The 72089-nt window shown below is 34.0% G+C and overlaps 2 pseudogenes; both read left to right on the forward strand.

The window, feature by feature from the left end:
- The first annotated feature begins 27570 nt into the window (after positions 1 to 27570).
- On the forward strand, positions 27571 to 28372 carry LOC141410816 (NADH-ubiquinone oxidoreductase chain 4-like; annotated as a pseudogene).
- A 369-nt stretch (positions 28373 to 28741) lies between these two features.
- On the forward strand, positions 28742 to 30527 carry LOC109674629 (NADH-ubiquinone oxidoreductase chain 5-like; annotated as a pseudogene).
- Positions 30528 to 72089: the final 41562 nt, after the last annotated feature.

Consider the following 72089-nt stretch of genomic DNA (forward strand, 5'->3'; position numbering starts at 1 on the left):
ATATATATGTATACCTATATATCAATACTAATTGAAAAGGTAGAATGCATTGTGAATCTATTTCTAAGCTCAGTAATCAACTACTTCTTAAAACAACCTTCTAAATTTGGTATTATTGCTTGCAATGACCATAGAATACAACAGAATATAATGAGTAACAGGGACAGTAATTAAGATTAAATGATTATTTAAAGTATATACTTGGAAGAACACAAAGAAAGGATATGAAGTTAGATCAATTGAACTCAAAATTTGCTAATTTTTAAAATTATGTATTTATTTACTTAATCATTTTGAAACAGAGTAACCCTGTGTAGTCGAGGCTGGCCTTAAACTCTCTATGAACCCCATGCTGATCTATAATTTACATTCTTTCTGCCTAGCCTCCCTTGTCCTGAGATTACAAGTGTGTCCCATCAAACTATGCAGTTAATGTTATGAGTCTATTACAAATGGTAAGAGTGCCTGCCTAGAAACTGCAAGGCCTTGAATTCAAATCCCAGTGCTGCTAAAAAAGAGGAAAAGAAGAATATAAAGAAACTATAAATAATTGAAGCCTATAAAGTGTTTATTTACAAAGGATTTGTTGAGAATATACAATTGCCAGAGAAGAACTAAGCCCTGAAATTAGAGTACAAAAAAGTAAATATTTTTCAATTTGCATAATTAGTTCAAAATAATCCAAACATTTCCTCATAACAAGGTCAAAATTAGCATTTCTATATCTTATAGGAACATTTAAGAGATGATATTCCTAGCCCTTTGGAATATTTCAACGGTGGTGTTTTATCATTGCCAATTTTGTTTTCTAAGAAAGCACATACAAAACAATCACTAGATAGCTGGGAAAGAATGGAGAAACTTTATGATAAACATACTTGAAATAAAGTTAATAGCATTTAAAAGTATATTACTTACATTTTTCAAAAAACCATTCTGTGTGAAATATATATTTTGTTTTCCCAAGGTGTTATATCAGCAAATGAAAAGATACGGGGAAATCCAAAGCAAAATGTATCAACATTCATCATATGAATATCATTCTATTAATGCTATCTCATTCTGTTATTATATGTACAGTGATACACATTGTACTCATGGACACTATTTATGATCATACCATAAAATGTAATAAAAAGATTTTAAACACTCAGAAAATTTAAATAGCTCAGTATATTTCTACTTGTAAAAGATAAAAGTAACTAAATATTTATTGAAATGAAATAATCAAATTTAAGATATATTTTTCCATTAACGAATAATCAACCTACAAAATTCACTGGAGCATTGGGGAGTAAAATATAATTATGAATTTTGTGAGAATCACACAAATAAAAAATGACTTATACTAATAATAGTGTCAGTTTGACAATTTTAAAGACTAACTTGGTTTTGTCAAGTTTTTCTAAACCAGTAAAAAAAAATTTAGTGAAAATCTGACAAAATACAATTGCTCCAGAATAAAATACTATGTCATAAACATTCTTCTTTAAAGGGATAAATCTCAATTCTATATAAATGATCTTTTAATACTTCAATTGAGTCAACATCTTGCCTACAAAATTATAATATTAAATTAATTGAAAATTTGGTTGACTTTGTGGAAGACAAATATAACTAAACCTTTTTCAAACTTATAATTTTTGAAAAACTTCTATCCATAAGATTATATACCTGTATATGTACATCTATACAGCTTTCTGATTTTTTTGGGATTGACAAGTGATTTATCTCAAAAATAAAGCTCAGAAGGTGCACATTGGTGTATTCCTTATGTGGTGGCTGGATTCCCTTCATATTCTTTAAAACAATAATACATTGTCACAATTTCATTTTTTTAGTTATATAACATAAACTTTATTTCTTCATGCTCTATATTAATGATTTATATCTAGGAGATAAGTTAAACAAAGTGAAAAAGAGTAAGTTTTCTTCCTGAATCTTAGACAATGGATTATAATAGGAATTTAACAGTTTCTGAATTTTTCCTTCACTCCTTCTGTACATTTGTACTTTTTTATTCCTCTTCTCACTTCAGTGAAAAGTCACTTGAAGGAATTGAAACATGACCACTATTCCTAACACTTTTGCAAAAAATGCAATATGTGATTTAATTTATCTGAATTTGCTTGAAAATGCATACAGTTTTGAGATTTACTGAACATGAAAATCCCAGGAAATTGTTCAGGTTTTGTTTCTTTGGCCATAATGGGGTTTTTAAACTCAACCTGGAGCTTGCTAGGCAGATATTCTATAGCATGAGCCATTCTCCAGCCCCTTTCATTGTGGTTATTTTTCAGGTAGGGTCCTGTGAATTTACTTGGTTGGCCTCAGATGATGATCATCCAGTTTATACCTCCCATAGCTGGATATTAGGCATGAGTCAGTGAGAGCCTAAATTGATTTTAATCCTCATAGTGGACTGAATGATGAAACACAAGAAATCTCTCAAAGCATAAGCAAAAGTGAAAAGAGATGAAAATTGAAGGCAAGCATAAATTAAAAAACAAAAGAGAGACTTGGAACATGGACCCAACTGGTTTTGTAAATAAGTATTAGAAATTCCAGAAGATGAGCTAATGGTAAAATGAGTAACTAAAGATACTTTTTATGAGATTTAAAAAGAACAGATCCTGTGTACTGAATTTGAAGATCGAGAGTGCTTGGAAAGAAGATTGAAATTTTGTCATTTGAAGGTAAATTGATGGAACTGGAAAGCATCATCTTAAGTGAAATTAGCCAAGCTTGGAAGTCCAAAAGCTGAATGTTCTGCCTCATATGTGGAATATGGAGCTCATACAAATATAGCAATATATGAAAAGGAGGTCACACTAATGGGAGATCACATATGAAAAGGGGAGAGTAAAAGCAGAAAGCTAACAAGTTGAATATGGTTGATGTACTCTCTATACAGGAATGCATACTGAATTCTTAAACCAGTTGAAACCACCACAACTAAGGTAGAAAGGACTAAAGTAGAAAGAAGAAATACAGAGAATATGAACCAAATTGTGTTGTAATACAAATACACATGGAAGTGCCACAAGGAAACTGCCTGTGTAGCTATCTTATTTTTTTTATTCTGTTGCATCTCTCTTTTTTTTATTGTTTTGTTGGATGTATATTGTGGCATTTACAAAAGTTCTTAAAATTTATCAAATATTTCATACTTGAATTCACCCCTGCACCACTCTCCTTTATTTCTCCTACTCTCATTCTTGGAATAGTTGCAACAGGTATCATTTTTGCATTTACATACATATATACACAGTATTTGCATCATGTTTATCCTTCTACCCCCTTTTCCTGCTCCACCCCACTCCCACTGGAACCAACAGTCCCCCTGGGCAGGATCTGTTCTGCCCTCTTGAACAAACAAAAATGTCATTTTTTTTTCTTTTACAAAATCAGAGAACAGGAGGGTGGAAAAGGTCTTATTTGGGGTTTCATACCAGTGGGACAGGGAGGGGGAAAGCATGTGGGAAGGTGAATATTGTGAAAATACCATGTACATATGTATGTAAATAGAAAAATAATATCTGTTGAAACTGTTCCAGGAATGGGGAGGGGGATGAAGGAGATGGTGGAATGGGTGAATTCAAATATGATATATTTGATATATTGTAAGAACTTTTGTAAATGCCACAATGTATCCCCAACCAGCACAACAACAAAGAAACAAACAAACAGAAAATGCTTGGACATATTCTCATATAATTCTTGAAATTGAAGGAGATGAGCATAACATATAACATGCCAAGATTAACATTTTATATATATATGTATCAAAATAATATTACTAAAGAAGAGAGAAAGTAGGTTGCTGAATTATGAAAGTGACTTGGAAATCTGAAAAATGAGGCAACAAAAATGACATCGTATTAAATAAAGAGAAAAGCATTTAAAAATCTCACATTCCAAAAAAATAATATTTAAAAAGATAGAATTTAAGGCTCATCATGAAAATTTAAGTAAACAGAAAGTGAAATATTAATGGCATGCAAGTTGGAAATTGCTAAATTAATGCCAAAATACAAAAAGTTGCATTTACACAAAAGACTCACTTTTGCAAGGATATAAGAAGAAAATTCAACTTTACAATTTTGCAAAAATTTACAAAATAAGAATTTGGTAGAGATTTTGAACAAAAAAGAGATAGACAAAATTTACAAGGCTAAACACAAGAAAGAAAAATATAATTTGAAATCCAAGGGAATAAAGACCATTATAAATAACAATATGGCAGATTATTGAGAATTCAGAGGAAAAAATTATTTCTCAGTGACCACAAAGTTACTCGCAAGTGACATAGATTTAGGAGAAAAAGAAAGCATCTCAATTACTAGAAAAAATTAGAAGGTTATTTAGGAAGGTTAAGGAAGCAAAGAGATGTAGAGGAAAAAAAAATTAACAAAAAGACAAGGAGCATAGTAATTAACTTGCTTAAAATATATATTATGAAATTATATATGCATATATAAACTATCAATAATTATGCATGCAAATATATCTCATTATACATATATTATAATTTTTGTAAAATTATACAATATTCAACAATATCCTAAAATTATCAAATTAATATTCAGAAAAAGAAAATTTTCTAAAAGAATATATATTTTGGTTTGCCTATAAAAGCTTAATTAAAGTCAGTACAATATCACCTTTGGATCTTAAATTTTATTTTGGCTTCATTTTCTTCTTCCTTTGTTAGAAAATACATTTAATTATCTAATAGAAATTCAAATGTCCATGCCTTTATAGGATGGACAAGGGTATCTTAAGTTATGAGCTTTCATACAGATCACTTCCATAACTCCTAAAGATTTTACCTGTGTTATTTATAGGTTAATACATCAAGTATGCACATTGAAGATTTGGCCAGAAATATATGGTCTGAACTATGAAATAATTAGGTAATGCAAATTTGAAGGCTGTCCAGCAGATATGTGCAGATACAATATATTTATGGAATTAAAAAGCTTAATAAATACATGTAAAAGCTGTTTATAGTACATAATGACTATTTTAATGTGCTAGCAAAATTTTTCATATTTAAAAGAGTAAGTGGATTCAATGCAGAACCAATAATTATATTATTTAATTTCTACTGATGAATATTTAAATTGTATTATTAACTATATTTTAAATTTTATTTTACTTTATATGTTGTTTATTTTTATTTTTTTCTTATATATTTAATTTTTCTCTTTATTCATATATTCATATGTACATACACTGTTTGGGTCATTTCTTCCCCTGCTCCCCACCCTGTGCCTTTTTTCCTTACTTCCCTCCTAACTTCCAGGCAGAACCTGTTCTGCCCTTCTCTCCAATTTTGTTGAACAGAAGACATAAGCAATAATAAGAAAGACAAACCATTTTTGCTAGTTGAGTTAAGGATAACTATTCAGAGAGATTCCTAGCATTGCTTCCATGCACAAGTGTACTACAACCTGAATCAATTCATCTCTACCTGACCTTTTCACTAGTTTCTGATCCCCTTCCCATATTGACCTCTTTAAGGTCATTGTATTAGCTTCTCTGCAGTGGGGACCTCAAACACTTTCAAGTTTTGGGTTTCCTACCTATTCCCATTCCTCCTGTATGTGCTCTCCCCTTGTCCTGTGACCAAGTCCAACAACATTACTGCCTTTGCCCTAGATCTAAAGTCCACATATGAGAGAGAACATATAATTTTTGGTCTTCTGAGCCTGACTAACCTCGCTCAGGATAATGTTCTCCAGCTCCATAAATTTACTTGCAAATGATAAGAGTTCATTCTTCTTTATGGCTGTGTAAAATTCCATTTTGTATAAATACCACATTTTCTTAATCCATTCATCAGTAGTGGGGCATCTTGGCTGTTTCCATAACTTGGCTATTGTGAATAGTGCCACAATAAACATGGGTGTGCAGGTGCCTCTGGAGTAACCTGTGTCACATTCCTTTGGGTATATCCCTATGAGTGGGATTGCTGGATCATATGGCAGATCTATGTTTAGATTTTTAAGACGCCTCCACATTGTTTTCCAGAGTGGTTGCACTAGCTTGTATTCCCACCAGCAGTGTATGAGGGTTCCTTTTTCCCCACATCCTTCCCCAAAGCTGTTGTTGATGGTCTTTTTGATGATAGCTATTCTAACAGGGGTGAGGTGGAATCTTAGTGTGGTTTTGATTTGCATAACCTTTATGACCAGAGATGGTGAGCATTTTTTCATACATTTTTTTGGCCATTTGAATTTCTTCTTTTGAAAAAGTTCTGTTTAGTTCAGTTGCCCATTTCTTTATTGGTTCATTGATTTTGGGGGAGTTTAGTTTTTTTGAGCTTCCTGTATATTCTGGTTATCAGTTCCTTTGTCTAATGTATAGCTGGCAAATATTTTTTCCCACTATGTGGGTGGTGTCTTCAATTTAGAGACCATTTTTATCAATTCTTTATTCTTTGAAATTATCAAATATTCTACATTGTCAACTTCTTTATTTTATGAGTGTAATATCTTGATAACTGAACTACATGAGTTTGTGTAAGACAAATTGAAATTGTATGTCAACTATGTAGAAGGAACACGAAGTTGCTATGAAATATTTTATAAGGGCATGATGGTACATTCCCTTAATCCCAGCTACTTGGGAGGCTAAGTTGCCAGCCTTCGCAACTTAGTCAGACTTGATCTCAAAATAATAAATTTATAAAAAAGATGTTGGGGCTGTTCCTCATGCATAAAACCCTGACTTAAATCCCCAGTGTGTTACAAAAAGTACGCATTAACATAAAAATACTAATGGATATTTTGGTATGAAATAAAGATTACAGTTAGATTTTATTTTAGTATTTTTATGAATCTTGGATACTGTAATTTTCACTGAAAACTTGGAAAATATAAATAACTTAAAAATTATGCAAAATTGTATTAAACCATTTAAATGAATCAAAACACTTAAAGATTTTTAAAATTTTCAGATATTTTTATAAACCTAGTTAATTAGACTCTGAAAATTTGGTCACCTCTTGAACACATTCAATTTAGTTCATATCTTCATTATTTTATGTTAGTTTCCTCTTTTTTTCCCCAACTAACATTTTCACTATCCATTTTACCAGTTGAAATATACAGGGATAATTGCTGCAGCCTACTGGACACTTAATTTTACTCTCCATATTATATGTAACTTTATACATAATGTGGAACCTAATATGAATGGGTCTTTATATAAATTAACCACAAATAATGTTGACTGAATTGAGAAGAGTTGGTAAGCAAAATTGAAGTAACTGTGCAGCAATGTCTTAACAAGTGAAGGAAGTGGTAAAGACCGTAATAGGTTTACTATAACTCAATGTAGACAGCAAGATCTGTGATTGGATATATGCCTATCGTTATTACTTTCTGATGTATACTCTTTGAACATATCTTAAATAGACTAGTCATATGTACATATTAAATAGATAGGTAAGATTTTAATGCTTAATAACGTCAAGTAATGTGACAAGCCCTCCTTGACAGGTCATAATAATCTTCTTTTTACTGTGTCCTGAAGTTATAAAGACATAGTATAATAGGGAACATGTGAAGAAAGTAGCTTTGCCCATCACTTTCCAAGAAAGAGGAATTTGTACATCTCAAAAATGCTAATAAATCCTCTCCAACTCCAGAATTTGTCCGCCTTTAATCTTGGAGTTTGGTGAGGGTTGAAAAGTTGTTCATCCCCTCACCACTTCACCAGCTTTGGTCTCCCATTGAGTCTAGTCTGGTTTTGTCACTTTCAGATTTGAATCATTCATACTTTAGTCTTTAAAATTGATTTATGTTTCAGAAACATACATCAAGTTTCTGATTATATGAGGATTTCAATTGCCACATTTAGAATGATATCAACACCCTTTCATTTTTTAAAACAATAGCATAAATTCTTCAGCATGTTTTAGATACCTGAAAAACTAAGTTGTTATCAGAAGGTTGTTTATGATAAGGAAATCAAGAACAAGAAAGGAGTTACTTTTCCAAATTGTTGCCCTTTACACATCGATGGCTTATTTTTTTAAAAATGCTGCATTAATAATATTGTTTCCAACACATTAGGTAATACTTTTTTTTGCTCAATGATAATTCTTGTGGCATACTGTTTTATCTACTTTTGTTTATCACATCTAAGTTCTGTGTTTGTCAATTCAGTACCATTCCTTCTTAAGGAGTTTGAAGTTTGGAGTTAATTTTTTTAGGTTATATACTGTCTTACTAAATAATTCATGGTTATACACATGTATATACATACACACACACATGCACATTAATTCTTAATCCTAATCCTACCATTATTAACTTACCTCTAAATCACAGTGCTTTACAAAAGTTTAATTAAATATGTCAAATAATAGTTATTTCTAAAATAATGACTGAAGTCATATTTTCTTCATTCATTCATAAGTTGTTGGACATCAATGCTTGTGTCCATAGCTTGAATATTGGATATTTTGAACAATGCTGCAACAAATATGGGTGTGAAAGTGTCTTTATTTTGTCCTGACTTACATTCCTTCAGACATATCCCTAGGATTGGCATTGCTGGATCATATGGTAGTTCTGTCTTTAATTTTGTTTAAAGAGCCTCCATATATTTTTCATAGTGTTTGTACTAATTTATATTTCCACAAAACTTGTATGAAAATTCCTTTCTCCCCACATCCTCACCTACATTTGTTGTTAATATACCACATCTGTATAGGAATAAAGCACAATAAAATGCACTGAAAACTGCTGAACAATATGTGGTAGGGGAAAATGGATAGGGAAGAATAACAGACAGGATTAGACAGATATTGGTACAATATATTTACAGTTAAAATACAAAGGCAAAACCCCACTGAACAATAAATAGACACTTAAACAATTAAGGACAGAAATGTAAAACAGGTCATGTTAACAGAAGGGTAAAGCAGGAGGGGGAGGATAAATGAAGAAGAAAAAGGTGGATGAATACTGCTGGGTTAGTGTTTACACATGTATGAATATGGAACATTGAAACCTGTCAAAGTCATTCTAAGAAGGGGATTAGGGTATGAGGGAGAATAATGAAGGGTATGAGTAAAACTGGGGAATAATATATGCATATGTGAAAATGTCACACGAAAACCTGCTGTATAGCTATCATATATTAATAAAAATATATAAAAATAAAATTTAAAAGTTATTAAGTGGTAAAAATATATCAGAAATATAAAAAACATCTTTTCTAAGCTTCTTCTTTTATTGTAGGATTGTAGACAATAAAATAGTGTCTATTGAGTTCTAGACACTAATAAAAGCTTAAAACATGAAAAAATTCAGATAAGCAGTGGAAATATTATTTATATTTAATCCTGTTTAATTTCAAGGCTTATGCAATTCCAGTTTACCACACAGCATGTTTGAAATGGTTCCTTTAACCATGTACAATAACACAAAATTTATGAAGAAAACCTTAAGTTTTTATAAAATATATATAATGTATATATATATTCTTATAACCTCTAAATTTTTAAATATAAATGCAAGCATGCATGTAATGAAGACACAAGTGTAGCTAAGGTGCAGTGTTCTTGATATTCAAGTGTTTTCAGTATTACATACTGACATTCTTAGTAGTGTTCAAGGAGGGAAAAATGGACATATCCACAATCTCCTCCTGACTATTAAGGGTAGGGCGTGTGCTGTGCTTTAGTGTTGAAGGGCCTTTTACTTCTATTTTCATTCAATGCTGAGGTCAAAGTCACTCAGGGGCTGATAGCTACAGGCAGAACCCCCCTGCCCCATTGGGCTCAGATGACAATATTAGTGATGTTATAGGCAACAAGTAGATGTGTTGAAAACAAAGATGCATGTGAGTAAATATAAGGACAACTGAACTCTGTACAAAGTCAAGAGGTAAAAGATTAAGAGTTCATAAACCAGAGACCTCAGCAAACCAAACATGCTGCTATGGACACAAATGTCATGAGTGAGTGACTTGAACCAGTGTGGAAGGAGCAAAATTCCTGGAGCGAATCCAAAAGACTTCGTGCTGCCATCATTAATGATTCTCATCTAAGTCTCTGAGTCATATGTCTCTGAGGAGGAGAAAACAGGATTTGGAATAGTGGAAATTTACCCAAAAGTATATTTAAAATACAATAGAAAAGTATCTTGGTCCTGAAGAGATTAATGTTTGTTTTTTGGAAAGTTTGATTTTCTATGTTATGCAACAGGGGAAGAAGGTGTCATCTGTGATCAAAAAATGTAAAAAGCTATTTTCTTAGTTGATTTAAATGGAGCATGTAACTGAGAATGTATACTGTATTCATACCAGAAAAAATATTTAAAATAATACTTCTATTTCATTCTAACCTGAAAGTACAAGTGAAGGATAAATATTTGCTGATAAGAAGGTTAAGTGAAGGAAAGTAAACTTTTTTAGCACAGACTTTTACCGAATGCTTTACAGGTCGCTTTTACATGTGTTGTGTATACGTCCATGTATCTTTCATAAGTATCAAAATCCTTTAAACATTTTTTTCTTTCAAGTTTTATGTTCAAGAAAATCATGCTAGGATTTTTGAAAACCCAAACATACTAAGCTTCAGAAAGGTTAAGTAATTTAGTCACATTTTGATAATATTATCTGTGAGTATAACTCACATACACACACATGCATATACCCAAAAAATCTTTTATAAACATTGCTGTTTGTTCTTTTTTTGTTAAGCTTTTCTATGGATAATGCATACATTTTTATCTATAGCAGGACCCTTATTTACTTAGGGCACATTTAAAGAATAGGAAGAAATAGAAGAATATGATTCCAGAAAGATTGTCATCACATTACTTATACAGCATTTAGATTATTTCTCCTTAATGGGTTCCAAAAAATGGAAAGAGTGGGTTGAAGGGTACAAATACATTTGCCTCTTCTACTGTTATTCCTTCATGAAGATAATAATTTACATATATTTTCACTGACATTGGTTACTTGAATTTGTCAAAAGTGCTTAATTTAATAGGCTAAGAAATATCTTATCTCAGTTGATTTAAATTTATTAATTTACATTTTTTCTTATTTGTCCTTTCTGATGGAACTAATTTTTTAAAAAAGTATTCAAATTGTTTGCGTGAAAAAAACTGAGAATAATGCCTTGCACTAAGACTCTGGTTACTTGGGAAGATGAGCACAGTAGGATCATGGTTGGAGGTCGGCCCTGGCAAAAAGTTTAAGAGATTCTATCTCAACCCACAGCTGGGATGGAGGTATACATCTATCACCCCACTTACAGTGGGAAGCATAAGTAGGAGGATCTTTGTTGTCCAAGCTGGTCAGGGCAAAATGCAAGAAACAGTCTGACAAATAAAAAACCAAAAGGTCTGGAGGCAGGGATCAAGTTGGAGAGCGTGAAGCCCAGATTTCAAACCCCAGAAGCACAAAAAAATATACATAGATACCAAGTATCACATTTTTTTATGTTTGTAACATATCTATTTTTTATATTTAAAATATTTAATTAGTTACTATAGGGTAAATTACCTATGTATGTATAATTATAAATATTTTCTATGTGATTGAAATAATTTTTTATTTAAAACTATTATCAATCTACATAATTAGGCAACACTCACTTTTGTTTTCTAATTATTTTGTCTTATTCTTTAGATTAAATATATTGATAAAAGCCCACACATTGTAAGTGCACATACTGTTAGATCCCTGGCACTCTTGGGGCAGGCAGAAGGACCCAAGGCTACACCTTAAAACCAGATCCCCTGATTTATGACCACTTGTTTCTCCCTGCCTGATTGTATCTCAGCTTGCAAAACAACTCAGGAACTTCCAGTTACTCAACTAACCAAGCACGTCAACCTGTTCCATCTGGTGATGGCAGATAATCAGAGACCAGAGACTCTCTCCCTCCCCCATGGCTTAGCCCCTCCTATAAAGCCCACTACCCAATTCAGCCAAGCCACCTCACTCTGAACCCGAGAGTGATGGCCCTGTGGTCTGGACCAATAAATCTTTCTTTCCACATGTGACATGGTCTTAATTTGGCAGTACCTTACATCTGGTGCTGAAACCCAGGAGAGATTAATAGGATGTTTTGACCTGGGGCTGCTCCCTTGGCCTTTGTGTCCTGCCCTCTCCTGAACCCAGACTACTGAATTGACCCCATGTGCCTCTGGACTGTGAAACTCGGATCTTACTGCCTTGCCGGCTTTTCCATCCATCATTAGCCTCTCTCTTCCATTGCTCTCCACCTGACCTACTCCTTAGACTCGGTAAGTGTCACCCTCCCTCGGGGCTGCCTGTTCCCTCTCTCTCTCTGGTCTCAGAAGTCGCAGGTGCCACACCAGGCACATCTCCTACCCCCATTTGGGGCACCCACTGCTTAGTATAGGGACACCTGGCTAACCAGTTGGGCGTTCTCTATGAATGGCAACTGAGGCCAGGGAAGCCTGCCCTTGGTAACCCATTTGGGTAATACTTACACTTCCCCCTCCTCTCTCTCTCTCTCCCACTCTCCCTCTCTGTTTTCCTTTCCTCTGCCCAAGGTGAGATCTCGACAGCCCCTCCAGCTTACTATGACCAAATGGCAACCGGACAATTCTGTTCTCCTTGCCTAAGTCACGTAAGGGAGGCTAGATCTTGACCTAGATCTATATTGGCCTGAAGAGTAAACTCACCAAGGCACCTACCTAGCTCTCTCTCACACTCTCCCCACCCCCCTCTCTCTCTCTCTCTCTCCTTCTACATTATGGGGACCTCCTACTCTACATTAGATGCATCCACTGGGATGCCTTCTCTGCACCCTCCCACTTGGTAACCTAAGAGACTGATTTATTACTGCAACACCATTTGGCCTCAGTACAAGTGAGACAATCATTCACAATGGCCTGAAAATGGTACTTCTGATTTTCACGTACTTCTAGGTCTTGACAATTTCTGCCACCGCAATGGCAAGTGATACAATTCCATTTGTCCAAGCTTTCATTTCTCTCTGCTTTCAACCCTCCCAACTACAATCTTGTAACACTGTTCAAATCCTCCTTGCCAACAACAAACCCCCTCTCAAAGTCTATGTCTCTCTCTCCCACTGAGCTCTCATACTTGTGACCTCATGGGCTCGGTCTGCCTACCTCCCAACTCTTCTTGCTAGCCCTCTAAATCAATCTCTTCTCCCACCTTGTCCTCCCATGTCTCACACCCCCTTCTTCCACCCCTGCTGGCTTTCCCAAATATCTGCCACCCTATTCTCCTTCTATAGTAGTCACTATTGACCCTGAGCAATTGGTTCCTCAGAGACCAACACTGCCAGCTTTGCCCTCAGCCCCTGCTACACCCTCAGCCTTCTCCTCCCCACCTGCATGCCATACCCACTCCCATACCTCCTCCAAAGCATGCTTAGACCACCTGTACCACTCCAGGAGGTGGCAGGAGCTGATGACATTATCACAGTCCATGTGCCCTTTTTCATGACTAATTTCTCTCTCAAATTGAAAAGATACTTGGCTCCTTCTCTAATGAATCAGTCTACTATATTAAAAAATTTAAATACCTAACTGAATTATTCTCAACTGACATTTTATTTCCCAATCCTTCCCTGATATTTGAAGAAAACTTAAACAGTCAGACGGTGGCTCTCAAAATCCCCAGGGAGATCTTGTGAAAATGGCATTTAAGGTATTTAATAACCGAGATGAGGTTGGAGACCAGTGAAAGGCCCAGCTCTTGGTGGCTGCCCTGAGGCTACCTCCTCCAACTTTGAGATGGGCCAGACAACAATGCACTCTTCCAGGCCCTGCTTCAAGTGCAACCAGACGGGACACTGGACAAAACATTGCCCTTCACCTCACCTGCTGCCAGGACCCTGTCCACGATGTGGCCAGAATGGACCCTGAAAGGATGACTGCCCCTTTTTGTCTCTGCAAGGTAGTTCAGTCTCCCACTCCCACTCTCAACAGAGTAAAGGCCTCACAGACCTCTTGGGCCTGGCGGCAGAAGATTGATGTGGCCCTGGGAACTTGTGCCCCTTCAAGATAAGCTCGGAGGAGCCCAGGATAACTGTCCAAGTAGCAAGTAGGCCTCAAACACCTACTTGGTGCTACCTGACTTCTCAGGTAAGCTTTATCCTTCACAGATCTTCATGGTGGGGGTGGACGGTCTCATCCACCAGACAAAAAGAAAAGACAGTTTTATTTAAAATTAAAGTTCTTCTGGCAGTTAATTTTGAAGTTCAAGTTGCAAAGTAAACTACTGAAAAGGATATACATAGATAAACATCAATGTGTGATAAAGTTAAATATAACTATAATCTAAGAGCTGCCTAAAAAGATTTTTAAGGTCATGTCAAACTAAAATCAAATTCTCTATATCTATAAAATAACGAAGTTATCTCTCTATGACTATAAAATAACAACATTATCTTAATATTGTTCTGCTCTGAGTAACATCTACAAAAAACTATTATAGGGAAACATTTTATCAAAAAAAAAATTATTTGTGTTTTCTGTTAACTTTGTCAAGCTTTAAGTACTACTAAATCAGAGTTCATTTACATATTTGCTTAGGTCTCTTAAATGACCATCTTGTAACTGTGTTCTGTGTCTATATTTTATCTAAATATGATACAAAAGAGTGTCAGTTTATATAAAATAATGAGCTAAAGCTCTTTTTTATCCAAAATTGCTACATTTAACCTGCATTCTGACAGTCAGCCTCTATTTGCCTTTAAAGGTCCCACAAATGCTTCATGGCAACTAATCTGGTCAATTTTGCCACAAGAGTTTAAAGACAGCCTTCATCTTTGTGAACAAGCCCCAACCAGAGACTTATTAGGTTGGCACTACTTATTAGGTTGGTCACTCTTCTTCATGATGTACTTCTGTGCAGAACCACAGAGCCCCTATCTGCAGGACAACTGAGTCTCTTTTAAAACTTTCTGGCCTCCAGGGATACAAAGTCTCTAAGGAGAAGGCTCAATTCTGTTTCCCTCAGGTCACCTACCTGGGTGTGATCTTAAAGGGACAGGCTCCCTAAAGCCCTTCCTTCTTAAGCCCTTTAAAACAATGTATGGCAACCCATTTCTCTTAGAAAACTTGCTTTCAACAGACTCTGCTCCTCTGGCTGACTACCTACCTTATCTTAACCTCCTCCATGAACTTCTCAGACAGCAGGCAGACCAGATCCTGCCTCACCCCACAGAGGGCCCCATAACAATTTCAATTAAACCAGGTGATCTTGTTCTCAAGGATCTTTGACCCTCTCCATTGCTACCTCAGTGGACCATATTTAATCTGGTCATCCTCACAACTCCCACCACTGTAAAGTTCAACAGGATCCCCCAGTGACAACACCTGTCAAGGATAAAACACTGCCCACCAACTTCAGACTCTTCCACTACAAAAAGGATGAGTACTCTTGCATACCGCTGGGCCCCATATGGCTACTCCTCTCCTGCAAACTCATTCCCTCTTCCACTCCTGCATAAGCTCTTATTCCTCATCTGGCTCTTGAACTGCTTTCCCTTTGCAACCCAAGAATCCTCCTCCTATGGCCCATGCACTCACATTGCAAGGACAGGATGTATGGTTACTAAGACTTTACTATTCCTGTGCAGGCTCTGTTACCGGGTCATGCACTCACAATCACACTATCCATCAAGTGTGCTCCCATGATAATCAATTTACCTGCTTCAACCCCACTTATAGCCCTGTGGATCAATGGTTAGAACTCAGGAGTGGCCACCTCACTGGCAACGTTGTTATTCAAACCCAGGTGTTCGATTCTGAAAAACCACAGTCATTATTGTTTGATGCATGTGCGGCCATAGACAAACTATGTGGAGGTACAGGCTGTGGTTGTGGAGGCCTGGTTGGGAAAGGACCTATATATCAAATGAAAAATATGTGGCTGGGGAGACAACTACCGGCTGTATAATAATGAGGGTTATCATTTTTGACCTTATTGGCATTGTGTTTCATGGGCCACATGGCATGGGGCTATACACTTAGCCCTCCTTCAAAAGGGCACTACTACCCCTAACTGCAGTCAAGGCACCTGTAACCCTGTAAATTTCACTGTACTTAAGCCATCTGATTGAACACAGGAACAGATAATTAGCATAAGGATAGATGACCAAGGCTTTGACCCCAAGACTCTGTTACACCTTAAGTTAACAACTGTTACCCATGAGAGTTCCCCATATTAGGTCTTTCACTCCTTTTATGAGGAAATGCCAAATAAATTCCCCATTTCTGTTATAACTAAAAACTTGTTCCTCACATTCCCAAATCCATAGCCCAGGCATTAAATGTCACTTTGTGTTATGTGTGCTGGGGAATCAACATTGGAGACCACTGGCCCTGGGAAGCAAGGGAGTTAGACCGATGAGTGCCTTTCAATGAAAGTGCCTTCCCACGACACAGGACAGGTGTCTGGCTCCTTAAAACTTTCACTATTGGGAATTACTATATCTCCTGCCATGGAAAACAATTCTCCACCCTAGTGGAAGACCTAACTTGTCTAGGACAGAAGTTTTACAATGACAAAGCCCAGAAGACTCAGTGGTGGGGTACCCAAAATAATACAGAACCCCAGCCTCACCCACTGGCCAACTTTTCTAATCTCAAAATAGCATGGGATGATCTTACTTCATATATAAACTGGTAGGCTCCCAGGGGCTGCATTGGATCCATGGTAGACAAACCTATACAGTGTTGTCTAGAAACTGATTTGGGTCTTGCGTGCTGGGCTCCATCAGACTATTTTTCTTCTTGCTTCCCCTCGAACAAGGTGAAAACCTGGGAGTTCCCATATATGAACAAAGATTAAATAGAAAAAAATGGGGAACCTTACAAATAGGCACTTGGAAGGATGATGAATGGCCCACTGAGTGAATCATCCAGTACTATGGCCCTGCCACTTGGGCAGAAGATGGGTCTTGGGGCTACCACACCCCTATATATATGCTCAACCACATCATCAGGCTGCAGGCGGTTGTTGAAATTATTACTAATGAGACTGCAAGAGCCCTCAATTTGCTGGCAAAACAAGGCACTAAGATGTGCAATGCAATCTACCAAAACTGCTTGGCTTTGGACTATTTGCTAGCCTCTGAGGAAGGAGTTTGAGGAAAATTTAACCTGAGCAACTGCTGCCTGCAGATTGATGATGCAGGAAAAGCCATAAAGGAGATCACTGAGGGAATGACAAAGCTTGCCCATGTCCCTGTCCAGACTTGGAAAAGCTGGGATCCTAATAGCTTGTTTGGAGGATGGTTTTCTGCCATAGGTGGATTTAAAACACTGGTGGGGGCAGTGGGCCTAATTCTGGGAGCATGCATAATATTTCCGTGCTTCCTTCCCTTGGTTATATGATCTATTAGGTCTAATATAGAAAGAAAAACAGCTGCACATGTAATGATGCTATGGAAATACAAACCCTTAAACCAGGAAAATGCTCTTTAACCCTAGATGCCACCAGGATCATTCAGGGAACTCAGCAGACAGACTTCCCACCAGATGCTACTACAACCTTCTCCCAAAAACTGGCCTTGTCTGCAAATGAAGCCTGGGACAAACCATCAGCCTCCACTCCTGGGGACCACACAAATTTCCAAATTCCAGCCAAACCCCTTTTAACGATGCCCCGACTCAGCACAAAGCAGCTAGATATTGGCACCCACAATACCAACAAAAGGCTGGAATGTTAGGTCTCTGGCATTCTTGGGGCAGGCGGAAGGACCTGAGGCTACACATTAAAACCAGACTCCCTGATTTATGACCACTTGTTTCTCCCTGCCTGAATGTTTCTCAGCTTGCAAAACAACTCAGGAACTTTCAGTTACTCAACTAACCAAGCACGTCAACCTGTTCCATCTGGTGATGGCAGATAATCAGAGACCAGAGACTCTCTCCCTCCCCCATGGCTTGACCCCTCCTATAAAGCCCACTACCCAATTCAGCCAAGCCACCTCACTCTGAACCCGAGAGTGATGGCTCTATGGTCTGGACCAATAAATCTTTCCTTTCCACACGTGGTGTGGTCTTAATTTGGCAGTACCATACACATACTATGTGGCAAGATATTAGGCCAATCATTGATTATAAATTTTAGACTTATTCAAAGACCCCTTTGTGAATTTTCCCTGAGAAAATAGTTTTTATTTCTTATTCTAAATTGAATTAAGAGGAAAAAAAATCATGGTTTAATAACTTTATTTTGAATGAAATTAAATGTTTAAGAGCTCAAGGAAATCCTCAAAAATTACTCTTTCATAGTTCTTTTTTCATTATTGTTGTGTTGGGGTACATTGTGACACTTACCAAAGGTCTTATAATATGTCATAGTTGAATTCAACCCTTCCATATATGTCCTTTACCCTCCCTTCATTGTATAGTTTTCATTCAGAGGCATGCTGCATTTCTCCATTTATTCAGATCTTTTATATCACTTAATAAACTTTTATGGCATTATATAGAGTGGTCATGTTTCTTGGTGATGTTCCTTGTAAAATTTATACTGATGCATGGTGCATTTTCTGTAGCTAACTCTTTTTCAGTCATTCACTATTGGAATTCATTTTGCTAGACTGTATGATCTCAGAACTGATATTTGTTCTCCTTGGACTTTTAATCTCCCCTACCCCACCCTGCTACCCCCACACACACACTTTTTTTTTTTTTTTGATCTAACCTTTTCTCTAGTTCCTGGTCCCCTTTTCCTATTGGCCTCAGTTGCTTTAAGGTATCTGCTTTAGTTTCTCTGCATTAAGGGCAACAAATGCTAGCTAGTCCCACACACACACTTAATCCTCCTGTTGGTCAGCTCCTTAGTCTTACATTATTTAGTTTGTAAAAATGCAGCATTCTCAATGAAATTAGAATGAATATGAAGAATAAGAGAGAATAAAACAAAAGTGGTGTCAAATATAGCCAAAAAAATAAAAGAAAAAACATAAAGCTATCATAGTTTTGGGAATCTGTTCATCCTGGGCTCATTTGGATAGCTCATTTTTTTGTTTTTTATATGTGAGAAACAGTTTCATTTGTCACAACATTTTATTGTATCTCAGCTTATGCAACAATATGTTCTATGCTCTTGTACTTCTTGATGAAGTCTTTCTGAAACTTCTTCACAGCCTTAACTTTTTTTTCATGAGACTCATGCAAATTTTATGCCCAACATCTTTTATTTCAGACATTACTATGTACAAGCTTTCTCATCTAGATGACAAAATGCGGGGTCACTTAGCAAATGAGTGATTAATATGTTGCCTGCATAAAATCACTTGTGAACACAGTGCACATATTTTCTAAGGTGCCTAGTGCCACAAAGAGGGACACCTGATGGCAATGATGGCTGCAGATGTGCTCTGGAAAATGTTTATGGAGAAAACATCCAAGCTATACAAGTTTAATGACAAATGATGCTGCATATGGTCTGCATGATTTATATTTTTCCTAAACATTGACCATATATATATTTACTTAACCAGCAAACAATTTTTAAAAATCACCAATTTTATAAATTTGGGGACTGAAAGAGGATGATGTCTTAAGAACTAAAACAAGAATCAGAAGTCAGGTAGTTTAGCTCCACAATTTGTGTTTTTAAACACCAATTTCCACTATATGGCTTAAAATGTTTTAATGTAAACAAAAGATAGTAGATATTTTCTGAAATATGTACTTTCATGTATAATAATTGGTCTTTATAATATCAACTGTTTGGTTAAATCCTCTTTTAAAGTCATGAATTATTTTTTATCAATATATCTGATTGCTGAATTTATAATAGTACTAGGATATTTGTTTTGGCTCAACTCTGATTACATTTTCAAATCTTCTAAAGAACATTATATCAAGCACATAGAAAAATCACAACACTAGAATCTGCAAAAACTGTTCTATGTGCGTTTTACCTCATTCAGAAGTTATTTTCATTAATTACAATTGTTTTGCTCTACCAAGCTCTGTCCTTTCAAACAACTTAAGAATAAGATTATAGCTTTGTGTTTCTTTATTTCTCAATTTTATAGTGTGGATTTTTAAGGAATAATGGTGTTCTCTTTTTTAATCCAAGTAAAAATTTAAAAATCAAGAGATTCATAATTGACATGATACTTTTACAAATCTCCTTTCTGTTTGTAAAATGAATAAATTTTCCTAAAATTTTGGGGGAGTAAATTTATGGGAATACTACTATAAAAATTAGTTTTTGATATATAACATTTAAATTGTAGGAAAAATATAAAACTATTTTAAGACATGGTTATTAACCTGCAAAACACCTATCCAGAGGTTTTAAACTACTATATAATTAAACTTCTTGCATTCATATTTTCAGTTTTAATCTAGTCCAATTTATTCTAAGAGGATTAACAAAAGTAGCAAAATATTAAAATAAATTCTTTCTTTCTTTTATTACTATGTATTTTGGTACTGAGGTTTTGAATTCAGGCCTCTGGCCTGCTATGTAGGAACTCTACCTACCTGACCTATGCCTGCAGCCCTTTTTTGCTTTTATTATTTTTTGGGGAGAATCTCCCATTTTTGCACAGGGCAGGTCTCAGATTGTGATGCTTCCACCTAAGTCTCCTGTGTAGAATTTCAGGCAACGGCATGTACATAATCAAGATATATATGTTTTATCTTTTTCCACTTGAGGGCTTTAGTTAATTCATTTTCTACAAAATAGTGTTTTATTTTTGTTATAGAAGACTTTATATCCAGTAACCTTTCTCCAGGCCAAATACTCTTTACTGAATGCAAACATGACTTTAGTGGCAAAGGCTGTAGAATAATTTCATGGAAACAATTAATTGCTAGGCTAAGACATAGGTAAAATTAGTAAAAACACAACATAGTTCAATTAATTGCACTTCTCCAAGAAATATTCTATAATAGTAAATGAAAGGCAGCACACATTTAATCTAAAAGAATAAGTATATAAAGAAATTAATGAATGAAAAAATCATAAGAAATCATTTATAATATAATAACAATTTCAGATACATTGACAAATAGTAAAATTTTGAGGATTATTTTCATAATTTCATGCCAGAGCAAGTTAGAAAGTGAAATGCTGATTATCTACAAGCATGAAACAAAGGTTTTAGCAAAATTGTTTTTTGAAAAATTTATACAGGAAATATAAGTGCTGCTCAAAATTGGGCACGTATACTGGAATGTTTACTAATATATGATTGTATATTATTGATTTTTGAAACTTGAGTAGTATCTATAATGGTTGCAAAATTTCAATATGCTTAAAATAGTTTTACAGTTCACCACATTGTTTATTTAGAATTCATTTAGTGAGATGCTAAGAAATCCCCTTTAATTTATCATGTTTGCTTATCTCAGAAAAAAATTAACTAGAAAACACAAAGATTTCTTTGAATGAGATTGCAGGGTAAGTTTTTGCAGTGTTTGAAATTATTCAAGTTTGTATGTTTTTTAAAAGACCAAAAATAAAAATGTACTCAGTTGCCTTAGAAACTCACAAGATATTTATTAGTGTATTTCACTGTCATGCAAATGCATCAAACACTTTTACTGTGATGTTTTGAACATATTTTATCCTTAAAAGCAAGACGGGTGTTCCATATATTCTCTACACTCCATCAAAGGTTCCTGATTTTGTTTCCCAGCTATTTTTGAAAGTGTAGGTAGCCACTTAAACACAAGACTTAAAACAGAATGACCTTGACATTTTTTTTATAATTTTGTGTTTTTGTTCAATCTGATCATTAGCTACAATAATTATACATAGACAATAATTAAATTATTAGAAATTAATCTCTTTTTTTTTGCATTACTATGGTTTGAATTCAGTGCTCCATGGCTGTTAGGAAGGTACTTTTACTGCTTGAGCCATGCTTGCAGCCTTTAGAAATTACTGTATTGAATATCTCCTCTCTTTTCTTCATTTGAGCTGATATATACAAAAAGACCACAAAGAGATATAGGAACCATAGAAGTAGATGTTTCCATGATTATTTATATAAACTGACTGACAGATAGGGAGCTAATGCTAATCATTGTTTTCTAGAACTAGGAACATCACAAAGTATGACATAATATACATTGTTTTGAACTTTGAGGCTGGGTCTCAAGATATAGCCCAGGTTTGCCTTGATCTTGACATCTCCTGTCTCTGCCACTGGAATGTGAGGATTAAAGGAATGCACCACCATGGTGAACATGACTCAGTAATACATTTATTTTTATTAACTGTAAACCTGGGTGCTGAATAATTGTTGGTAAAATTATAAAGCTACTGATTGATAATTTAGAGGTCAAATAAACCTTCAAGTCTCATAAAAATGTATGTAAACACTTCCTGTGTATACTCAAGCATCTATAGATATAAAATGAAGCTCTAAAGAACTATGAAAATAAGAATGTTGAGGAATTAAAATTCTGTACTTTTTTTTCCACCAAAACACTCAAATGTCACAAGCTATGTCATTCTTATAGTAAAATCAACATTTATGTTTCTCCACTGCTTTCCCCTTCATTCACTTAAATAATAAAAATAATAAATTAAGAATAAGGAATTGTTTGTAATTTTAAAGAAACTGGATTCTCAATCATTTTATTCCCACCTAAATTTGTCAATGATTATTAAAAGATATATGTATTTTGGGTATGGGGGTTGAACCCAGAGTCCCCATATGTTAAATATGTACTCTGCCATGTAACCACATCCCTTACCTGTTTCAAAATCTTTCTTTTTTGAGGTAGAATAGTGGGATTCCATCTCAGGGTCTCACACTTGCCAGGTAGGCCCTCTACCTCATGAACCATAGCTCAGCCCTTTTTGTTTTAGTTATTAACTTGATTTTAATAAAATCTCACTGTTATGACCTGGCCAGTTTCCATCAGGATTCTCCTAGTTATGGTTCCCACATAGCCTGGATGATGCGTGAATGTACCCAACTGTTAATTAAGAAGGAGTCTCACAAACATTTCAGCTAGTCTTTCCTGCAACCATGAAACTTCAGTCATGGAACCCAAACTTCAACTCCAGAGACAGTAGAATTATAGGTGTAAGCCATTGTGTCTGGCCTTTTAAAAAAAATTTAATAGCATAAAATGCAAGGAGAAAAGTCTTGAAAATACTAATTTCTCAAATAATGCAGAATTTGTTGCAGAATAAAAGGAAGACACTTGTCAGATGTATTTTGCATAATGAATTAAACCAAACAAAATGGCTTGCTTCAACATAATCCTTTCATCCCCACCCTTTGATGATTATTCATTTAGATAAAACTTGATATCTAAACCTCAGGTTTGACAAATATATGCATCAATATTCCCTCATTTTTTGGCTTAAGTACTCTTTCCCTTAGTCTTAGTGATTTTATTTCCTTGTAACCATATTCTCAGGGGAAATAACTTCAAGGTTTTACCTTTTGTTTTAAGTGGCCAATGAGAAGGAAAAATTTTCAATTTGAGACAGATAAATCCAAACCCAATCTGACTGTGCATCTGGGTATTGCAAAATATAAAAAAGTTTTACTTTTTATGAAATCATAATAGAAACATTGTGGCCAGGATCTGTTGGCTACCAATATATGAATGCTGGAATATCTACTCCATCAGCATAGAATGTTGTATGTAATGTCATTGTTTATACACAGTGCTTTCATATAAGCATGGTATCACTTTCCTAAATTGCATTTGGAAAACAATGGAACATGTTGGGTACTTCATCCTATTTATGTTGTGTATACTCCCCACAGGAGTAAAAGTCTTCAGTTGACTAGCTACACTTCACGGAGGTAATATCAAATGATCACCAGCCCTGCTTTGAGCCCTAGGCTTTATTTTCCTTTTCACAGTAGGTGGCCTAACAGGCATTGTTCTATCCAACTCATCCCTAGATATCGTACTGCATGACACATACTATGTAGTAGCCCATTTTCACTACATTTTATCAATAGGAGCAGTGTTCACAATCATGGGAGGGTTTGTGCACTGAGTCCCACTATTCTCAGGCTATACACTAGACCAAATATGAGCAAAAATTCATTTTACCATTATATTTGTAGGAGTAAACCTAACCTTCTTCCCTCAACACTTCCTCGGCCTATCTGGCATACCACGATGCTATTCTGACTACCCAGATGCCTACACAGCATGAAATACAGTATCATCAATAGGCTCTTTCATTTCCCTAACTGCAGTAATTATTATAGTTTTCATAATTTGAGAAGCATTTGCCTCAAAACGAGAAGTAGGAGTAGTTGAACTTACAACAACAAACCTAGAGTGACTCCACGGATGTCCCCCACCATACCACACGTTTGAAGAACCCACATATGTAAAAACACACTAAGAAAGGAAGGGATCGAACCCCCTAGAACTAGTTTCAAGCTAGCCCCATATCCTATATGTCTTTCTCTTCATAAGATATTAGTAAAACAATTGCATAACTTTGTCAAAGTTAAATTACAGACTAATCCCCCATATATCTTCATGGCTCACCCCCTCCAACTAGGCCTACAAGATGCAACATCACCCATCATAGAAGAATTATTAAACTTCCATGATCATACACTAATAATTGTCTACCTCATTAGCTCCCTAGTGCTTTATATCATTTCACTTATACTTACCACTAAATTAACACACACCAACACAATAGATGCCCAAGAAGTAGAGACAATCCTTCCAGCAATTATTCTCATTATAATCGCCCTTCCATCTCTATGAATCCTATACATAATAGACAAAATCAACAATCCAGTACTAACAGTAAAAACCATAGGGCATCAATGATACTGAAGCTATGAATATACCGATTATGAAGACCTAACATTCAACTCTTAGATGATTCCAACATCAGAACTAAAACCCGGAGAACTCCAACTCCTTGAAGTTGACAATCAAGTCATACTACCAATGGAAGTACCAATCCAAATATTAATCTCATCTGAAGATGTACTCCACTCATGAGCCGTCCCATCATTAGGCCTAAAAACAGACGCCATCCCAGGGCGCCTCAACCAAGCAACCCTCACCTCCACACGACCAGGACTTTACTACGGCCAATGCTCTGAAATTTGCGGCTCAAACCACAGCTTTATACCAATCGTATTAGAAATAGTCCCACTCAAATACTTTGAAAACTGATCCCTATCTATACTTTAAGTACATTATGAAGCTACCGCAGCGTTAACCTTTTAAGTTAAAGACAGAGAGCTAGCTCTCCATAATGATATACCACAACTCAACACATCCACATGATTTACAACAATTACCTCCATAATTCTCACCCTGTTTATTATTTTCCAATTAAAAGTAAAAACATTCAACATTTCATCCAACCCTACACCCAAAAATATCGAATCTATAAAACAAGAAAACCCTTGAGAAAAAAAATGAATGAAAATCTATTTACCTCTTTCATTACCCCTACTATAATAGGACTTCCTATTGTCACCTTAGTAATCCTCTTCCCAAGTATTATACTCCCAGCTCCAAACCAATTAATCAATAACCAACTAGTCTCCATCCAACAATGAGTAATCAAACTAATCACTAAACAAATAATAACAATGCACAACTCTAAAGGACGTACCTGATCTTTAATACTAATATCACTTATTATTTTATTGGGTCAACTAACCTACTCAGACTTTTTCCATACTCCTTCACCCCAACAACTCAACTATCAATAACTCTAGAAATGGCTATCCCACTCTGGGCAGGAACTGTAATCCTAGGCTTCTGCCATAAAATAAAATCATCCCTAGCCCACTTCTTACCACAAGGAACCCCGATCCCCTTAATCCCAATACTAGTCATTATTGAAACTATTAGCCTATTTATTCAACCAATAGCACTAGCCATTTGAATAACAGCTAACATCACAGCAGGTCACCTATTAATCCACTTAATCAGTGGAGCTACACTAGCACTACTAACTATTAACCCAACCTCAGCTTTTGTGACATTTATTATCCTAGTTCTCCTCACAATTCTCGAATTTGTGGTAGCCCTAATCCAAGCCTATGTATTTACACTCCTAGTTAGCCTATATCTCCATGACAACACATAATGACCCACCAAATTCACGCTTACCACATAGTTAACCCAAGTCCATGACCACTAACAGGAGCATTATTCACCCTCCTAATAACATCAGGCTTAGCAATATGATTCCACTTTAACTCTACATTCCTTTTAATACTAGGATTGCTCACCAACTCACTAACCATATACCAATGGTGATGGGATGTGGTATGAGAAGGCACATTCCAAGGCCACCATACCCCAGTTGTTCAAAAAGGACTATGATATGGAATAGTACTGTTTATCGTCTCAGAAGTACTCTTCTTCGCTGGATTTTTCTGAGCCTTTTACCACTCAAGCCTTGCCCCAACCCCAGAACTAGGTGGTTGCTGACCACCCACCAGCATTAACCCACTAAGCCCCGTAGATGTCCCTCTTCTCAACACATCAGTTCTTCTCGCATCAGGCGTGTCCATTACCTGAGCCCACCACAGTCTAATGGAAGGAAACCGAAAAAATATAATCCAAGCACTATCAATCACTATCCTACTAGGCATCTACTTCATCCTACAAGCCTCAGAATATTTTGATTCATGGCCTACATGTAATTATTGGCTCCACATTCCTACTAGTATGCCTAACTCGACAACTAAAATTCCATTTTACATCAAAACACCATTTCGGCTTTGAAGCCGCAGCCTGATGCTGACATTTTGTTGATGTGGTATGACTGTTCCTGTACGTCTCCATCTATTGATGAGGCTCATGCTCTCTTAGTATTAATCAGTACAGCTGACTTCCAATCAGCTAGATTTGGTATAAACCCAAAAAACAGCAATCAACCTAATTATTGCATTAACCCTAAACTCCCTCCTAGCAACCCTCTTAATCACTATCGCATTCTGAGTTCCACAAATTAACATTTACAATGAAAAATCAAACCCCTAGGAATGCGGATTTGACCCCATAGGCTCAGCATGACTCCCATTCTCAATAAAATTCTTCTTAATCACAATCACCTTCCTCTTATTTGACCTTGAGATTGCCCTACTTCTTCCCCTCCCTTGAGCACTACAAACAAACAACCTCTACCCAGTTATCCTCATAGCATTAGCCCTAGTCATCATCCTATCATTAGGACTAGCCTACGAATGGTCTCAAAAAGGATTAGAATGAAATGAATATGGTGCTTAGTTTAACACAAAGCAAATGATTTCGACTCATTAGATTATGAACCACTCATAAGCACCAAAATGTCCCCTATACTAATTAACCTCTTCCTAGCCTTCCTAGCATCCCTATTAGGAACACTGATCTATCGATCACACTTAATATCCTCACTCCTATGCTTAGAGGGTATAATACTATCAAGTTTTATCACTGCAACCCTAATTACCCTGAACTTCAACATCACCTTATCATTTATATTCCCCATTATCATCCTAGTCTTCGCAGCCTGTGAAGCTGCAGTAGGACTGGTCCTGCTGGTTACAATATCAAACTCATACGGAATGGACTATGTACAAAACCTAAACCTCTTACAATGCTAAAAATTATCATACCCACAATCATACTCATCCCTATAACATGATTCTCAAAGAACAACATAATCTGAATTAACTCCACTGCCTACAGTCTACTAATCAGTTTACTATGCTTACTTACCCTAAACCAATGAAATGAAAACAGCCTTAACTTCTCACTATTATTCTCCTCAGACTCCCTCTCCACCCCCCTCTTAATTCTAACAGCCTGACTACTACCACTAATAATTATAGCTAGTCAACAACACATGAGCAAAGAACCAGCAGAATGAAAAAAAAATGTATATTACCATACTAGTACTACTACAAGTTCTATTAATTATAACATTTACATCCACAGAACTAATCTTATTTTACATCTTATTTGAAGCCACACTAATTCCTACACTAATCATCATTACACAATGAGGAAACCAAACAGAACGACTTAATGCAGGCCTATACTTCCTATTCTTCAAACTAATTGGATCCCTTCCCCTTTTAGTCACATTAATCTACCTACAAAACTCACTAGGGTCTCTAAATCTTCACATCCTAAACAACTACTCAGAACAACTAAACCTATCATGATCAAAGGACCTGCTCTGACTAGCATGCATAATAACATTTATAGTTAAAATACCATTATACGGACTACACCTATTACTACCTAAAGCCCATGTTGAGGCACCCATTGCCAGCTCCATAGTACTAGCAGCTGTTCTACTAAAACTAGGGGGATATGGTATAATACGAGTCACCAACATCCTATCACCCATCACAAACCACATAATATATGTATTTATACTACTCTCACTATGAGGCATAGTAATGACCAGCTCAATTTGTTTATGACAGACAGACCTAAAATCCCTAATTGCATACTCATCAGTCAGTCACGTGACATTGGTAACTGTCGCCATCTTAATCCAATCCCCATGAAGCTTTATAGGAGCTACAGCATTGATAGTAGCCCATGGTCTAACTTCATTAGTCCTATTCTGCCTAGCAAACACAAACTATGAACGAGCACATAGCCGAACCATACTCCTAACTCGAGGCCTACAGGCAATACTCTCACTAATAGCCCTATGATGACTTACAGCAAGCTTAACCAACCTCGCACTACCCCCAACAATTAACCTAGAAAGTACCCAAGAACTGCTAACTCATGCCACCATACCTAAAAATATGGCTTTCTTACTTTTAAAGGATGGTAGTTATCCATTGGTCTTAGGAACCAAAAAATTGGTGCAACTCCAAATAAAAGTAATAAATGCATTAACCTCATCCATAATCATAATATTTACCATCCTTATATTCCCCATCCTAATATCCCTGACAGACTTTTACAAAAACAAAAACTATCCTGAATACACCAAAATCTCAGTCAAACTAGCATTCATCACTAGCATAATCCCCATAATCATATTTCTCCATCTAGGTCTAGGTAACGAAACCATCGTATCCAATTGACACTGGCTCATCGGCCATACCACAAAACTCTCACTCAGCCTCAAACTAGACTATTTTTCATTACTATTCATGCCAGTAGCCCTATTTGTAACATGATCAATCATAGAGTTCTCCCTATGATACATACACTCTGACCCCAACATCAACCAATTCCTTAAATACCTGCTATTTTTCCTCATCACCATACTAATCCTAGTCACAGCAAATAACCTATTCCAACTCTTCATTGGGTGGGAAGGAGTGGGCATAATATCATTTCTCCTCATCAGATGATGATACAGATGCACCGAGGCCAACACCTCCGCACTACAAGCAATCCTATACAACCGAATGGGAGACATCGGATTCATGCTACTGGAAAATCAGCCCAATTCAGACTCCACCCATGACTACCCTCAGCCATAGAAAGTCCTACACCAGTATCAGCCCTACTTCACTCAAGCACAATGGTCGTAGCAGGAATCTTCCTCCTAATCCAATTTCACCCCCTCCTAGAATTCAATCAACTAATTATATTAACCATACTATGCCTAGGAGCTATCACAACCCTCTTCATAGCAATCCGTGCTCTAACGCAGAACAACATCAAAAAAATCATCACATTCTCAACTTCCAGTCAACTAGGTCTAATGATAGTTACCCTCAGAATTAACCAACCTTACCTATCATTCCTCCACATCTGCAATCATGCATTCTCCAAAGCAATACTATTCATATGCTCAGGATCCATCATCTATAGCCTCAACGACAAGCAAGACATCTGCAAAATAGGTGGATTAGCCAAAGCCATACCATTCACAACTTCCTCTCTAACAGTAGGAAGTCTAGCACTCACAGGCATACCCTTCCTAACAAGATTTTACTCCAAAGACCTTATCATTGAATCTGCCAACATGTCATACACCAACGCCTGAGCCCTACTAATTACACTCATTGCAACTTCCCTTACAGCTGTATATAGAACACGAATCTTCTTTGCCCTCCTAGGGCACCCCGATTCTACCCACTCATCAACATCAATGAAAACAATGCACAACTTATAAACTCTATTAAACGATTACTTGTAGGAAGCATTTTCACCAGGTTTATTATCTCAAATAACATCACCCCCATAAATAACCTCACATTCACTATACCATTATACCTAAAACTAATAGCCTTAGGAGTCACTATCCTAGGTTTCACTATCACAATAGAACTCAACAACATAACCTACAACCTAAAACTAAACCTAAACTCCAACACCAAATCATTTTCTACAATACTTGGATTCTTCCCAACTATTATACACCGCACTTCACCTAAAAACACACTAATACTCAGGCAAAAAGCAGCATCAACCCTCTTAGACATAATCTGAATAGAAAAAACCACACCCAAATTAATAGCCAACATACAAATCAAAGCCTCTATCACCATATCCAACCAAAAAGGAGTAATCAAGCTATACTTCCTATCATTCCTACTATCAATAATCTTAGCACTAACAATTATTATCTAACTACCATGAGTAATCTCAAGAACAATAAAAATACTTACAAAGACCAACCAGCCAACACCATTAATCAACTTCCATAACTATAAACAGCCACAACACCCATAACATCTTTATTAACATACTCCACCCCCTCACCACTATAAATAACCCAATCACTTGTATTATAAACACCCCCCAACACATCCACCTCATCATTCTTCACCAATAAGACCAAAAAAATCAACTCAACAAACAAACCAAACACCAAAGCACCTCAAATAACCACATTAGAACCTCACGTCTCAGGACAATCTTCAATAGCCATCGCCATGGTATAACCAAATACCACTATCATCCCACCTAAATAAACTAAAAACACCATTAAACCCAAAAAAGAACCACCCACAACCCACAACCAACCCCACCACTGACAACCAACCCAAAACCACCATAAATAGGAGAAGACTTAGAAGAAAATCCTACAAAGCCCAACATAAACATAACACTCAATAAATACATAGAATAAGTCATAATTTCCACATGGACTCAAACCAAGACTAATGACATGAAAAATCATCATTGTAATTCAACTACAGAAACTTAATGACAAACATCCGAAAAACACACCCGTTAATAAAAATCATTAACCACTCATTCATTGACCTCCCAACGCCATCCAAAATCTCAGCATGATGAAACTTCGGTTCCCTACTAGGAATTTGCTTAATCCTACAAATCGCAACAGGATTATTTCTAGCAATACACTACACATCAGACACCACAACAGCATTCTCTTCAGTCACACATATCTGCCGAGACGTAAACTACGGTTGAATTATCCGATATCTCCACGCCAACGGAGCTTCCATATTCTTTATTTGCCTATTCATACAGAGAACACTCAGATTTCTTTTCATCCTCAGTAGCCCTGCGTGTAATTGTAGCCAGAGTGTTTCTTACCTCATCTCTTGCTACTTCTTGCTTCAAATGAGTCCATTCATTCTTGCCTCCTCCCAACATTTTGATGCATGAATGTTCTTCCTCCCATCTTTGCATTCTTTATTCCCCAATACCTACAGGACTTACTCTCCTACTACCTTAAATACTTTAAATCAAAGATCATTTTCTCTATGCGACTTTCTGTAGTCATCCTGGCAAAAATTTCAGCCTTTTTTATAAAGATATTATGTACCCATACCAAATCTCATGTTTTTCTTCTTCCCACTGTCTATGTTCAACATGTTTAAATTATCCATTCATTTTATATAGTTAATCTTTCATTCCAAAGAATTGATGTAGGTAGTTTGTCTTTTTAAATTTTTCTCTATCCAGGCTGCTGATTCTTTAGCACGTAAAAGGGAGGTTAGTGCATGATTGGAGTCAAATAAATGTTTTTTATATGAATTAATGTATTTCACCCTGTGGCCCAATGTGACATTTTCAATTCTTCAAAATTAAGGGCATCTTTACAGTCATAACAAATGTCTTCCATTTTAATTGTTTATGGTGAGCACTTGGTTTTTACTGTTTTCTTATTGTCATAGGAAAAAGAGAATGTAGTTTTCTTTTCTACTACAATGAATGCTAAAAGTAGTATACAACGCTACTTGCAAGGGACAGGCCTGAAGTTTGAAGTGATCACTTTAATTTATTTAATTTAGATTAAATTGGTAGCAATTGTGGCCAAAAAGCTGATCTGAGTACTCCAATCATCATTAATCAACTATAAAATTAACACTTTTTATCAGTGCTTGTTTGGCACTTCTATTTGCCTCAATTGGTTTTGAATATTGAAGGAAAGATGAATGCTTAATGTTGACCCCTAAAATGTAAGATGCAATGGAAATAGATGTGGACTGGAATTTAACTTTTAGCACTTTGGCAAATTTCAGCCTTGTATTTTTACCTCAAAGTTTTACAATAATTTATATTGAGATCAGATTTTTGCTGCTATAGATAAAATCTGTGGGCCTAGAAAGAACAGTTCTGTTAAACCCCTTTGGCTTACAGTGAACTTATCCATACATATTAGGCTTTTAAATGAACCATTTTGGTGAAGCAAAGATTATCTGATGTAGGAAGAAAAATGTTTTATTACCAGTTAAAATTCATTTCAAAATATGAAGGGATTATATGTACAGGGTTTCTAAGAAGTAATGGATTAGAAAAGTTTTTGTTTTTTTAATTTAAAATTTTTGGCTTTTTTATATCTATTTTGCTCATGTAGAAGGAGCTCCAGCATTTTAACCTGCAAAAAACAGGTAAATTCCATGTTGCCTACAGAGCATCCATCTGCATGTTCTATGCCAGGCAAAGTAAGTGCTGTAGAAAATTACCTTATATTCTTTCTTATATATGATAACCTACCTGATATTTAGAATAGAAATAGGGAAAAATTAATTCCTCCATAGTTATTAATTCCTCCGTAGTTATTAATTCCTCCAAGACTATAAATAATGTTATCCTTTCTGATACTCTCTAAGAAGTAAGTCATTAGTCAGTCTAGTCAGCCGTGACATGATCTCCAGCGATTAGCAAAACAATCTCTGCAATATTGATGCAGCATTACGGCTATGGAACAACAGGTTACCTGAGTGTTCATCTCCATTTCTGCAAATTTTTTAAAAAATTCTGATAAAAAGCTTCACAAAATTAGTAAATATATCATTATGTTTTCTAACAAGAAGAAATTTGGTTTAAAGTCACTATCAGGTGGTTCTCTTGAACAGCGGATGAATCAAAACACATGAGTAATATGTAGTTGTGGCAGAAAAGGTGATGTAGGAAAATCCAAGATAGACAAATAAAATGCCCTTGATTGACTACATCATCTTCCTACTGTGTTTGTATTCTGTACTATGGTTATTACAGTTAATACATTTTTATTGGTTAGGTATAAAAAAATGGAAGTTATTTTCTTTAAAGGGAGCCCATTAATATTTATTAGGGAAAGATATGCAGCAAATCCTTACATGGAGATATTTGAAGTCATCATCCAATGTAAGTGTCCAAGAAGCATGTTTCATGCAAGACTTCAAGGTATAGGCTGTATTACTTATGATTACTTTTCAGTTCATACAGCTTTTCTAACCATAACCCTTTTCTTTAATGTACAATTACTAAGTGATCATTGTTTGTAAAAGAGTACTATCTACACAGTCATCTCATGTCCTCAACTGAAGGCAGAGAAAACTTACATTTTAAGGTAAGTTATGCATTTTCAATTTTCCTTCTCATTTTACTTTCTGGGCAATTTGATGTCACATTTTTGTCATCATTCATGTAGAACTTTCAACTCTTACTTCTTGCTTCTATACAGTATAACATTTTCTCATGTATTCTAGTTCCATGGAGAGCTGTTATATATTTTTTCTCATTTTTAAAATATATTTCACATGATATCTTATATATATATATTCTGCATTAGCATTTCTGAATAAGTGAACTTTTGAATTGTGATTGACAATTCTTTATGTAGGCATGTCCCTTTCATTGTAAAACATAACATAAAAATAAAAATGTGGTAGGTAGAAGTCTAACATGGCCTCTCAGGATTCTTATCACCACCTGTCAATGCATGTTATATGTGACCACCTCTTCTTCAGTGTTATTGGACCTGTGAATTTAAAGGACTATTTGCTCCCTTAATTGGGTTACATCACTTGACCCAATTAATGGACAGTTATCTTCATAATTAAACTATGAGTATAAAAAACGTCATAGCAGAGCAAGAAGGAAAAATCTTATTGGCTTTGGAAATAGAAGTGACAATATTATAGACAACTTATGAAGGTGGGCATGTGTCAGGGAAGTCCAAGACCAAAACTGGCAAGAAATGTGGATTTCAATACTAAATTATAAAACAAAATTCTACCAACATCCAGTGTGCTGTAAAGAAAACTAAAAATTTGGATGAAGTAAGAACTTTTAGCTAAGATTCTGATTTCAAATTGGTGAAGCTCTACTTTGTACATAACTGACTATCCCCAAATCCTTGATGCAAAGACACTGTGAGATAACATATGGTTGCTGTTTATGCTATTGAGTGTTTATTTGTTTTTTACCAAAATTATAGAGGGTATTAATACAAGGATATTTAAGAGACTGTCCATGTGTAATTTCTTACACAAAGTACATTAGATATGGTAAAAAGATGTAATTTTATGAAGAATTTCAGCTTATCAAAGTTACCTATTCATCACATTTGATAATTTCCTTTGTCTTTGCAACCGAGGTTTGCCACAGTGGCTTCACAAAATCTATTTGCAGTGAACATATTACCATTCTCAGAAGAGTAGACTGACCAATAATTTATGAGGTGGAAATGTGTGAAACTATTATAATAGGATTCATTAAAAGGGTAGGAGTAGTTTTATAAAATATCAGTTTAGGTGAGCCCAAATAACAGCTAAATATAATAAATGGACAGTTGTAGAGAATGAAATAAAATGAAAGGACAGGAAGCAGAAACAAAGTTAAAGGTTCCTTGAGGATACAAAAGATGTGTTGTAGAAAAGAGGCTAGAAAATGTGAATGAAGAACAGAGTAGGAAGAAGAAAAAATATGGATGAACTACAAGTGCTAGAAAATGGAGGAATTTTGTCATGAATAGAGCAATCTATTGCTGTTGAAGCATCAGATCTGCTCTCCAATTATCAAAGCCTACATAATGTCCAGAATATAACAAATGCAGGTTTTCAAAAATTCTAAAAAAAAAAAATTCTACTTTGGAGCTACAAAACCATTTCCTTGAGTAGCCTTTCAATAAATACCCTATAACTAATGTCTTTTGAAATGTGCTCCTTATAATGTGATAGAATGTGATTAAAATTTTAAAAAAAGAAAAGAAACTACATATAAAGAGCAAACAAATAGCACATGTGGAAACACAGGTTACAATTCAATACCTGAAAAAAATCCAATTTTTGCTCTAAAAGCAAATACATCTAAGTATACAAGTTTTAAAGTATTAATTAGTGAACATGTAAAATAGCATAGTAAGTTTTATTAGGTGTGTGATTAGATTAACACATGTATAATACCTTAAATTATCATTCACTAGAATAATAGTTCCATATTGCTTGTCTAGTTTTGCAATTCTAGTTATCAAAATCAGGGACTAATAATGCTAGTCAAGCAGTTTACAACTGAGCTACACTTGAATTCATTTTGACCTAGCAATAGAACATCCATAAGTAGACACAATAAGCTGCACTTTAGAAGTCCTCCTAGCCAGTTTAGGAAGCACGAGTGAATAATGTGTTGTGTATAATCATATAGGAAGTAGTGGGAATTTCATTCAATAAACCTGACCAAAAATATTGCAAGCCAATTATAATAATATACTGGGAATATTGTCAGTAAGTAGCAATTGCAGACCTCAAAATTCTTATTATATGTTAAAGCAATAAGAATCCTGGGAAAACTATCAGAATTAACTTTTTGAGAACTATTGTGATTAACTTAAGACTTGCAGCAATCTAAGGTTCATTCACTAAAGGAAATTAGGTCAATCTTACTACAAGGCACATAAAAAATTAAAAAATTATTTTGTGCACATAGAAAATAATGCAATAGAAACTCTGAAGAAGACCAGACATTGGCTTTGCTAGGTGAATATTTAAAAAATTTAAACATTAAATTTAAATTTAAATTTAAACTATGTTTAAAGAAAAGTATGAAAATATGTCTACTGAAATGAAGGAAAATAAGACAATGGTATGTCTATAAGCACAAAATATCATAAGATAGACTTTATTAAAAGAAAAAAATGCAAAATCTAAAACTACAATAAGTGAAATTTTAAAAAAATGAGTTCACTAGGAAGCTCAACAGCACATCTGTGCAATTAGAGAAAAAAAACAAGCAAAAGTTGAAGAGAGGAATCAAGAGTGAGGAAAAAGAAAAACAAGATGGAATGAAGAAAAGTGTATATAACCTCAGAAACCTGTGGGAAACTACTACTTGTTCATAATTGGAATTTCAGAAGGAAAGGAGGAAGTAAAGTGTTCAGAAAATATTTTTGCAAAACAAAAGAAAATTACCAAATTTTGGTTGAAAGGTATAATTCTATATTATGTTAATCAGTTCCTTGTTGCTATAACAGAATATCCAAGAAAAACAATTTAAAAAGAGGAATGATTTATTTTGACTCATGGTTTTATATGTTTCAGTCCATGCTGGGCAGGCCCTTTTGTTTCTGATCTGTGGTGAGCAAGAGCATCATGGTAGATGGGCACAGTGGAAGAGAGCTGCTTACCTTCTGGTAGCCAGGAAGAAGAAACAGGAACAGTGAGACACTCAGGACAAAGCATAGCTTCTAAGGACATACTCCCAGTGTCTTGCTTCTTCCAACAGCATGTTCCTTTTACATTCAACTACATCCCAAAATAGACCACAGTTAGGGAAAAAGGCTTTAGTGAATAAACCCTATGGGTCACATTTCATATTTAAATTATAACAAACAGCTCTAAAAAGCTCAGTGTAGTAAGAACTGAGTAAATGCAAAGAGATCTTCATTGAGAAATATGTTCATGTCAAAATGTTCAAAGACTGGGTATAGGGATTATCTTGGCAGGTTGAGGAGCAATAAGGCACATCATTAAGACTTATCATTGATTTATCCTCAAAAACTATGGAAGCAAGAGGCAGTAGAATTATATTTTGAACTGCAGAGATTCATAAAAAAGGATGTCAACCAACAAGTCTATATCCTCATAAGCCTTTTTTTAAATGAAGAAAAAATTAACAAATGTCTAGATAAAGTTGATTAGTTGTCATTTAAACTTCTATATAATTAATGAAGTTAATCATTCAAGTTGAAACAGAAAGAATACCCTAAACATCTCAAATCTACTTCAAGAAATATAGACACCAGTAAATGGAATTATATATGTAAATAAAAAAGATACAAAAAGCATTTTTTGTGATGTAACTTTTTATTCACATCTCATTTGAAAGATATTGGCATAAAATAATTAGAAATATGTGTTCATGATGAAATCTTATACAATGATGTCATATATATGAACATAAAATTATAAAGTGGAGATGTGGCAAAGGAGCTGTGTGGGAATTAAACTTTAGTATAATATTGACATTTAGTTGCTATTATTCTTAATAAGGTTGTAATAATGAATAAGAAGCGATCATTAAGAAGAAAATTCAGAGAATTATAGTAGAAGAAATTACAATGGTGTTAAAATGAAATGTTTGAAATGATCTATTTAGATCAAAAGACAGCAAAAACACATAGAACATATAGAAGCAAATAAAACTAAAGAAATAAATTCTACCCTTGTCCTGTGAAAAGATTACACAATGCAATTAGAAGGCAGAGGTTGGAATACTGTTCAATAAGAACAGAAATCACATTCCTTGGAACCTTTCAGAATATAACATATGTTAGGACATAAAAAAAAAACTCAGTAAGATATAAGTACATAAATCACAGCAAGTGTGTTCTTTAATCACAGTGATATGAAAATGGAAATTAATAACAAGAAAAAATGTAGGGTTTGGAATCAATGTGGAAACTAACATGCTTATAATGTTATATTGGTCAAAGGAGATATCAGAAGGAATAGTAGAAAATAGTTGGAGGAAAAACTAAAGAACCATATAAAAATTTGTGAGATACAACTAAACCACCACTTAGAAAAATTTATAGTTGTAAACATGTATACTTGAAAGCGAATGCTTTTTAGGGAATGACCTACATATATTTTTTAAAATCTACTATAATTAAAAGTACAAGATAAATTCAACAAAGTAGAAGGAAGGAAATCCTAAAAATTGGAGTAAATGACATGAATTAGGGAATATAAATATCAATGAAAAGAGGAACAAAAATCAAGTATCATAAAAGATAAAAATATTACCCAAATTGGCAAACCAAGAAATAAAGAGAAAACACACAACTCCTTAAACTCAAGATTAAAAAGGAGAACATTACAAGAATAAAAAACATTACTGACCATACACTAATTTGAAGAAGAAGAAGGAATACGGTAAATAATTTTATAGAAATAAATTAAATTACTTAGGTTTAGAAGACAAAATCCTCTGAAAACAAAACTTACTCAAAAGACATAGAAAATATGAAAAAAAAAAAACATAGAAAATGCCACACATTAGGAAACCAAATACAGCAACATGTTAAAGGATTATTCAAAATGCCTAAAGAATTTATCCCAAGAATCAACTCAACAGACAAAAAAACCAATGTAATGAAAGGCTACTTGACTTACAATGGGACTTATACTGATAATAATATAAATAAGTGCTTCCAATGGCCTTATTGTTTAAATAATTACCTTCTGCTATTATCTACTTAATGTATATCCTGAAGGAGAATAAGCATTAAGTTTCTTAAATTATGGACTAATGGTAAATTTTAAATAGTATCAATAACATCATGGTTAATATTTAAAAGTTAAAAATAAAAAACATCCTGATAAGAGTGTTTCCATTTGCAAAAACGTGGGAGTATTTGTAATTCCACAGACAGACTGAAGAAAATGAGTAATATGATACTGTTTTTCATACAACACTTTATAGGATTTTCAATTTTATTTTTCATAGGAATGGCATTAATAGGGGAATTCAAATATGTTTTACAACTTCAAGTGTTCTTTAGACTTTGTCATCAAAGTATCACTAACACTGAATTTCCATGTAAATTTCTGTTCTCCATCATACACAATCTGAATCAAGAAAATAACTGCTTTTCTGGTTTGGTGAAAAGAATTTCATGCAAACAGGACATGTTATGTTGATAGTGAGACACAGAAAGCTGCTAGAGATGATTGCTCTAAAAGCACCTCTAAGAAGAAGATGCATTTTCAAGGGTCTGTTCCCCATTGCTAAGATACACGCATTCTAGTAAAGAGATTTTTAATTACTTCCTTACTGCATGCCTCTCCCATTGGCACAGCCACCTCCTTGCTGCTCACACCTAAGTAATGATCACTTCTGAGGCATTTTTACCCTGGGCCTGACTGGCTGGTTGTCTCTTACTCTATGGCAAGATTATTGATTGCAGATGCTTATTAAGCTAGTATGAGATGATAAGCCATGAGAGCTGCTGATAATTCCTGAGGCAAAGCTTGTAATTATACAAGGATCAGGAGGATTATTACATATGTGGCCATGGTAAATATGACTGATTGCTACTGCAGTGCTGTGATGACTGTTTGAATGTAAATATATTATTATCGATTTTTTTGTTTTTATTGCATTTTAAATTGACAGATTTTTTTTAAATGCAAATAATCCATTCTACCCAGTTGCCAGGACCTGCTTCTATAAAACTTGATGATTTATGGACATAAGATGAAGTTAACTTCTCAACAGCTGAGTACATGGCAGACATCTAGTATCTTCTTCCTCCAACTGTTTTCCTTTTGTCATTTTCTGAATGAAATATATTATACATCAGAATCTCAGAGCACTTTGCTTTTTGATCTATTGGCACTGTTGTGGTCTTAATGAAGATGTTAATTACATTCCCTAAATAACATTAAAGTTTTTTCCATAATGATCTCAGACACTCCATATCTTGTTGTCTTTTCATTTTGTAAGAAAAATCTGTCAAGAAGACATTTTCAAAATGAAAAATATAAAATCTCAAGAAGAAGGTAATGATGCCAACAGTCTGAAATTTAAACTGAGCAAAGTGAACATACATAAACTTTATTATTTTAAATGGTCAATATTGTGCTTCACAGCACAATATTGTAGTCAAAGATACTGAATGGGGGGAGATAAATATATGTCTTATTCTGTGCTCATTTGTAATATAATTTTACTTAATTCAAAATATGCACTAGAGAGTGATGCATATTCATAATCATGAAGTTTTGTAGTTTTAAAACAAATATCAAAACTTCTAACAGTTCCTTGGAGCAGATGAAGAAATAGATACCAGGAAATATAAGAATTTGACTAAGGATACCTTCCACATTAAAGTCAAAATTGAAATAGCAATAATTACAATTATTATTCTTACTATAGCCAATGTTTATTGACTAAATACCACTCAAAATCTGTGTATCATTCCACCAATAAAATGACTTTATAAGGTAAATGTTTTTTAAACATTTTTATTTTTATATGATAGTTATATATATGTACATGTATCATACCCTGGTTTGGTTCATCCCCTCCATTATTCTTCCTCCTTAAAATAACTCCATTCCCCTTCTTAAAATAACTGACAGATTTCAATATTCCATATTCTTCCATGTTTAGAAAGTACCACAACCATAGTCATCTGTCTTTACCCTCTTCATTTAACCTTCTTCTCTCAATAGTTTCCTCCCCTTAACATGACCTGTTTTACATTCCTGTCCTTCATTGTTTGTCTGTTTGCTGTTCAGTGGGATTTTGGCTTGAAATTTAATGTGTTTTTAAAAAATCTTTGTATATAGAAAGAAGCTAAGGCCAAATCAGTCTTTTGCCTAATGACAGATTACTCATAAAAGGCAAATCCAATTGATATCTGTCTACAAATTTCAATCCGTTTTTCTAAGGCTCAAATATTGCATTTTTAAAATAATGACTTTCTTCATTCATTCAGAAATATGAGTGCTACTAGTTGATAACTCAATTCTGAGCTCAGTGGATCAAGTGGTGAAACAGACGTGTATGGTGTCTTCCTCCTGTTTGTGTGTATGTGTGAGTTGCAATCAAGAAATAATGCAAAGAAACCCCATATACGCTAATAGAATATGAAATATTACAATGTGTAGTAAGCATTAAAAATATGGTAATTATAAATTTTATATATAAAAGTGAGAAAAACCCATTTGGTGAGTGTATTTGAAAACTCAGTAACCCTGAGTTCAGTAGATATTAAATTTGAAGTCTTACAGGACATCCAAGTCAAGACATAAATCTGACAGTTAGATCTATACGTTTGTAACTATCTACACTTTTATAACATATCTATACATTTATAGCATATCAGTGTCTGATATGGCTGCCTCAACCATGTGTGGTCTTTTAAATTTAATTTTAATTAAATAAAATTTAAAAATTCAGTTCCTCATTTCCCCTAGCTTCTTTTCAACTGCTGAGTAGGCCGACATGGGACCATTGATCAGCATGCTGAAAACACAGACACAGAATTGCCTGACATCTCATAAGTTTCAATATATTAAATTTTAAAAATATGATGAAACATAGCATAGAGGAAATGGATATTTTTAATTAAGAATGCCCATTCCAATCTGAATTTTCTGTACTCTCTTTTATAAAGACAAAAATGTCTTTTGGTTCTGAAGTGCAAGACATGTATACCATATATATATTATGTCCTTTGAAAATCAAGTATAGCTCATAGAGTGGCTCAAGTGGTAAGAGCGCCTGCCTAGCAAGTGTGAGGCCCTGAGTTCAAACCCCAGTGCCATCAAAAAAAACAGAATATCAATTATACATTATTTTGCTTGCTATAATCACTAGTTCATGTAACTACAAAATAGCCAAAGATATAAGCCAGCTGAAACAATTCAGTTCTATTCATAAGATACTGTTAAAATAAACCAACCTTCTCTTACGTGTGTGCAAGAACAAAATTTTCCCCTGATGAATACGATGACACAAGTTTAGTTTTCACTTTATTCATGCAGGTATTGCATTTTAGAACACAATGGATTTCATAAACTGTATCCACATGTATGATATATGTAGATTCTTTTTCAATCTTATGCATATGTCTAAATTTTTCATCCTTCTCCAACCCAAATCTCCAATCCCTCTTACAAGTAAGTACCAGAGTCAGAGTCTAAGACATTAATATGCTTATGTGAGTTTTTATATTGCTTTCAGGCTGCATCATTAAAAATATAAAAATAAATGAATAGAAACATTATCTGTCTCCTACCATAAAAGAAGTTTTAACTTTCTCTTCTCAGTTCCTTCTCCACCTAATTCTAATTTTTAGTACTCTATTTTATTTGCAATAACATGTCTAGGGCAATTATTACAGAAAAGAAAATGTCGCACTATAGGATGACTTGCTTTCTAGAAATTCTTCTCTAAGTGTTGGAGCCATCACTGTGAGTTTGTTTGTGTGTATATGCACTAAATACTAAAAGCCAATGCAAGCAATACACGACAAGAAAGTGAATGTTATCTAAACAATGAAAACAGATAATAAAAAAGGTGTGACCAATTTATAGAGAATAGTAGGTAGACATGAGCAAATTCTATTTGTAAATAACAATTTTCTTGTATAATCTTTTCAAGTATCTTAAGTAGTATTTTTCTTACCTAAAACACCACAGCATTTGTAAATACTGAGATATTATAATTTAATTTATTTTTGTGGGTTATAATAAATCCATAGCTTTTTCATGCTAGAACATCCAATAAGTTTTGTTTACAGATGATTGCAGCATATTAAAAATTCCTCCATTAAATATTCTTTGAGCATATCAAATTTAAGGCAATTTAATCCAACACTAAATGCAGATAATTGTATTTAGAGCAAAATAGCAATGTTAATTATTAATGAATTTTTAAATTATTCTTCTTGTATATGAGTGAGAAAGGTAAGACAGAGACATACAAATACAGCTATAATGGTTTCTAGTTTGATTTATGAACCATTACTTTGATCAAAAATACCGAAGATGCTTGTCACCTGCCTGGCATAAACTTCATCATTTTAAACTAAGTGGTGCAACAATATATGTTCTTAAACCTTTTATACCTTTGAAAGCAGTATGGTTGCTTGTGCACATTTCACCTTTGCTTTAAGGTTAGAGAGGACACTCACATATCCTTTGTGCTCCGGTTAAGTTGCCATATTTATTCATTAAGTCCTGAAGGACACAACATTTGTATTTTCATTTTTGTGGTTTTTCACTAATCTAATATGAATAAATCAGCCAGATAACCAAAATATGTAGATCTTAAATACCAACAAGTAAGAGATGTAGTACTTAAACACAAAAGGAATGCAGATTTTTCTTAAGTGTCTCTTGTCAAAGAAGTGTTGTGCCAAATACAAATTTTCATAAATGCTAAGTGCTTGAGGGGTGAAAGTCTGTGATTCATCAATGCCATTATATGAGTACAAAATAAATGTATAATTTCACTTGAAATAATTGTAGCAATTTTGTTACCAAACCTTTAAAAGATGAGACTACACTTTTACACTGAAACAATTTGCACAGTAATATTGGTTTTCCAGCAGCAAGTGTTTACTAGATAGTTCCAGTGATCACTGCATTGCATGTTTTTCTTACTACACAATTATTCATGTTAATTTGCTGTTGATAAAAATATAAGGCATGGTTTGTTTCAATTTATTATGTAAATGATACCACTTACCAGGTGCTATAGAAAAAAAGGCCAGGTGCTCGTGGCTCATGCCTGTAATCCTAGCTGCTTGGGAGGCTGAGAATAGAAGGATATGGATTGAGGCTAGGTCCTCAGACCACCCCCCCATCTCCAAAATAACCAGAACAAAATGAACTCCAGGTTTGGCTCAAGTGGTAGACAACAACTTTGTAAGTGTGAAGCTCTGATTACAAACCCCAGTCCCACAAAATAAATAAATAAATAAATAGATTAATTAATTAATTAATTAATTAAAAGATACTGTTGAAAGGGGGATGCAGGTAACAACTCACACTTCCTTTCCTCACTAATAGAAGTTGTCTAGGTCAATGATTACTCTCTTCTTTCTTCTCTAGACTTGGAGATTTGCAGATGATAATGATGACTTTAGTTCACTGAAACATACAATGAAGTGTTATGTCATACTGAAAGATGATAGATTTGACAATTTGCAAACAGAATGAGATTTTTATTCTTTATCTGGTTTTTATAATTGTATCATATTTTTGCATGCATCCTTTATTTTTTGGATAATCATTTGAGGAAAAAATATGTCCTTTATCTTGGGTCCAGAAATTTGGGACTGAGAGATGTAAATAATATTCAAAATAACAAAATAATCTCTGAAATTCTATCAGCATTTCATCTTTGGCTAAATATACACTAATTTCAGCATCTTTGCATAATAAAATAACAAGAGAACATACCACACTTGAATATATCCTCTCCATTTTTCTCCTTCATCTGCCCTTCCCCAATTCCTGGAATACTTTCAACAGGTATCATTTTTTCCATTTATATACATGTGTACACTTTTTTGGGGGGCAGTATTCAACATCCTACCCACTTTCCCTGACACCTCCCCTCCTCAATGGTGCCAATCTCCCCTCCTAGGACTTGTTCTGTCCTCCTGTTCTCCAATTTTGTAGACAAAAAGGAAAAAGAATTACATTTTTGCTTGTTTGAGATGAAAATAGCTACATAGGGAGTTTCCTTGTTATATTAGCATGTATATATGCATTATAACTCCAATTGGTTTATTTCTTTTAATTTTCTTCGTTCTACTTTAGTCCCTTTCCTATGGCAGTTTCATCCAGTTTAGGATTTCTATATTCATTCTTGTATAAAGAGTGTATCAACTATATTTAGGTTCTTTGTTTCTTTCTTCTACCCTACCCCTCTCATGCCTGACCTCCCTTTAGTGTGACCAGTGTTTTATAATATTGCCATAAACTGGTACAACCACTATGGAAAACAACATGGAGGTTCCTTAAAAATCTAAAAATGAATCTGTCGCAGGATCCAGCAATACCACTCCTAGGAATGTACCTGAAGGAATGTGAGTCATCTTATAAAAAAGGCACTTGCACACTCGTGTTTATTGCAGCACCATTCACAGTAGCTAAGGTATAGAGTTTTCTTTCTTTTAGGCTTATTCTTTATTATTTCAATAACATTGCTCATTACTAATAATAAATTTAATCAAATATGTTGAAGATCTCTACAATCAAAACAATAAAGAAATGAAGAAAGGAATTATGGAAGATATTAGAAAATTGAAAGGACTCCTTTGTTCATGGATCACCAGAAATAATATTGTTGAAATGATCATATTACCAAAATAAGTCTACTGACAAATTCAATCCCTATTAAATTTCCAATGACATTCTTCACAGAAATAGAAAAAAATCAATGTTACAGTTCATATGGAAGCACAAAACACATCAATAGCTAAATAATCTTGAGTAAAATGAGTCATCTTTGAAGTACCACAATATGAGAATTAAAACTATATTGTAGAATCACAGTAAAAGAAACTGCCTTTTACTGCCAAAAACCAGACATATAGTGGAACAGAACAGAAGAGAATAGTATAAAATAGAATAATGGTGAATAGAACAGAATAGAATAGAATAGAATACTCAGAAAGAAGCCAATGTAACAATAGTTTTCTGATTCTTAATGAAGGCACCAAAAATGAATGTTGGAAAAAACCCTCTTTAACAAGTAGTGCTGGGAAAACTGGATATCCACATGGTAAAAGACTGAAATAAATCATTATTTGACTTTTCGTGCAAAAGTCAATATAAATGTATCAAACACCTTAATGTAAGACCTAAAACTTTAATACTACTGCACTAAAATAAAAGCATAGGAAATTGCTTTCTCCAATGGCTCAGGAGATAAAAGTAAGAATTGACAGATGATATTGCATTGAATTAATAAGTGTCTGCATAACAAAAGAAACAATCAACAGAATGAAGACACAGATGATAGGAGAAAATATGCCAGCTACTCATGTGAGAAGGGATTGATATCCAGAGTTTATGAAGAACTCAAAAAGTTTAACAAGAATGATAATATTCTAAACAATGATGTCTAAATGAACTGAACATTTTTCCAATGAAGTACAAATAACTAATAATTACATGAAAAAATATAAAACATCTTTAGCTTCTAGCAAAATAAATGCAAACCAAACCTACCTAGATATTCCATCTTACTCTATGCAGAATGGCTATCATAAAACAAGCAAACAAACAAAAAAAACCAGCCAAAACTGGGGAGGATGCACTGCAAAAGGAACCATTACACTGTGTTGGTGGGAGTGTAAGGTAGTCTAGGAATGATGGAGATCAATATGGAGGTTCCTTAGAATTTAAAAATAAGATGTCCATGTGATCTAGCCAATCCACCTCTGGATATATACCCAAAAGAATCACAAATAGGTTATTATAGGGATACTGGCATACTTATGTTTAATGCAGCACTATTCCCAACAGACAGCTTTTAGAAGCAGTCAAAGTGCCCATCAGTGGATGGATGGATTACAAAAATGCAATACAAATACACAATGGAGTTTTGTTTTAGTCATAAAGAAAAACAAAATGTATGTTGTTTACAGTGAAATGGATGAAATTGAAGATTATCATGTTAAATGAAATAAGGTGGCTTCACAAAGACAAACATCACATGTTTTCTCTCATAGATGGAATATGGCAGAGAGGATAAAGGTTATAAAATTAAAAGTGGAAGTGGGTTGAAGGCATGGCTCAAGTAGTATTGTGCATCCTAGCAAGCAGGAAGCCCTGAGTACCAAAATCTCAATACCACCTAAATAAATAAATAAATAAATGGGGAACTAGGGAACTATTAGGAATGGGGAAGGGGAAAAAGTGGAAGAATGATAGGAAAAGGTTACAGAAGTGGTGAATATAATCAAAGTAAAATATATGTGTGTGGAAAATGCCATAGTGAAAGTCATTACTACATGTATATGCTAATAAAAATTAATTTTTAAATTGTATATATTGATTATGTACAACTTTTATTCTCTAAACTCTATGGTATAACAGCTATTTGCATAATTTATATTGCATTGAGCATTGTAAGTACTCTAGAGATGATTTAAAATATCCAGGAGGATGTGTGTAGGTTACATGCAAACACTACAGTATTTCATATAAGGGTTTTGATTTGGTATATTTCCAAGTTTTCTGGAGTCAATTCCCAGTTGATACTGAAATAAGACTTTATTTAATTTAAATGTATTGGATAAAGTATACTTTTGTATTCTAAATAAATTTTGACCCCTACTTTTCTTTTCTATAAATATTTTCTATAAATATTTCTTCCATTATTTTCATTATCATTTGCTTTTATGGCCAGATATTTGTGGCAAACAAGTAAAATGGAAGATATATGTCTTCATATACTGTTCTTGTGATTTCTGTATGACAGGATGTCTGATGAAGAAAATAAAAATTAAGACATTTAAAGATGCTACTAAAGCTTTGAGGTAAAGCAATAAGATAAATGTTCTAGCAACATGCTTTCTAAGAGGAACGTCTCTAGGGATATGACTTAGGTGAGTCAAACTTCTTCAACTACTAATCTTATTTTTCAGATTTTAGAAAATTAGTTCACGGTTTTTTACTTAAAAGTTAAAGTTTCAAAATCTCAAAATGATAAAGAAATATGTTTTAAAATGTTATGTGGTCTGTTAGAAATCTTATTCCTCATAACATTAGTATTTTGTACAAGTATATAATTGGCAGATAAGTGATTTTGGAGATATCATAAATAATGAATATTTAGAAAACCAACATTCTTATAATATGTGAAGAGTTCATACATAAGATTATTGCCTGAAATACCTATAGTTTGCAAGGAAATATGTAACAAAACATTATTATTTTCTTCTTATACTGCTAGTACACAAACCAATTTTACAAATTATTCATACTATAATCACTATAACTTTACTATAAATGTAAGGCATTGTTAATTGCCTTACATTCATAGGTAATAAAGAAATCTGTGAATTCAAAGATATATTTTCTGATTGATATATGTGTATGTGATTAATACACTTTTCAATAATAGTTTTATCAACCTGTTTACTCTTAAAACATTCGAAATTTTTAGATTTGTTTATGTACAAAATTAAGAACTTTATACATATACCCAGGTATCCCAGCTAATCTGGAGATGGAGATCAGGAGGATCACTGAGACCAACCTGGGAAACAGTTAGCCGGACCTCATCTCAATCAATAAGCTGGGTGTGGCGGTATGCAGCTATGTCCCAGCTATGCCAGAGTTCACAGATAAGACCATGTGCAAAAGCAAGAGACACACCTGAAAAAAAAAAAAACAGCAAAAGAAGAAGGGTGACTCAAGTGACAGAGCACCTGCATAGTTAACTGGAGGCCCTGAGAAACCTCAGTGCAACCCCCCCTCCTTGGAAAATGTAGAACAAATGAAACTGACATGTACATTCACCTCACTTAAAAATTCCAAAGGGCAAAAGCTAGTCCAACACTGAGTGATAGACATTGTCTATATAAAAAATGAAGCTTAACTCTTGTGTACAATTAAATTAAGTGCAGTGTGGAAACTCTTATTTTCCTTAATCCTGCAGAAGTTGACAGAAATGTAAATGAGAAGTTCAGTTTACTACCACAATTACGACGTGCACATACATATGCTGTTTACTACATTCATACTACTGATTAAAATCATTAAAAATTGTCTTATTCAATTCATACTGCTATAGCAAAATATCACAAAGTGGGCAGCTTGTAATCAACAGAAATTTATCATAGTTCAATGTGATGAGATGTCCAAGATCAAGGCACATTTAGAGTCTGAGGGCCTATCTTCTTTTTTTTTCCTGATACATAAAAATATATTTTCCTTTATTGTTGTGCTGGGAGGGGGTACATTGTGGCATTTACACAGATTCTTACAATGTATCCGATATATCATACATGAATTCACCCCATATCCTGTTCTCCTTCATCTCCCTATCCCCCGATTCCTGGAGCAGTTTCAACAGGTATTATTTTTGCCTTTACATACATGTGTACACATTTTTTGAACCATATTTACTCCCCTCTCCCCTTTCTCCAACACCTCCCCCCTCACACTGGTGCCAGCTTCCCCCATGCTGGACTAGTTCTGTCCTTCTGTTCTCTGATTTTGTAGAAGATAAAGAAAAAAAATAAAATGAAAAACATGACATTTTAGCTTATTTAGATAAAAGGTAGCTGCATGGGGATTGTCCTTGTGATATTTCCACGTATATATGTATTATAACACCAATTCGTTTATTTCTTCTAATTTTCTTCATTCTTCCTTAGTTCCTTTCTTGTGGCAGTTTTAGTCAGTTTAAGATTTCTATATTCATTTTTGCATAGTGAGTATATCAACCTTATTCAAGTTCTTAGTTTCCTTATCCCTCCTGTGGCATTACATTCCCCTTAGTGTGACCAGTGTTTCACAATATTGCTTCATTTGTAGTAGGTCTATATTCCACATATGAAAGAGAACATATGGCTTTTGGCCTTCTGAGCCTGGCTAATTTCATTTAAGACGATGTAATTGAGTTCCAACCATTTACCTGTTAATGCAAAAATTCATTCTTCTTTGTAGCTGAGTAAAATTCCAATGTATTTAAATACCACATTATCTTAATCCATTCATCAGTAGTGGGGCATGTTGGCTGTTTCCATAGCTTAGCTATTGTGAATAGTGCTACAATAAACGTGTGTATAAGTGCCTTTGTTTTAAGCTGACTCAGTCCTTTGGGCATACTCCAAGGAGTGGTATTGCTGGATTGTATGGAAGGTCTATTTTTAGTTTTTTGAGGAGTCTCCATGCTATTTTCCCATAGTTATTGTACCAGCTTAAATTCCCTCCAGCAGTGCATTAGGGTTCCTTTTCTCTGCATCCTTGCCAATATTTATTGTCATATTTTTTCTTGATGTTACTCCTTGTGTTACTCCTATTCTCACAGGAGTAAAGTGGAATCTTAATGTGGTTTTGATTTGCATTTCTGTAATGGCTAGGGATGGTGAGCATTTTTTCACGTGTTTTTAGCCATTTGGACCTCTTCCTTTGAAAAGGCTCTGTTCACTTCGTTTGACTGTTTCTTCATTGGGTCATTGTTTTTTGGGGAAGTATAGTTTTTTGAGATCCCTGTATATCCTAGTTATTAGTTCTTTGTCTGATGTACAGCTGGCAAGGATTTTCTCCCACTCTGTGGATGGCCTCTTCAATTTAAAAACTATTTACTTTGTTGTGCAGAAGTTTTTTAATTTCATGTAGTCCCATGTGTCGATACTTTCTCTTTGTTGCCGAGACATTTGAGTTCTAGTGAGGAAGTCTTTGCCTATGCCTATTGCTTCCACTTCATCCTCTGCTTTTTCCTGTGCAAGCTTCAAGGTTTCAGGACTTATAATATTAAGGTCTTTAGTGAAATACTTGTGATAGCATGTGTTCCAGTTTTCTGCAGGCAGATAACCACTTTTCCCAGCAACATTTGTTGAAGAGGCTGTCTTTTCTCTATCATATGATTTTTGGCACGTTTGCCAAAAATTAGGTGGGCATAGGTGCATGGATTTATATCCAGGTCTTCTGTTCTGTTCTACTGATCTCCATATCTTTTTTTTTTTTTTTTGTCAGTACCATGCTGTTTATATTGCTATGGCTCTGTAGTATAGTTTTAAGTGAGGTATTATGATGCCTCACTTTTTGCTCAGTATTGACTTGACTATTTGCTGTCTTTTGTGCTTCTGGATGAACTTTGGGTTTGGGTTTTCAACTTCTGTGATGAATGTCATTGGAATTTTGATGGGAATTGTGTTGAACATGAAGATTGTTTTTAGTAGTATAGCCATTTTTACTATGTTGACTTCACAAATTCATGAGCACAGGAGATCTTTCCATCTCTTGTAGTCTTCTTCAATTTCTTTCTTCAATGGTCTGTAGTTTTTCTTGTAGAGGTCATTCACAACCTTTTTAAAGTTTATTCCTAGGTATTTGATTTTTTTTGAGGTTATTGTAAATGGAATTGTTTTCCTACATTCTTTCTAAATCTGTTCATTGTTAGTATATAGAAAGGCTACTGATTTTTGTTAACTGACTATGTATCCTTCTCCTTTCTAAAGATGTTTATGGTGTTAGGAGTTTTTTGGTGGAGTTTTTCAGTCTTTTAGGTAAAAGATCATATTGTCTGCAAATAGGAATAGTCAAACTTGTTCATTACCTATTTCTATTCTCTTGATTTCTTCTTCCTGTCTTATTGCTTTGGCTAGGAATGCTAAGACTGTGTTTAATAGGAGTGAAAAGAGTAGGAACCAGTGTCTTATTCCTGACTTTAGGGAAAAATGGTTTTAGTTTTGTATGAAAACTCACATGTAGACAAGATGAGCTTTTCTGAGGCCTCTTTTAAAAGGGATTAATCCCATTCCATTCATGAGGGCTGTCTCACAAACTAATAATCCTCTAATACCATTACCTTAGAGGTTATAATTTTAACAATGTAATTTGAGGTTGGGGGATAGAAACATTCAGACCATATTATATTCTAAAGTTGAAATTGAATATGTTTTATGGTATTAATCTCTGATAACATTCTTTAAAATTGAGCATTTTTATGTTAATTTTAGAGGTGGGAAAATTGGTGTTTCATGATCACTAGGCTAATCAGTAGCCAGGTAAGGTCTTTTACAGAAGTCCATATGTCTGTTATATCCCTGATATTATACATGTTATTATAATTTCTGAATTATAATTACATAGTCAATACATATGAGTAGTTTTGTATATGAAAAATATACAAAAGAAATAATGTCTGCATTAGTTATCTAAACATGCTACTAGTTCAGAGAAGCTTGTAAAAGCAGATGGATCAAATGACATATAATATCACTTTCTCACGAATAGCCCAAATTGCATTCCACTTAAGTAAAAACAGCTTCCAACATAAAAGTCTTGACTTGATCTCTTGTTTATGAACCATCAATTACTGTATCATTTTAATGTGTTTCCAAATAGTCTTGTTTGTGTAATTGACATATTTGAAAAGAGAAATATTTTTCTATCTCCAAATAAACATGGCATAAGAACAATAAACATATGACAATTTTAAATATAAAGTACAATTTATCAAATACAGATAAATGTGCAAATCTGTTACTGAAGTTAAACTTTTAAGAGCTTCAGAATAATCACTCACAAAACTTATGCCAGGGAGTTAGGGTTGTTCTGGAGACAACATGAATCTCATTCTTGGTATTCTGAATAGGACAGTGGGCCATGACCTTTGTGCTTAGGAATAGATTTTACTGATAAAATCTTCTTTGAATTTAACTTCATATTAATGGCCCTCCTGCCATGCTAGTGACTGATTTAGTCAAAACAATTTTCACAAAAGCACTCTGTGGAGCAAACCCACTTTGTGGGAAACATAAAATCCCTGGGGATCAAGACTGAAGTATTTATGTTCTTTTTGGTCTTGTTCCTCTCTGATTTTATACATTTGCCTGGATGTCTATCATTAGATAACTCATTTCCAGTGGTTAATTTTTGCTGCATCATTTTTTTCCACTTTACAAGATCTGTATGTATGCATACATATTGTTATGTTTAAGTGACTCAGAACCAAATTAGAACTGGTAGTATTTCAGCTCTGATATTAAGGCTGAACTCTCACATGTGTTTCTATCCTGTTAATGTGACCAAGATTACATTTGTTACTATAACACTTGATGACTTTTTTGTTTTAATTTAAATTTTTGCTGTGATAATATGTCCAGTATACAATCTGATCATGACCATCTCTCTGGTTGACCTTGTCTCTTGGCTTGTTTTCTTCCCTTTTCTTCTTCTAATAGTAAATATGGTCTCTAATAAATATTTTATATTTCTACACGTTTTAATATCACTATATATTATTTTATCTTCTCATACTATTATATTCTATTAACTTCACTTTGAATATTTAAAGGAGAGAATTGACAGCCACAACAGATTAAGACTGCTGGAAACTGGCAAAGATGAACATTTCTTACTCGAGAATCCATACATGAAAATCTTTTAACATTAGACTTCTGATTTTAATCTAAGTTATATGCTGTCACATATTGGGAGATCTAAATGTGTAATCTTTCTGATGTCTACTGCAGGTCTACTTTAATCTTGGTACTTGAACTGTTCCTATCTCACTTTCATTACACTCTAGAAAACTGCTGGGTTTTCACCCATTTAGACCTCTTTTAAATCAATATGTGATTATCTATTAGTTATGAAATTTAGTACTGAATATCTACTAAGACTACAGTATATATCTTCAGCTACAGCAATAACATGGACTAATATTTATAATCCAATACATTTTTTGACCAAACCTCTTCAGTATTAGTCCAATGAAATCTAAATATGATTAGAAGTTCTTCAATTTTATATGTATTGTGCTGTATCTAGTTGTCTTAAAGTTATATAGAAATGTATTTGCTAAACTTGAAATTTCCTGAAAATTTATTATTTCCATGGAATTTCATATTTTCTTTCTATAAATTTTATTTGATTATATTCTTCTTTATCTTATTGAATAAATGCAATTTATTTTACTTTATCCTTAGAGGGAAAGTATTTTATTTTTGGTTATTGTCTCCATTTTAAGTCTATCCCCCACATCTGGCACATAAACTGAATATTTATGCTTCAGGACAGTAATGAAGAATCTTCTTCCCACTTGACCTAAATCTAGTCATCTCTCTTTTTATACTTCTTTCAGAAATTGATCAGAACTGATTTCAACGATATCACCATGAACATGTATTCTAGGAAGCAAACTATTCCTTTTGAGGAATAGAGTTTTATAATAGCAGGCATATTTAGGAAAAGGTACATAAACTGGTCTTTGTTTTTTCTTGTATTGTTATTGATCCATAATAGGCTCCAAAATAAATAGCTTGAAGTTATGTCTTATAAGCATATGTTTTCCAACTTACTTAAAATCCTGCTACCAAAGGACTTCAATCAAAAATAAACTAAACCAACATTAAATCAACTATCCCATTGTAAAATGGAATAAATACTCTTTCTCAGCAATATCAGATTGACTTTGACATTCTATAGTCATAATTATATAAATATCACTGCTTACTTCCAGAGGATGAAGGTAGAAATTTTATTCTGTATTTATTTAAGTGTGTAGTATTTGATACATGTGCTATAAGTATAATATGAGGAAAATTATAATTAATGAATAACTAATCAAGAAAGGAAGACAGATTTAAAGGGCTACAATATTTATGTAAGGTGTATGTACATAGCTTACTGAGTATGAGCTAGAAATTTTTCATATTGTCTCAGCATTAATTGGTATGATAAAATACCTGGGCTAGTTATATATTCCCAAATACATGATTATTGAGTAGTATAAAAGTCTCACAATGCTCATTGTTGCTATTTACATAAGAAATTATATGTCATCAAATAAATTAACTTTCTCAGACTTAAGTCAGTTGCTTAATATTAACTGATTGCTATTGTTCTTTGATCAGATTTGAGCACTGTTTACAGTGTAATTAACTTTTCTGCAATTGATTTAACTTATAAATTTACCTGTCATCAAAATGAATACAAAGGCTGATTTTGAATCAAAATGCACAGGATTAAAAAGCACTAAGGTATTATGTCAAATAATATATATGAAAGCATTATGTCTAGTGGAGGGGTTTCAAGATGAAATTTAATTTAAACAGAATGAGTTTGAAGACCTCGTCACTTTGCTTCATTGAATTTCTTGTCACATCTTTTCACACAAATGTAAACATGCTTCTTTGAACTCATTGCTTGACAAAATATTATCACATGACTTTCAAGAATTCTACTTCAAAGGATACCTTGTATTCTTAAATATTTAAATATTCCAAAAATCAATACTTTAGGGTCAAAGCTCTATTGGCAATGCCTTTTTCTTTTCAACAAGTCCAATTTTTAAATTTTGTTTTCATTTAATTTGTTTTTATTTAAAAAATTAGCAGGGAAAGTCTATCCCATTTCTAACTGTTAGATATTTAATAATGCACATTTACCTTCTCAGTATAGCATAGCACCAGTAAGAACATATTGTGTTAGGCAACTGTTGTCCAATTATCTATACTCATATAGTAGTATAAGTTACATTAGTTTTGGACCCATAGTTCCCAAAATCTGGTAATAAAAGATGTCAAGATTCCATAGAAAGTAAATTATAAACCTTCATTTTGAAACTGTGTGACAATTTTTAAAGCATTTGTTTGAGAACAATAAATCAAACCTACTGAATGTGAATTTAATTCTTAAATATTTATTTAGACTTCTTTAAATAAAAAGTTTTAAGAAAAAGATCCCATTTATAAAATTCAGTTATTTTGTTTAAAATCATGCTTGTTCATCAAAATTTTACTGATAAAAAATTCTCAGTGTCTTAAAGAGCATTAATTGGTATTTAATTGTTAAAACTTTTTTATTTTAATTTGATGTATTGTTACAGAAGTCATATTTATAGAATGAAAACTGAAAAAAAAATGCTACAACAGTGCATTATTTGGCAGCCATTCTTACTTTTGTAAAAAAATTAAGATTCCTAAAGTTATCAGCTTGAGGTACTCCCAGATGACATGCAAATATGAATGTCTGTTTTGACAGTTTATGCAACCATGAATTGTGCATTACATGTATATTTCATTTCATGCTTTCAAAAGCAAAATCCCAGTGCTAATAGACATTCCATTTATGGAGCATCTGTGAAGATCCAATTATAATTTAACAAATATTCATTTGTTAAATTCTGTTGTTACTCTGGAATTTTTAATTGAAAAGAGAATACAATTTTTTGTTGAAATAAATTGATTTATCTTATTCTTTTCTAAACATTGCAGTCAGTAAAATTATATATACAATATATAATATATAAAAATGTGTATAGCACATATAAATATATATAATATATAATACATATAAATATATATATATATATATATATATGCCTAACAGAGAAGAAACCTTTATAATGTAGTCACATTGTTTCTGAAATGGAGAAATAACTACAAATACAGGAAACTCATTAGATTATCTCGGCCAGCCATCTGTCTTAACGGAATACATTTAGCTTTATTTTTCAGATATCCAGACATGATTGCATAAATAAGTGGTGAGACACTGGGACATGGGAATACAGACCCAAACCTCCATTAAGGAGAAGTTTTTTTATGTTTCACAAAGACATAATTATACAGATATATTCAACTGGAAAGAATGTTTCCAGTTCTAAACTAATTTTCAGAAGATCACTAATACTAAAAAGGAAATATTTTGCTTATGTAACACATAACATTCAATCTGCATAATTTACAAACTCCTAACAGATAACACGCCACTAAAATTGTTCATTTCAGCTATTTCAAGGTATTTTTATTGGATTGCTTTAGCATCACTTCAAACTCATTCTGTTTAAATTAAATTTCATCTCGAAACCCCTCCACTAGACATAATGCTTTCATATATATTATTTGACATAATACCTTAGTGCTTTTTAATCCTGTGCATTTTGATTCAAAATCAGCCTTTGTATTCATTTTGATGACAGGTAAATTTATAAGTTAAATCAATTACAGGAAAATTAATTGCACTGCAATCTGTGCTCAAATCTGATCAAAGAACAATAGCAATCAGTTAATATTAAGCAACTGAATTAAGTCTGAGAAAGTTAATTTATTTGATGCCATATAATTTCTTGTATAAAGAGCAACAATGAGCATTGTGAGGCTTTTATGCTACTCAATAATCATGTATTTGGGAATATATAACTAGCCCAGGTATTTTATCATATCAATTCAATGCTGGGACAATATGAAAAATTTCTAGCTCATACTCAGTAAGCTATGCACATACACCTTACAAAAATATTGTAGCCCTTTAAATCTGTCTTCCTTTCTTGATTATTTATTAATTATAATTTTCCTCATGTTATACTTATAGAAGATGTTTCAAAGTTGTTCATTTAAACACAACTTCTAAAAGGTTAATGTTTGTGGTATGATTATAATATTACTGGTTTTTATGAAACATTACAATTTGTCAATAAAAAAGTCAGAGTTCACATATTAAAAAAATTTGCTCCTACATTCTACAAACATAAATATGACTGCAGTACTACCTCCTCACAATATATCTGTCCAGCAGGCTTTAGTTTTACTTGATAATGTGTAAACTAAAATTCTAGAGTGAAAATTATTGACTGGCAAGAAATTCCAAATAAAAGCAAGTAAAAGTAAAATGTTAGAAGGCAGAGGAATCCTACACTACTCATTCACCAAAGTAACACTTAACTATCATTAGCAGTATATTATTTTAAACTCTCAATTGCAGTATATTATTTTAAAATATATACCATATAGGCACTACTATGGTATTACATAAAATGAGCTATTTGCCTCAATTTTTTTCTATCTTCAAATCATAGGAATATGATTTTAAAAGTAAGTGTGTTGCAAAGAACATTTGGACAAAGTGAAAAAGAATTTGTAGATCTAGATTCCTGAGGAATAAAACAGGAAAGTAGTTTAGAACTTTGAAAACCATTTGTATATACATATGACACCAGAAATGTACTACATCTTAACTCTCATTTGATTCTTAACATGTAATTAAAATGGAAAGTCTGAAAGATTAAATGATGTCAACCTGTTCTTTTTTTATTTTTATTCTTTTTATTTTTTATTGTGCTGGGGTTGTATTGTGGCATTTATAAAAGTTCTTAAAATATATCAAGTATATCATACACGAAATCACCCCCTCCACCATTTTCCTTTATCCTCCACTTCCCATGCCTGAACAGTTTCAACAGGTATCATTTTTCTATTTGCATACATGTGTACACAGTATTTGCACTATATTATTCACCCTCCTACAATACATACACCCTAGTGTCTTCATGAACATTTCTACTAAAGCAGCACCTTGACAAGTGTGTGGCTCAATCTTGTAATCCTAGATCCTTGGGAGGTGGAGATTGGAAGGATTGTGGTTTGAGGCCAGACATGGCAAAAAGTTTAAGTGGCAAAAAGTGTTCAATAGTTGGACACCACGGTAAATGTCCATCATCCTGTGCAGGGAAGTACAAATAAGAGGACTGTGGTCCAAGCAAGCCAAGAAATGAAATGAGACCGTATCTCAAAAATTACCTACACAATCACATATTTTGCAAATAGCATCCCACAAACACATGCAAAAATGCACATTAACTTGTTTTAGTTATTCTGTTTGTTTTAGTATTTTAATGTCTTTCAGAAATTTTACTCATTTTTTGTAGCATCACTCTAGATATTTTGATTAATGATAACTAATTTTAGCCCCTAAGTACCTGTCTCCAATATTTTTAAAATAGAGAAAATATTCATCTATATTAAATTTTATATGTTTTACATTTTTCTTTCTTCCTCTGGAAATACATTTTGTAATATAGGCCCTACAAATCTCACTTCCAGAATGTCTGCATAAGTTATCACAATTTCTGTTTTCCTCTTACACTATATATGCTTGTAGAAATGAATGCCATGACTTGTTAATATTTGACTTGATGAGTACATTTTAACAAGAGAAGACAAAACTATGAAAATAGATTTAAAGAATACCATAGGAATGTCTTTCATTTACATTCTTTGTAAGTATATATGGATATGTTCTCATGTGTCTGATGTATCCAGCATATGAAGTACTATACTATATAATATGATGCAATGCCTCATAGTTTTTCTCATCAAATAGTTATTAAACTATAATTTGAGTAAATTGACTTTTGCCCCTTTTTAGCAAGATCCAGACTTAAATTTGCTGGTTTGAGATCTAATCAATACTGTGCTAACTGCTCCATTAATCCTCTCTCTGCTTTTCTCTTTCATCTTTCCAGAAAGCTATTCACTGTTGTTACCTCACAGCAGATAATTGATTTTCTAAGGTAATAACCTTAGAAGCTTATCACTGATTTTTTCCTTTACTTCAACTGCAGGACCCAATCAAGTTTTGACACAAAACCTCATTTCTGATTATCTGAAATGGATCATTCTGTAGTCCAAGTTAATGAAAAAAAGAAGAAGAAAAGAGGCTTGACCATTTATTTTAAAGTGTGAATAATTGGCAGGTTTTACAATGATTGGTCATATAATTGAAATAGGTCAGAGATTCCTAAACAGAGAATCCCTTTAGAGAAACTTAAATATATTCTTAATATGTTTACCAGCATGGAGCATAATAAAAATATATTCAAATACCAAACATTAAGAAAATTGCAATTATACACAAAGCTTTATAAGCTGAAGCTCATGGATTCTGACATTAAATAATTTAAAATTAAATAATTCTAATTATTTTCAAACAGTCTGTTTTACCTTTTGGTGTGACTTGGAATTTTTATATGCAAAATGACAACTTATTTCTCTGGATGATATTCCAAATAAGTAGGACGGGAATGGCATTCATTGGCTTCTTTCATTCATTTCTAATTCTAATGATATTTTATAAATAAGTTATTAAAGATGTTTCTGATTTTTCATACACATTTCAATATAATACATTCCATATTGCTTACTATATGTTATAGTAACAACAATGTGGCTTATGAATGTAAAAGTTCCCAATTACTTCTCAATTTTTTAAAGGACCAATTCTATACAATAATAAGGAGAATAAATTAACTCTGCTTATAAAAAGGATGTGAAAAGTCTCAATTCTTATCATAATTCATCTTTTTCTTTCACTGACATAGCCTAGAATGTGAATAGTACAATTTATCTGCGTACAACGACAGAGGAAAAATAATTAAAATTAATATTTTCCACTCCTAATTATGTCTTCTGGATAATTCTGCAGGAAGCTCTTGTTTTCACCTTTAGTGAGGGGTACTGAGACCTTCTCAGTTAGGGCCACCAACCAAAATGCAAAGGTTGGGTATGAACAATGGGGTACTGGTAAATAAAAGCTCAGGAAAAGTGTTGGGGAATAAAATAAAACATCTCCATGAGCCTCTCACAATAGCTATTTTTAAGCTTTCAACAATTTTAAAAGTAGGTCACAAATTCTTAAAAGTTGATTGATCAAATAATTTGAACAAGTTAATGCACCAGCATCAGCACACCATTAAGTAAGGAATCACACATTGTTGATATTAAAGTAGAAAAATTAACTATGTTCTTTGTTTAATTTTATACTTTTGCCAATAACTTAATTCTCCATATATCTTCTATGGTTTCTGCACACAAGTGTACAAGCATAAACCTACACATATGCATAAATGTTTTGCTTTGATTGGTTTCTTCGGCTAATTTGTTAAAGCACTTAAACTATAAAATCTTCTTTTATAGTTTCACTCTAGTTTAAGGAAAGAGAAAATAAGTAATATTTCACCAGTAGTTCATCAAACTATCAGCACCATAAAGACATGTTTCCATTATTTGTCTTTCTTGTTCAAATGTGCATATCAGATAATTATTAGCAGCATTTTCATTCCTTATAGTCTTTTATGTAGATTACATTATTAGCAATTATTAACAATCTAGCATTGCAATTTAAAAAAGTTGAGTATGTTGCATAAATTGTTGATTATACTCAATACCAACTATCACCATCCAATATAAGTAAATCAATCAATAACACAGTAAACTGAACAAATTTTAAAAATACATTTGTCATCTGCTAAATAATTTCACTTTAGAATTTTAGTTCATGTTTAATAAGCAACTGTTCCTCTATAGAAGACTCAGTCATTAGCCATTTTCAGGTGATTCAAAGCAGAGCTGCTACACAGAAGGAAGAAAGTGGTAAACTTGGCTCATTCAGCTTGGTTTGCTCATTCCTGAGCATGCCCCACAAAAGACTTGATTTTGAGACAGGCCTTTGACTGGCAGCTACTGGGAGATGAGCTCTGAGTCCCTGAAATATTCTGCATGTTCAGAGTCTTTTAGTATGCATAAGATGTTGGGCCCAATGTTATAAAATTGTTATAACTGTAATAACAATGAGTGCATGTTTTGTTTTAGAAAACGAGTGTGTGAAGCTAAGATTAGTCATACAAATGTCATATATGTAACTAAATCCAATTAGCAAGAACAGCAAGAGCAGCAATAAGAAAACAATTATTGATACCAAGATTTGGGGGAGTTCCCTGGTTAGCAATGGTTCCCATGTTTCCTTACATATGACTACAGAAGAATTAAATTTGCCTGGGCAACTTCACTTAAAGGAGACATCTAGGAACTTGTGCCTGGTTTCTATACTTTTCTCCCATGCCATCTTTTCATATCTCTTTTGTTGAAACAGGTAGTTAATTATATTGGTCAATTTAACTAGGCTATGGGTACCCAGATTAAACACTTCTGGGGATGTATATGAATATTAGTTGCTTTAGGATGAGATTAGCATTTGATTTGGTAGATTTAGAAAAATTGCACTCCTCAGCATGGGTAGAAATTATCCAATCTATTAAGCATCTGAACAGAATAACAAAAAGTAGGAATTCCCCACTTTTGTTTCCTGGCTACTTGGTTGAATTAGGATATTGGTCTTGCTCTTGAACTGTAATTTGTACTATTGATGGGCCTCAGGCCTTCAGATGCAGACAAAAATTAGGCCAACAGCTTCTCTAGTTCTCAGCCTCCATAACTGCATGAACCAATTCCTCATAATAGATCTCTTCACTGACACACACATACACACATAGATATACTCACACGCATGCATTCTATTGACTCTCTGGAGAACTATGACTAAAACACTGTAATAAACAGTAACGAAGCATATAAGAGATTTTGTCTACATAATGAGAGTACTTCTAGGAAATCATTAAGCCAGAGAAAATTTTAAGAATCTCAGTGCAGATTTCAATGGAAAAAGCAGACAACATGCAAAATCAGATGCACAGCACCTCCACAGAGATGAAAACTCAAGTATTGCTCAAAAAATTACCAAAAATAAAAAGGCATAGAAATACAGTGTTTCTTGACAGGTTCACCAGCAGATTTGAAGCAGATAAAGGAAGAATCAGTGAACTTGAAGAAGTGCCAACAGAAGTTTCCCAAATTGAAACACAAAGCCAAAGATGAAGGAAAACATTAAACCTTATAAACAAGAAAATTGGGAGACATCACAAGTTGTAAATTTGTATCATCAGAAAAGCAGATGCAAAAGAAAAAGGGAAATCTTTGAAGAAGTTAATGAATAGTGTACAATTGAGTTCTCGAAGGTAGAACAGACACACAATATTCCAGGTTTCTTATAGTTTGGATGCAATGTCCTATAAAAAGCATTAAGAGAACAAAAATGCCCTCACCTTTGAAAAGTGAGGAGGTATATGTAATTGGCTATATGTGTTCACATGTTCAAATTATCTTCAGTACAGAAAATATTATTTAAAAATTCCTCAAAGACTTTCACTCATACATTTTCCTTCATACTATCCTCTATACAAATTACCCTACAACATGAATACATAACATAATTCAGGTAAAAATTAAGACATGGACTGAGTAGTGAATACAAAACAAAACAGAGGCTACGCTGTCCAGTAATAGACACTGGCATTTAAATCTAAGTCCTGTAACTTTCTTATTTCTTGGTGCAGAGTTCACAAAGTGAACTTGATATATGATGGAGGATAGGTAATGAAATGCTTTTTAAGTAGCAGAGTTCAGAGAAAATAAAAGTTTCATACTTTAAGACTATGCTTCAAGTTCCAATAATTTTCAAATAACTTATCTTACCATAAATACATAGATAAATTTAGGTGGGACTGTAATGACATGCTATGACTGAGTTGATTCAATTGATGAAAATAAGATAAAATTTGATAAATTTAATAATCTGTTTCAAACAAATATTCTCTTCTTTCCTCAAGTAATATTTTTTTCTGCTCATATTAGCTCAATAGAGATTAGAAGCCAAAAACAGGGCATGTTTGGGGTTAAATAAACTTTCTATAGTAAAATATAAGTAGATTAAGTTCATATTTCATCAACTCATATGTCATTAGCTACAACCTAATACAATAATCTGATATTTTGGTTTTAAGGTGCTTAAATAAATGGAACTTCCAGATCTTTCTCTAAAAATTAAGGTATAATAACATTTATTTTAAGGATAAATATACTGGGGGAAGTTTACAAGTAGTGGACACATAAATGATTGTTTGTTAGAGATAACTAAACAAGGAACAGGTGTTCATACAGAAGGGGAAAGTGTCCATGAACCAAAAGAGAATACTGAACTGGGTGATCTAACACTTTAAAGAGTGTAACCTTTATACTTTTGACAATAATATCCAATTCAATGTAAACTATGAAAAGTCTACAAAAACTTTACGGACACAATATTCTAAATTGTAGTGTGGAAAGACTATAAATGTAGGATGAGATTTGCCTTTATCTGTAAAGCTCAAGATATCAGTATGTTTTATAGATTAAGACTCAGATAGGATGTGGGGAGAGGATGTAGGAGAGTGAATATCTTGCAAATATTGTGTACACATGTATGCAAATGGAAAAATGAGACCTGCTGTAACTACTCCAGGAATGGGGGGAGGGGAGATAAAGGAGAATGATGGAGGGAATGAATTCAACTACAATATATTCTAAGAACTTTTGTAAATGTCACAATGTACCCCAGTCCAATAATAATAAAAAAGATTCAAATTCTGTGAATAAATGTATCAGTGTGTCTATGCACATGCAGTCCTATATAGAAATGTCTATGTTTAAATATGTATTGGATTTTCAAAATAACTTTGTGCATTAAAATCAAATATATACACAGCTTTTGACTAGCTTTTTCACTTTGCATTTGAATATATTATTTCACTAAAATAATTTTATTTATTTATTTATTTATGTTATTATTGTACTGGATAGCGTTACTTTGTGGCACTTACAAAGGTTCTTCCAATATAACAAATACATCACACTTGAATTCAAATCCCCACCATTCTCCTTTATCCTCCCATTTGAGAGATAGTTTCACCAGGTTTCCTTTTTCCATTTATGTTCATGTGTATACATTATTTGCATCATATTCTCCCTTCCTTTCCCTACCTCCTCCCCTCTCCCACTGCTATCAACCCCTTCTCCCCAACAGACAAGACCTGTTCTTCCCTCCTGTTCTCTGACTTTTCAAATGAAAGGAAAAAGAAATGACATTTAAAAAAATTTAAGATAGCTTCACAGGTAATTTCCTCGTGGCACTTCCATGTATATATGTATTATAGCCCAATTTGGTTCATTTCTTCTATTTTTCTTCTTTCTACTTCATTCCCTTTCTTATGGCTATTCTAGCCAGTTAAAATAGACTATATTCATTCTTTTATGGAGCAAACATAAACCATATTCACCTTAACTTCCTACTTTTACCCTACCCCTCTTGTGAGTGACCTTCCCTTGTCATGTCCTAATTTTCATAATATTGCTACTTTTGCATTATTCTACATATGAGAGAAAACATGTGGCTTTTGGCCTTCTGAACATGGCTAATTTCATTTAAGATGATTTTTTTCAATTCCATCCATTTACCTGCAAAAGACAAAATTTCCTCTTCTTTGTGGCAGAATAGAATTCATGGGATATAAATATCACATTTTCTTTATCCATTCATCGGTAGTGGGACATTTTGGCTGTTTCCATAGCTTAGCAACTGTGAATAGTGCTGCAATAAACATGGGTGTGCTGGTGCCCTTGTTGTAACCTGACTAACATTTCTTCTGGTATTTCTCAAAAGTGGAATTGATGAATCGTATGGCAGCTCTAATTTTAGTTTCTTGAGGAGCCTGCCAAATAGTGGTTGTACTAATTTACATTCTTGCCAGCATTGCATGTGAGTAAATTTTTCTTCACATGCTCTCTAACATTTATTGTTTTTTGTGTTCTTGATGGTTACCAGTTCTAACAGGAGTGAGGTGGAATCTTAACTCAGTTTTGACTGCATTTCCTTTATGGCCAGTGATGGTGAGCATATCTTCACATGTTTTTTAGACATTTGATCTTCTTCTTTGAGAAAGTTCTGTTGAGTTCTTTTGCCCATTTCTTCATTGGGTCATTGAATATTGGGTAATTTAGTATTTTGAGCTCCCTGTATATTATGATTATCAAACCCTTTTCAGGTATACAGCTGGCAATTTCTCCCATTCTATGGGCAGCCTCTTCAATTTTAGAAACCATTTCTTTTGTTTTGCAAAGTTTTTAAATTTCTTGTAGTCATATTTGTCAATCCTTTCTCTTAGTTGCTAAGCCATTTGTGTTCTATTTATGAAGTCTTTGCCTATGCCTATTAATACCAGTGTATTCTGTGCTTTTTCTGCACTAGCTTCAAAGTTTCAGGTCTTATTTTAAGGTCCTTAACCCACTTTGAGTTGATACTCAAAGTACTCAGGGTGACAAACATGGATCTAGTTTTAGGTTTTAGTTTTACTTTTTTTGCAGATATCCAGCTTTCCCAGCAGCATTTGTTAAAGGGGCTACCTTTTCTCCATCACATGTTTTTGGCAACTTTGTCAAAAATCTGCTAGACATAGCTGTGTGGATTCATATTTGGTTCTTTTACTTTGTTCCACTGGTCTTCATATCTGTTTTTGTGCTAGTACCATGTTGCTTTTTATTGCTATGGCTCTGGAGAATAGTTTGAAGCTGGATATTGTGATACTTCCACTGTTGCTTTTTTTATCAGCATTGCTTTGGCTATATGTGGTCTTTGGGGCTTCTATATTTAGCATTGATTTTTCAGTCTTTGTGATGGATGTCATTGGAATTATGTTGGGGGTTGCATTGGTCATGTGGATAGCTTTTGGTAATACAGCCATTTTCACAATATTGACTTTACCAATCCATGAACATGGGAGATCTTTCTATCTTCTGTAGTTTTCTTTCTTCAATGGCTTATTGTTTTCCTTATAGGGAAAATTCCTGGGTATTTCATTATTTTTGAGGCTATTTAGATGGAATTGTTTTCCTAAATTCTTTCTCAGACTTTTCATTTTTGGTATATAGAAGGGCTACTGAGTTTTGTAAATTGATTTTACATCCTGATACTTTGGTTAAGCTGTTTATGGTGATTTGCTGTGTTTTGGTGAAGTTCTTGGGTCTTTTATTTGTAATATCATATTGTCTGCTAACAGGGATGATTTGACTACTTCTTTTCCAATTTGTATTACTTTCATTTCTTCCTCCCATATTATTGCTTTGGCTAGGCATTCCAAGACTATGTTCAATAACAGTGGAGAAGGTGGACATCCTTATTGCATTCGTTACTTTAGGAGGAATGTTTTCCTTTTTTCCCATTTAGTGTAATGTCTATACTAAAGTGTATATACATATATATATATATATTATAATAGTCTATAACTTTGTCATATATAGCCTTTATTATTATGTGAGGTGCATTCCTTCTGCTCCTAACTTCATCAGACCTCTTATCGTGAAAGTATGTTGAATTTCATTGAAGACATTTTCTGCATCTATTGAGATGATCATGTGGTTTTTGTCTTTGTTCTTGTTAATACACTATATTGCATTTAATGATTTGCTTATGTTTAACCATTGCTGTATCCCTGGAATGAAACCAACTTGATCATGGTGTATGATCATTTTGGTATGCTATTGAATTCAGTTTGCCAATATTTATTGAGGATTTTTGCATCTATGTTCATAAAAGAAATTGGCCTATAATTCTCTTTTTTTATTGTGTTCTTGTTAGATTTAAGGATGAGTGTAATATTAGCTTCACAAAATGAGACAGGTAGTATTCATTCCGTTTATATTTCTTGGAAAATTTAAGGAGTGTTGGTGCTAGTTCTTCTTTAAAGGTCTGGTAGAATTCAATGTAGAAACCATTGGGTCCTGGACTTTTCTTTTTTGGAGACTTTTTATTGCTCCTTCAATTTCATTGTGTGTCATGGATCTGTTTAGTTGATTAACAGCCTCTTGGTTCAGTTTTGGATGGTGATATGTATCCAGAAATTTCTCTATTTCTTGTAGATTTTCCAATTTATTTTAATATAGGTTGGCAAAGTAGTCCCTGATGACTTCCTGGATGCCTTCTCTTAGCTCCCCTTTTTCATTTCTAATTTTATTAACTTTGGTGATTCTTGCCTCAGTTTAGTCAGATTTTCCAGGGGTTTGTTGATCATGTTTGTCTTTTCAAATTACCAGCTTTCTGTTTAGTTGATTCTTTGTATTTGTTTTTTGCTCCCTATTTCATTGATTTTTTTTTCATTTTTCTTTTATTATTCATATGTGCATACAAGGCTTGGTTCATTTCTCCCCCCTGCCCCCACCCCCTCCCTTACTACCCACTCCTCCCCCTCCCTCTCCCCCCACCTCAATACCCAGCAGAAACTATTTTGCCCTTATTTCTAATTTTGTTGTAGAGAGAGTATAAGCAATAATAGGAAGGAACAAGGGTTTTTGCTGGTTGAGATAAGGATAGCTATATGATGAACCATTATTTTTATTATTTCTCTCCTTTTTCTAGTTTTAGATTTAGCTTGTTCTTATTTTTCTAGGAGTTTGAGATGCATTAGGACATTTATTTGAGATCTGTTTTAGTATATGCATTCATGGCTATAAGAACTCTCCTTAGGACTCCCTGTGCTGTGACCTGTGGGTTCTGATAGGTTGTGATTCCATTTCACAGTAAGTTGCAGGAACTGTCTGGTTTCTTCTCTTATTTCTTCAGTGGCCCACTCATCACAGAGTAACATGCTGTTCAGCTTCCAATTGTTGAGCAGTTTTTGCTATTTCTTCTGTTGTTGAATTCTAGTTTTATTGAATTGTGGTCAGATAGCATGCAGGGGCTTATTTTAACTTTCTTTTATTTGTTAAGACTTGCTTTGTGACTTAAAGTATGGTTTACTTTGAAGAAGGTTCCATGGGCTGTTGAGAAGAATGTATATTGTGCTGTTGCAACATGGAATAACCTGTAAACATCTGTCAGGTCCATTAGATCTATGGTGCCATTCAGTTCTAAATCTTTGCTGATTTTTTTGTCTCAGTGATCTATCTATTGGTGACAGAGGAATGTTAAGGTCTCCTACCACCACTGTGTCAGGGTTTATCTGCTCTTCTAAGACAAGTGCGTATATTTAATGAAGTTGGATGCATCGACACTGGCACACATAAGTTAATAATTGTTATTTTCTCCTGAAGTGTTGTTCCTTTTATTAGTATGAAGTGACCTTCTTTGTCTCTTCAGACTAACATAGGTTTTAAGTACACTTTATTTAATGTAAGTATTGCTACTCCTGACTGTTTTCAGGGGCTATTAACTTGCTAAATCTTGTTTTACAATTATACTATAAAGCAATATTTAATTTGGTCTGTAAGGTGGGTTTCTTGTAAACAACAAATTGTTGGCTCTTCTTTTTCAGTCCAGTTTGCCAGTCCATATCTTTTGATGGGGGATTTGAGGCCATTAATGTTCACTGTTAATATTGAGAGGTAGTTGGTGATTCCTGCTAATTAGTTGTTTTTGTTGTTTCAGGGTTTGTATGTGTGTAACTAAGTCTATGCTATGCTCTAATTACTTGTCTGCTCTTTTCTTGTAGTTTAATAATTCCTGTCCTTTCATGGCTATGTCTGTTTTCATCCTCTGTGAGTAGGATTTCTTTCAGGATCTTTTGTAGTAGTTTTTTTAGTTGTCATGCATTATTTTTGTTTTTGTTTTTTTATGAACAGTTTTTATTTCTCCTTCAACTTTGAATGATAGCTTTGTGGGGTAGACTAGGAGTTTGAGATGCATTAGGACATTTATTTGAGACTTTTCTGTTTTTTAATATATGCACTCACAGCTATAAGATTCCCCCTTAGGACTCCCTGTGCTGTGACCAATGGGTTGAAGTAATTTTCTTTCCATGCTTGAAATACCTCATTCCATGTCCTTCTTGCTTTTAAAGTTTCTTTAGAGAAATCTGCTGTTATTTTATGGGTTTAACCTTTTTATGTTATTTCACATTTTCCTCTCTAGCCTTCAATATTTTTTCCTTGTTCCCAATGCAAATAGTTTTAAACTATAATATTCTGTGAAGGGGCTCTATTTTGGTCATAACTGTTTGGTGTTTTGGAAGTTTCCTGTTCTTAAATGGGCATCTATTTGTCAAGATTTGGGAGATTTTCTGCTATCATTTTGTGAACTATATCATGTATAGCTTTGGCTTGTATTTCTTCTACATCAATGCCCATGATTTGCTGGTTTGGTCTTTTGATGGGGTTGCAGAGTTCTTGTATGTTCCTTTGTAGCTCTAGAGACTCTTGCATAAGAATATTTTTGTTTTTTCATCTATATCTATTTTGTCTTTGAGCCCTGAAATTCTGTCTTCCACTTGTCACACTCTATTGTGTGGCTTTCAATTATATTTTTTAGTTGATTTAAAAACATTTATTTCCAAGATTTCTGTTTGAATTTTTTCTTGAGATTTTTCATATCTTTGTTATACTCTTCTTTCATATCTTGTGTTGTCTTCTTTATTTTATATGTCTCTTTTAAAAAATAATCTCCTGAGTTTCATTTTGGAGTTTGTTGAAATACTCCCTGGGTTCATTTAGTTGTTTTGGTGTCTACTTGAGTGTTTTTTTTTAAATCTATGTTGTCTTGACATTTGTTGAATTGTTTTTGCATGTTTTCTTTAAACTACTCTTGAAGCTTATTGAACTTTCTTATCATCATTCTTTTGAGGTCAGCAATTGGGGATTATTCCCCTTCACTCTTCATCAAATCTTCATTATGTTACCATTAGCCTTTTGAGGAGTTGTATTCCCCTGCCTTCTTTTTCTTCCTATGTTTCTATATTGTGCTTTGGTTTTGTGCTACTCACTAGTTACTTGGACGTTTTAATCTCCTGTCAGCTGTCCCTTGACCTAATTTTTATGCTCTCACCAGCTTAGTTGTTAGCTATGTTGGTATAATATTTATGCTTTTTAAACTGGAGGTATAATCAGGCAGCAATAAATTCACAAAATCATCCAAACCAGTTATTTACATAATACATAGAAAAACCACTTGGAGATATTTTCTATCAACAGATGGTTTTGGGGAGATGATAGGTGTTTGGATAAAGATAAATAATTGAGTAATTGAAAAGATGGTGCTAGAAGGGGGACAGGGAGAGGGGCTTGGACAAGGGGCAAAAGGGATGTGAGGTGTGGGGTAAGTAGGGTATGTAGAGTAATGATGTCCTAGTGTGTGTAAAGGTGTAGTTTAGTAGTTTTTGGAGGGATAGGTGCTATTGTCAGGGATTGCAGGAGAATAGGATGGGAGTAATGCATAAAGTTGACATTGTAGACTGGTGAGTGTGCAGGAAGCAGGGTCAGTGGGGGAAAAGGGAGGGGTGGGTTGGAGTAAAAAGGAGAAACAAAAGTTGGGAGAGAGAAGGGAAAGTGAGGCAACAGAGGGCTAAGCAAATTGATATTTGGACAGAATGAAAGAGTGAGAGAGATAACAATAGATTGTAGAGAAAAAGGAAAGAAATTGAAGAAATTAAAAATAAAGGTAAAAAAAAATAAAAATAAAAATACTAAATAAAATATATCAGTTTGCTGAAAGTTCTGGACTTTTCCTCTGATTTCAAATCCAGGTGCTGACACTTTTGACAGGGGCTTTCACAGTGTCTCTGTCCCTTCTTATGGTAGATATGCTGGGTTGTATGTCAATGGATGTTGTCCCTTCTTGTCAGACAGCTTTGGGGGATATCTATAGAGTGTTTGAGCCCAGGCTTTCCTTGACAGGATGGGCCATCTGCTGCAGGAGGGTCCTCTGAAATTGTCCCACCAGGAGCTGGTTTGTGAGCAGTCACTGGTCCCTTCCACCCACAGGGCAAGCTGAAATTAAGTTTTTTGATGGCTCACCTTTTAGCTCACTACCAGTTCCTCCAAGGTGGTCTCTTATGTTTTTGATTTCACCAGGTGGCAGCTGTGTCACTCCATCACCACTCCATTGGTCAGTAACTCAGCATTCCATCCCACCTCTAACAAACTGACAGCTCAGCATTCCTCCTTGCCCCCACTAGACAAAGTTTATGTTGACCAATTTTGTCCAGGGGGGTGTAATATGCACACCAGCTGCTCTAGATTATGTGGCTCCTTTGAGTACAAGTGATGTGTCACTCTCACCTAGCAGGGTTGCAGATTCACTCTGATGGAATTGGGTCAGCTTCAGCAAGGTACAGGTAGGCAGGAGTCTGAGGTTCTGTGTCCTGGTGGGATGGTTAGTCCAGGATGCTAAGAAATTCTTGCTCAATTTGTCTTGCAGGCTTCTGTGTTGGGTACTTGGTTTTTTACAAGGGAGAGAGGAAGGGAGGGGAAAATAAATGGGGAGGTCGGTGAGAGAGAATTTTCTGCGGGGAAATCTCTGGCTCTACTGGTCCCAGACTGTGCAAGAACTTCCCTGGGTGTTATGTGCAATATAAAGCTATTTTAAGGTTCTGTCATTGACCCTTTTGTTCATCCTATATATTGGTGGTATTTAGTTTTTTAAAAAATCAGAGTTACCCTATTCTTGCTACATGACTCTGAAGTACTTTTCTAAAATCACAGAGTTCATGATTTCTGCATCCCTCAACTATTTGCCATCTTGTTGGCCTCCCCTAAAATTATTTTAAACTTTCATTTTTCCAAGCCTCAGTTAGGGTTCACCATGTAAATATATAGCAATGTATTTAATATTACTTTGGAATATTTATTTCATTTTTCTGTATTTTATTAATAATTATGCAATAGTCGGGCACTGATAGTTCACGTCTGTAATCTTAGGTACTAAACAGGCAGAGATTAGGAGGATTGCAGTTCCAAGCCAGCCCAAGAAAATAGGTCATGAGATCCTATCTCTAAAAAATCCTTCACCAAAAAAGGCTGGAGGAGTGGCCCAAGGTGTAGGCCCT

This window comes from Castor canadensis, chromosome 9 (assembly GCF_047511655.1).
Source record: "Castor canadensis chromosome 9, mCasCan1.hap1v2, whole genome shotgun sequence".
NCBI classification, from domain to species: Eukaryota; Metazoa; Chordata; class Mammalia; order Rodentia; family Castoridae; genus Castor; species Castor canadensis.